Here is a 72,089-nt window from a genome sequence, read left to right as displayed (position 1 = left end):
GAAAAATTGTGTTTAAATGCATAAAATAGAATACATACACTTTATTATTTGAACAGATATGCTCAAAAACAGTTATTAAGTAATTAAGCTCCCCGTTAGAAGAGCGAGTATGCAGAGAAGTGTAATGAGAGTGATATGGAATAACACGCACAAACCAGCATACAGAGACACTGAATAGTACAAAAATATAGTAGTTTACTGTGTAGAAATATAGAAGTATTCAGAGTTCAGTTTACAGTCCAAATCATACACAGTTCAGTAATTCAGTTATCAAATAGTCTCAGTTTAACACAAAAAGTAGCTAAACAGTTGCAAACCACAATACCTCAGTAAACACCAACCAGCTTCTAACAAAACAGAGAGCTAACAACCATTCTGGCTCCCTCTTATGGTTGCTTGAGGTAATTAACCAATTAATCTCTTAAGCATTTAAAGTAGCAGTAATATAATCATAGCTTAATATACATTGCCAAGCCAAGCCTAGGGTTTCATCCCTAACACTTTCCCCTCTTGGGTTGTCAATGTATTTACACACAACTTCACATTCTAAATCCATAATCATCACAATGATTTATGTTTTTCTTTAACACAAAATATAGTATATAATGTAGGTTCAAGATACATTGCATAATGCATCCCTTATCAAACATAGAACCTTGTATATCAACATTATCTAACTCATGGGGTTTACATAACATAATGGTCTACATAATTCCTATTCACTCCAGCTTTGCGCTTATATACGCGTTTGCATCTCCTTGCATATTTACTTGAAGTTAAATCAGTCTTGTCAAGCACTCCCAAATCCTGCAATGACTTAAACTCATTGTTCATTTCAGCTTGCCCTACCTTGTTATCCTCAGTTGGATACGTAGTCAGTTCATTGTATGTAGCAGGTACCTTATCCATCTTACATGCAACAGATGCCTGATACCTATCAGGTGGCCGCGTTATACGGGTTGACCTTCTGGGTAATTCAGGGCTTATAGATGGACTATCCTGAACGTCCTCCTGCTTTATCAGTTCATCCTGACTTTTCAGTTCCTCCTCCTGAGTAGACTCCTTTCCTTCATCACACGTTTCTGGTATTACTGATACCTTATTTTGGTCTACTCGGGTTTCAATTACTACATCATTGTTTATTTCCAGTTTATCCCAACCAACATGCTCTAAAAACTTCGCATTTGCACTGTGATAGATCTTAATTGTCCCACGTTCCCAGAACCCATAAGATCTAGGGTTTGATTTATAACCTACAAATATTAACTGCCTTGCATGAGTTTGTCCCTTTAACCTAATCTGTGCTGGAATATGAACCCATGCAGGAACTCCAAACGTGTGCAAGTAGCTCAAATCAGGTTTCCAACCATGCCAACGAGTAAATGGTACCTCTCCAGTAGAAGCATTTACAACGTTGTTCAGTAAATGATTAGCACACATCATGGCTTCACCCCATAATGTTTCAGGCAATCCTGAATCGGATAACATGGTTCTAGTCATAGCTTGTAATGTTTGCCCTCTCCTTTCCACAAATGCATTGTGTTGAGGTCTATAAGGAGCAGAACGTTTATGCTCAATACCAGCTGTTTTAAACATAGTTTGGAACTTATAATTTGTAAACTCCATCCCATTATCAGTAACTACAGTAATAACCTTGGCTTTTATCTTTCTTTCTGCAAATCTCAGCCAATTAAAAAATTGTTGAAATGTTTCTGTCTTGTCTTTCATTAAGTAGCAAAAACCATATCTTGAGTAATGATCCATGATACTCAAAACATAACAGGCACCTCCCAAACTGGGTTTTATAGGTCCAATTAGATCAGCAAATACTACTTCTAAAAGTTCCTTCGTTTTAAACCCATTATATCTTGTTTGCTGGAGTAACCTTGCTCTTTTCCTTTTTCTTACTACATACATTACAATTTAAATACTTACTGCAAGGTTTTAATTTCACTCCCTCTGACAACTTTACAGTTTGTTGCAGTGTTTTGAAATTAATGTGCCCCATATGCCTATGTAGCAGATGTATGCATTCATCATGCTGTTTAGCACTTGTATACACAGAATTAACTACACTTTCATCAGACATTACATACAAACCATTCTTTAAATTAACAGTATCCATTTTACCTGCTTTCTCTATGAGACATTTATCTCCCCTAAAGGTTACTACATAGCCAATCTTAACTAGAGCTCTTACTGATAATAAATTAAATTTCAGTTTAGGTATATACAACATGGATAAATGCTCATTTACAAATGAACACCTTGCCATACCTTCACCAGATGCTTTCACCCTCCATCCATTTGCCAAAGATACATGTTGCTTGCTGGCAGATATTTTTATAAAACAATTCTTATTTCTAGTAATGCACTGTGATGCTCCACGATCAACAACCCATGAATCATGGCTTATTGGTGCATTTCTAGAGATAGTCAAAGTAGACATACCTAAATTGACATTAGCATTTTTCTTAGCTTCTCTAGTATTCTTCCGTTTAGCAGTTTTACATAATCTAGCTATATGCCCCTTTGCCCCACAAGAAAAACATTTTCTAACAGTATAGGCAGTTGAAGGTAACTCTTCATGTTGTGGTGGTTTCTCTCTCAGTTGCTCTCTTTCCAACCTTCTTCTGGACTCTTTCAACAGGCGTGCAGTTATGTCAGTCAATGTTAGTTCATTTTGGGTTAGGACCTCGAGGGACGATACAAAATCATCATAACTCTCATCCAGTGATGACAGAATTATGTAAATTTGATGTAACTCTGAAAAAATAAGTTCCTTCTCATGTAGCTCTTGGAAAACTCCTTTTATAAAGTTTAAATGAGCTAACATAACTCCTCCCTTCAGAAGACGTGCCCTAAACAGTTTGCGGGAAAGATGTATATGTGCACCTACAATGTCACGTACATATATTTTCTTCAAATTCTCCCAACATCTAGCTGCAGAATTCTCCCCACGAATATGAACTAATTGTTGGTCAGACAGCGTTAGACCAATTATACACAATGCCCATTCGTTGCATCTTTGAAACTCTGCTATCTTCTTGGCATCATCCTCGTCATCTGGATTCCAAGAAGTCACATCCGGTGGATTCTGTACAGCGTCCCACAATCCTTCAGTACACAGAAGTAAGCTGCACTTCATTGACCACGAAACATAGTTTGTTCCATCCAACCGGGTTATCAGTGATAAATTTGCTGATGGTGTGTGTGCCATCTTCTCCATAATAGTAAACACTTATAAACTAAACAGCTATCTGTATACGGTAATGCGTATCAACAACTACTCTCTTTTTAACTACGTCTAGCACACTCTGGGTACACAGGATACACTGGGTCCATAACCAGTGTTAAATAATTAAGCTCCCTATTAGAAGAGCGAGCTGCTGAAGTTGGGACAGCTCCAGAACGGAAAGAAAATGAAAGAGAAAGTATGTCGGATTGGTGAGGAAATTTTATTATTAGAAAAGAGACTACCCAAAGAAAATTAAAACTAAATTAAAATTGAAGACAAAAGAAAACAAGCGGCGAAATTAAGCTACATTAGACTTAGTGTGTTATCCTTTTTTAAAATTTCTCTTTTTACAAATGGAAGTTCTGCAAATGTTTCCCATTTTTTAAATTGGAAGGCTCTGTTTTTCTTCTTCTACTTTTTATTCCTTATTTTTTCTATATATACTGGTGGATTGAAAATTTCTTTCTTTTTTTTTTTTTTGTTCTACAAAGTTTGATTGGATTGTTTTTTTTAAAGAATTTTTCTCCCTAAATCTGCTATTTAAAGAGGTCTGTAACAGCAGAGAGAAAAAGTAACACTGCCACTTTAAGGCTGGGAGCTTGGAAACATTGTGTTTTCTTTCCTCTCTTTGATCATTGGAGTTATACTTCAAAGCCTTTCAGTTTGTTTATTGAGAGTGATAGTGGAAAGAGCACGTGGAAAGTGCACAAATTGTTTACACAGGTGCTCTTTTGGAGTTTCTATTAGTAGCTGGACTGCAGTGAAGATAAAGGTTTGGCCTGAAAGACTATAAAGAATTTGTTTGGAATACAATAAAAGCCTTGAATGCTCTAGTGGCAATGTTTATAAGGTGGAAGAAAAGAAATATTAATATTGCAAATGATTATGTTTAAAATTCATAAAATATTAGTAATTACAGAGAAAATTGAGATGAGAATAGATAATGCAGAACAAAGAACAGCAAAAAGAGATGGAAAAATCGATGACATTTATCAAAGGAAGAAAGTTGAGGACAGAGTTCCAAAAATTGAAGGAAAAAAAGGAACAAAGAGATAAGAAAATTGTTGATGCTGACAGCATACTGAGCGTGGTTGGAAATAATAAGCATGGAGTATGGAAAGGTGGACTGGAACTCTACCTCAGACCTCAAAGTACAGAACATGAAAAAAGAGAAAATTTGATGGAAGTAAGGAGAAAAATCTTGATTGGAATATAGGTGATAACCAAAGATAAGTTAAAGAAAGGAATAGATGGAGGGTTTCGAGTGCCCATAAGATATATAATGAGCAACAAGCTGCAAAAAGAAGTCCATAAAAGACCTAATAAGAAAACAACCAGAATATTAATTCCACAAATGACACAAGATATAAAACTGCACTATTACTGGAAAGATACAGGTTGATGTAGTGAAAGTTTACAATAAAAATTGAGTCAAACTTAGTTAAATTTAGAGTATTATATATAGCCATATAAATGAGTAATAATGATAAGAATATATATATATATAGGTACTAGTTTGAGGATATGAAATTTTATACAAACTGCAAATGAGGACTATGAGAGGAGATGTAAAAGTATTTATTAAATATACCGTATTTTTCGCCCTATAAGACGCTCCGGAATATAAGACGCACCCAATTTTAAAGGAGGAAAATCTAGAAAAAAAAGATTCTGAACCAAATACTGTAGTAAAATATTTTATATCAACTGTATAAAGTTAACAGCAGTTTAAGAACAATGTTATGTCCCCCATTTTTAGATGACCCAGGCAATGTTCCCTCTAATTTTTTTTCAGTGTGAGCAGAAAAGTATAGTATTTGAGCGGCACATTTTTATGCCTGAGCAGCACCTGAATTTTTTTCACAGGTGTCACCTAAGACAACAACAAAATCAGTATTATTTGAAACTCAAAGTAATGTTTATTCAAGGTACCCGCTTAATTAAAAGTGTTATATAGTATCACTTAACAACACTCCTGCTTTATAACCAAAATGTTGGGTCAGGAACTCTGGCATTGAAGCATGCAAGTCTTAAAGCTGTCAAGTTACAAGATCCTTGCATCCCTAACCCTTTAGGAAAAAAAACCCAGGTGTCTTCAAACTTGACAGCTTTAAGACTTGTGGATTTCAACTCCCAGAATTTCTCCTCCGGGTCATGTTGGCTCAGGAACTCTGGCATTGAAGCATGCAAGTCTTAAAGCTGTCAAGTTGCAAGACCCTTGCACCCCTAACCCTTTAGAAAAAAAAAACCAGGGTCTTCAAACCTGACAGCTTTAAGACTTGTGGACTTCAACTCCCCAGAGTTCCTCCTCCAGTCATGTTGGCTCAGGAACTCTGGCATTGAAACATGCAAGTCTTAAAGCTGTCAAGTTGCAAGACCCTTGCACCCTTAACCCTTAAAAAAAAAACCCAGGGTCTTCAAACCTGACAGCTTGAAGACTTGTGGACTTCAACTCCCAGAATTCCTCCTCCAGTCATGTTGCGGCAACGTCATCTGCGTGGATCTGCTCCATCTTCAGGTTTTTTCACAGGGGGCAGGGCTGCTGCTGAAGATGCCGACGACGAGCCCCTGCCAGAATAACAGCTGCCTCCTCCTCCTCCACCACCACCACATTTGGAGTGAAGCCGCCAAAGCTCCCGCTGGCGCCCCCGCCCATGGCAGCGGCGGCGGCGTGTCCCCCTCCACTCGGAGCATCTGAGCTGGGCACCGCATTACCCTGCTGCCCCCTCCTCCTCCGCCGTGCTTTTGAGAAGCCATGAGGCTTTTTTTCCCCTGCTGCCCTCCGCTGCCTTCCTATTGGCTCCCGCCCGTGGCAGCGGCAGCGGCGCATCCCCCTCCACTCAGAGCATCTGAGCTGGGCACCGCGTTACCCTGCTGCCCCCTCCTCCTCCACCGTGCTTTTGAGAAGCCATGAGGCTTTTTTTCCCCCTGCTGCCCTCCGCCGCCTTCCTACTGGCTCCCGCGGCTCATGGCTCCTCAAAAGCACAGCAGAGGAGGAGGGGGCAGGGGTAACGGGGCTCAGCTCAGATGCTCCGAACAGAGGGAGAGGCGCTGCTGCCGCTGCCACAGGCGGGAAGGCGGTGGAGGGCAGCAAGGGGAAAAAAAGCCTCATGGCTTCTCAAAAGCACGGCGGAGGAGGGGGCAGCAGGGTAATGCGGTGCCCAGCTCAGATGCTCCGAGTGGAGGGGGACGCGCCGCCACCGCTGCCATGGGCGGGGGCGCCAGCGGGAGCTTTGGCGGCTTCACTCCAAATGTGGTAGAGGAGGAGGAGGAGGAGGCAGCTGTTATTCTGGGAGGGGCTCGTCGTCGTCGGGAGCTTTGGCGGGAGCTTTGGCGGCTTCACTTCTCACTGTCAGGAAATCTGCCGCAGCGTCGGGCAGCAAATGTGGTGCTGTTAGAGGAGGAGGCGGCAGCAGATATTCCAGTAGCGGCAGGGGCTTTGAGGGTTTATTTTAGCCGCAGCGCCGGGCGCAAGCAGCTAGGATTGGCCGCCCACAAAGGACCTCCCCGGGCTTGCTTTGCTGAACTAGAGTCAGTCACCCCGCACTCACCAAAACAAGTCCGGGGAGGTCCTTTGCGGGCGGCCAGTTCTAGCCATCTGCAAAGGACCTCCCCAGCCTCCGGCGCCTGTGACAGTACAAAACACCGCGTGGCAGTTGGAAACTGCTGCGCGGTGTTTTGTTGCCGCGCACCTTAGAGGGAACAGTGGACCCAGGTGGCTACATTGAGCTTATAAGATGCACTCAGATTTTCACCCTCTTTTTTGGAGTAAAAAAGTGCGTCTTATAGGGCGAAAAATACGGTAATCAATTTTTATTTAGAATATGTTAGAAAGATGAAATGTTATTGGATGATTTTAGGAGGATTTAATGGAATGCTATTATATAGTTTTACTTCAACTTAGGACATTTCATGCAAAAGGATGTAAAAGCCATTTATAGTCAAATGAATGTTTAATAATTATAATATTTTTATATAATATACTGGATTGATGATATGCGAATTTGTTTGAAATGAGTTGATAATTTGTGATTTTATATACATTTGAAAGTGAGGACTATGGAAGTGATGCACAAAAACTTTACAACCAAACGACATGCTGTACATGATTGAAGAAGGTTCTATGTGTTATGTATTGTCTGTCTTTGTCTGACCAAAAAAGAAAAATATTCTTTTCTCCAAAGAATATACTCCAAAACAAGAAATGATATACAAAGATTTTTGGGTTTGTGGAAATACCACCCCAAGAAAATAGAAATTAAGAACTGGAAGAGACACCTGCAGCAATAGAAAAAGAAAGGAAGAGAGGAAGAGAGGAAATGAGAAGAAAAGGACGGAAGGAAGGTGAGGAGAGGAAGATGGAAGGGGGAAGGTGAGAAGGAGAAAGGGGAAGAAAGGGAAGAGGTAGAGAGAAGTAGAGGAAAGGTAGGGGAAGAAGGAAGGGAAAGGAGAGGAGGAAAGAAGAAAGTAGAAAAGGGAGGGAGGGAGGGAGGGAAAGGAAGAGAGGAGAGGAGAAGAGGAGGGAAGGAAAATAGAGAGGAGGAGAGGAAGATGAAAGGGAAAAGGAGAGAGGGTAGGAAGGGGAAGAGGAAGAGAGGAGGAGGGGAAAGGTAAGGGAAGAAGGAAGGAAGGAAGTAGAGAAGGGAGGGAGGGAGAAAAGAAAAGGAGAAGAAAGTGGTGTCAAAATAGGCGAGGGATGGTAAACAAAACAACCCGAATGGAATATTACAATTCTATAAATGGAATGACAAATGTATTAGAATTATGAATGTAAAAAAGTAATAATTATGTGAATGTATATATAGAGAACAAAAAAATAAAAATAAATAAAATTGAATTGTATCCTGTTACTGCTTTTATTCTTTTTCTTTAATATTAAAGAAGAAGCAAAGATGTGTAACTAGAAGATACAGAATAATCATTGAATTATCTCAAAATTATAGTAAGCAGACATCATGGCACTGTTTCTGTTTCTGTTTATTTGGATTTATATGCCGCCCTTCTCCAAAATGACTCAGGGCGGCGTACAACATTAAAAAAAATACACATCCCAACGTTTAAAAAAATTATATACATATCCAAAAAAGAAAAAAACCAAATTTTAAAGACAATACATTTAAAATAAGTTAAAATTGCCCAGGCTACCAGCAGGCTTCAAGAGACAACTTATTTCCTATAGAACCTTAACTAGTTTCATTTTTGAAAAATCACATCTTCCAATTTATATTATTTTGAAATTTAAAATCTGCTTTGTAGACTCCTTGTTCAGTATTCTACTACCCATATTGTTGGAAACAAAGCATAAGACATTCTTTCTGAAGCAATTCTACCTATGGAAACTTCTTTCTACAAACTTGAGGTGAATTATTTTTGTGGAATAAAGGGTTTTTTGTGTCAGTTTGCTTGGTTTTTTTATCACTAATTACTGGCATACAGTTTTCAACAACAAATGATCTATTAGGCTTAACTGAGCATGTAAAAACTATACTCAAAATTATTCTAAATATAGTACACTATAGCAAAACTCAACCTAGAGTGTTAACATTTAGTCATAAAACTCCTAGCACAGATGAAAAAACAAATCTTCCTCAAATTGATTTTGTATGAGTGGATACAAGTACTGGGTCATTTAATTTGAAAAACTTAGAATGGTTATATGCATGAATAAATATCATTTTGACATTGGCTGACTGAAAATTTTCCTATTACAAGAAATTTCTCTTGCCATAAATCACAGCATTAATCAAGAGATAAACTGTAACACAAATATACTTCACTGCCCTAATACAGCAAATAAAAACTTCAAATTAATTTTGAAGCTATAACTATACTAATAAAATCAATCACGATACATATTAGGAAATCAAATACAGACATCTTTCCAATAATAGCATAGGAAAGGGCATACTTATAACTTGGCCATAAAACATTAACAACAAAAAAGTACATTATTTTTCTCTTAAATCATGTGCTGACCACTGGATTCTATATCAGGGGAAACATTTTCATAACTACTTTAGCAATTGTGATTTGTGCCTATCTAAAAATTCAACTTTGTAATCTTTCCACATCCTCGTTCATCTTCTTTGCTAGCCAAAAGACATTATCTTTTTTAAAAAAACAGATAATGTTCATTATGTTGGAGGTGAAATATTTTGCAAAACAGAAGCTATTTGGGAATTGATGCCGTACCACAAGATAGAAAATAAAATACTGTAATGGAAAAACTACCACAAATAATATTAAATGCTATCTAGCAGAACTGCAAAACATTTGATTTATGGCAAACAGAAGGTTAGCTGTTCTGTATGAGTTGTCAACATACTTCGTTGCAAACATTATTTTAAAAGTTATATTTGAGAAAGTCCCTATTTTAAAAATGTATATGGTGATCACTGCTCCATATTCTCTTGGCTTATGAGTTGCAAGGTAATAACTTTTAAGGTGTCGGTTGTACTCCAAACCAAATATTTCACCTCATGAACAAATAAAATCATGGGGAGGAATTTGGGCTTTAAAATTCTGATCTATAATTAATTATAGATCAATCAATCATATTATACAGAAGACAACCTAAAGAAACAAACTATCTATAGTTACCTTCAATCCATATGGAAATTTTCATTAACATTTCCCACTTATACCGTATAGACACAACTAAAATGGACCTAAGCTGAATTCATATTTTCACAAATCGCTTTGCTCTTACATAGCAAATTATTAAAAAGAAAGAATATTCTTAAACATTGAATTCTTACCTGTCTATATGTAGACATAATATGGTCAATTCCAAATTCAGAGTAAAATATATATATTTGAACATATTGTTCAATGTTGGTCCACTACCAGAATCAGTTATTTCACTGAACTGGTTTTTATACTTTCCAAGTAACAAATCTGTAATACTTTTATCAAATGAAAACACATAAACAATAATGATCGTTAGCTTTTAACACAAAATGTTAAAATTATTATTTGTTCTTCGGTTTAGTTATATTAAAAATCTGGCAAGTTTTATTTTAGAGAATGCAATATTGAACTATGTTTTGCTTGTGGTTCCTTATCTCCTGGAAAGCAATGTGACATTTTTACATCCACGAGTAACTTTTTTTGCACAATAAACTCACAAGGCATGTATCCTGCAGAGCAAAGGCATTTATCCATAAATACAGGTCAAATAGATGTACAGTGCCATCTAGACAACATTTAGAGAGCAGCAGTCCTTCTGTAAATAAGTTGCAAAAATCAAAGTAGTGCATCCGATTTATATTATTATAAATGCATTAAAACATAGTAATGTATGTTCTTTGAACAGAAAGAGTATAGTAACATTCAATGTTTTAGAGTAGAGACAAATCTATGCAGAAAAAAATCATATTTTTCTCCAGTTATTTAATGTACAAAGTAATTAATGTATTCTATGTGGTAAATAGAATCATTAATTGTCCAACTTAACTTTTTGCATGACAAATCCTAATGAATTAACTTCAGACTTATCCGAAGATACATTACATAATTTAAAAACAAAAATGCTCTTTATTAAACATATTCAGACCTGCTCCTTAAAGAGAAATTGATTTAAAAAAAACTTTTTTAATTCCCCACATTTAAAATATCTCATAAGCTGTCCAATAGTATTTTCAAGAATACAATGAAGCACTTTCATTTTAAGGAACAATATAGTGTTGTGTGAAGATTTGATCCCGAGCTTTAATCTCAATAAAATTTAGTGGGTATTCCAAACTGTTCACTTTCCCAACATTGAACATTCCAAGGTTTTCTAAAATTTGATCCAAATTAGGGCTCAACAGCATATTTCACTGCCTATTTTTATATAGGAAGTATTGCTATTGGGATATAATACTCTGCTGAATATATTTCAGTTTATGTATAGGAACTCAGCTGTAGTAAGGTGGTGACATTTTTTGCAATAGTGTTGAAACATTATGGAACAATCCTCATCTGGAGATTAGAGAAGTTCTCACACTGGAATGCTTTGTCAAAAATGTACAAAAAAAAATTCACCCAACTTCCTATTTATTTTTCTAGCTACTATGATGAGCCTTTATTTTAAACTTGCTGGCCTTATCTTTGTTACTATTAGCATTACCCTAATATAAGCCACTTGAACATCATCACATGAAAAACAATTGCATATAATTTCTCTGATTTTAGGGAAAAATAGTAATAATATAATTTGAGAAAAACCAGATGATCCTACAACAGACATACAGGACACGGGAGGGGCCGGAGCTCTGGCGGAGGGGGGAGATGGGGCAATACCGAGAAAGCTCAGATCACAAAAATGAACAAGAAAATCTGTTTGACATAAATTGATCGAAATTATTAACTGAACTAATACGCTGACTATATGTTACTATTTAGTATTGAATTTTGTGTAAATGTATATTATGAGTATGGAGGGAGGGGGCACCTACCACACATCGCAACTGCCAAAATTTGTACCTTTCCACTACCTTTTTCCTTGTAAATTTTTTAAAAACCAATAAAACTTTGATTTTTAAAAAAAAAGAGAGAGAAGTTCTCACACTGGAATGCTTTGTCAAAAATGTACAAAAAAAATTGACCCAACTTCCTATTTATTTTTCTAGCTACTATGATGAGCCTTTATTTTAAACTTGCTGGCCTTATCTTTGTTACTATTAGCATTTCTCTAATATAAGCCACTTGAACATCATCACATGAAAAACAATTGCATATAATTTCTCTGATTTTAGGGAAAAAATAGTAATAATATAATTTTATTTCAAACCGTTCAGGAAAGGAATAAAATGTGTTATCTCAATTTTCTAGTCAAGATCTAGCCAAGAACTTTTTCACCTAGTAATAACTGGCTCAAAATGGAAATTATTCCACTAATGCCTCTTCTTTCAACCCAATGAACCCAGCTCTTTTTAATTCCATAAGGATACACTGCATACATCGCAAGTTTCAAATCTTCCAAAACAATCACGGTTCCCATTTTACAACTTTGAAAAACTTAACTATTCTTCCACATATATTTTATTCTGTATATTCTCACAAGTACACATCAACCCTGCCGTGTTAACATCTGAATTGGCTAGAATCCATTAATTTTGTATTCACATTCATTTTTGGTATGTCAGACTGAACTGCTCTGGACAGATTTAAAATTCTTATCTAGCAATAAAATAGTACTCTGAACTGCTGTAAGCACATTCAGGACTTGTCATAATTTTCAGGCAATTTGGAAAAGTAGAGGATGATGAAACGTCTAGAAAAACACAAAAATTCCCCTCAGGTTTTCTATGTAAGAAAAGTACTGAATTAAGGAAAGATAAAAGAAATTATATATTATGCGTGACAGATCTAGTTCTAACTGCAGGGAATTATTTTATAAGAGATGTTATGACGATGCCTGCTTGTTCTTACTTCTCTCCTGCAAAGTATTTAAAAAAGGATTGCAGTAGCCATCAGTTTGGGCTTGTGTTATCTTTCTGATGTCTTCCTAGGATAGTTTCCTTCTTTTCCATCCAACCTTTTCCTGTCAATTTTCCTAAAATCCTTTTCTCAGTTTGCTTGGGTTTTTTTTAGCTTTTGCTTCAGTCTATATTTCTTGTTAAATGTAGTTTTACCTCAGAAATGTCATCCTCCATTCTCCCTTATTTATTCCATACTATTTTAGTTATAATTACATAGATTTCATTTCAATTTGATATCAATTTTCTGTTCCAGACTGGCAAAGTTATGCTGTTCCAGGTGTTGAATATTCACTTTCAGCATCTTGTCAACACTGGCCTCAATTCCTAAGAATGCTACCAGACCTAGTTTCATTAACCTCTGGAACAGGTTAATGGAACAGGACTCAATCTTGGTAACTTTTAAGACACATCCTTCTATTCCCCACTATCCTGTTACAGCTAGCTTTTTGGATGAGAAGCGAAACGTCTTCAAAAGAAAAAACAAGAAAGTCCAGTTGCCTCCTGGAAAAGACCTTTGGGACGATATTAAGACACATGGACTTCAATTCCCAGAATTCCCCAGCCAACATATTGCCAAGGTTAAGAAACCCTGCTCTAGAATGTCTCCATTGTCTATCCCACTGTACAACATTCTTTGTTCTTTAAATAATATTCCTAGGACTTATTATTAAATACTTATTAAATAATGCAAACTTTATTTAATTTGCAAAAATTACCTAACCACTATAAACTTCTTTTTGAAATTGGGTACATTACTTACAGCTTAAGGAGGTGTTTGCATTTACAGGTTTCTAGGGGCAGAATGATAATTTCTCATCACTTAGTTTTTAGTACAAACAATGGAAAAAAGAACCAGAAGATGGATGTGTCTACCCTATGAGTGATCTATGAGTCTGAAATGCCAAATGCTTTCTTTGCTAACGACGGTTATTATGCATACAGATTTCATTCCATTCTGTCAAAAAGCTTAATAATTTATCACCATTTCTTAATTTCGCAATGATAATCAACAGGGGAGGAAGTCTTAGACTGCTAGTTACAAACCAAATCAAATGAGGTAGTCTCTGAAGCGCTTTGACCTGACTTCTTCCCAAATTGCTGAAAAAGCCAGCCAGAATAAATCTAATCAATCAGTTTAATTTTCACACAGCAACAAAATATTATAATATATATTCTTATTAATAAACATAGTCTTCTGATATGTCTTGGAGAATGCCACATTTCTTATAAAAGGGATCAGATTAGGCCAAATCAAGTATGTCTGGGTTTTTTTTTTAATTACAAATTATTGAAATGATCACATCCAGCCTCTCAAGAAGCCATCTGTTTACATGAAAGAATTTGTCTTACTCTTTATTGATGCACCTGTAATGTATTTGTCAACCTACCCTAGAGGATCCTTCAGAGCTTCCAAGTGATTTTTGGAGAACCCCAGACAACCTGCATGAATACAATAACCAATGATGATATGTAGATAACCGCCCTGCCGCCCTGTTTAGGGTGACCCGCTCCCTTTTATCGCAGGGGGCGCGGGAGACACCCTTACAGGGTAGAGCAGAGGAGTTTGGGGAATATCTTCAGGACAAAATTGATCAGATCCGGAGCGGGTGGACCTCTGTCAGTGGACCAGACGAGCCGCCAACAGCGAGTCTTGAGAGACCATTCTGGGAGGAGTTTGACTCTGTTGCCCCCGAGGATTTGGACAGGTTGCGTGGACGGCTGCGACCCACCACATGTTTAACGGACCCGTACCCCTCCTGGCTGGTACTGGCAGCCTGGGAGGTGACACGAGGCTGGCTCCTGGGCCTGGTGAACGCCTCATTGGGTGAGGGATACTTACCAACCGCCTTGAAAGAGGCGGTGGTGAGACCCTTGCTCAAGAGACCTTCGCTCGACCCAATGGAGCTAGCTAATTATCGTCCAGTCTCCAACCTCCCCTTCTTGGCGAAGGTTGTTGAGAATGTGGTGGCGCAGCAATTTCCACGACACCTAGACGAATCCGACTATCTAGACCCACGCCAGTCCGGCTTCCGACCCGGGCACAGCACTGAGACAGCCTTGGTCGCGTTGGTTGATGATCTCTGGAGGGCCAGAGATAGGGGTTGTTCCTCTATCCTGGCCCTATTAGACCTCTCGGCGGCTTTTGATACCATCGACCATGGTATCCTATTGCGCCGGTTGGAGGGGATGGGAGTCGGAGGCACAGTTTTGCGGTGGTTCGGCTCCTACCTCTCCGACCGGAAGCAATGTGTGTTGACAGGGGGGCAGAGGTCGTCCCTGAGGCCACTCACTTGTGGGGTGCCACAGGGGTCGGTACTCTCGCCTCTCCTGTTCAACACATATGTGAAGCCGCTGGGTGAGATCATCCGTGGTTTTGGGGTTGAGTACCATCTTTACGCTGATGATACTCAGCTGTACATTTCAACCCCAAACCACCCCAACGAGGCTGTCGAAGTGATGTCCCGGTGTTTGGAATCCGTCGGGGTCTGGATGGGGGACAACAGACTCAAACTCAACCCCTCCAAGACCGAGTGGCTGTGGGTACCGGCACCTCGGTTCAGCCAGCTGACTCCATCGCTGGTCATAGGGGGCGAACAACTGTCCCCCGTGGAGCGGGCGCGCAATTTGGGCGTCCTCCTCGATGCCCGGCTGTCAATGGAGGACCATGTGGCAGCCGTGGCAAGGGGGGCGTTCCACCAGGTTCGCCTGGTGCGCCAATTGCGCCCCCTACTGGACCGGAGTGTCCTGCGCACGGTCACTCATGCGCTGGTGACGTCTCGCCTGGACTACTGCAATGCCCTCTACATGGGGCTTCCCTTGGGACGCATCCGGAGACTGCAGCTAGTTCAGAACGCAGCCGCGCGGGTTATTATGGGAAGTACACGTTACTCCCACGTAACACCTCTCCTGCGCGAGCTGCACTGGCTACCTGTGGCCTTTCGGGTGCGTTTCAAGGTATTGATCACCATCTTTAAAGCGCTCCATGGCATAGGACCTAGTTATCTGCAGGATCGCATCCTACCACACACGTCCCTGCGACCTATCCGCTCACACAGGGAGGGGCTCCTCCTGGTGCCGTCTGCTAGGCAATGCCAGCGGGCGACACCTAGGAGTAGATCCTTCTCTGTGATGGGCCCAACCCTCTGGAATGACCTCCCCCCAGACATTCGAACTACCACCGACCTCCGTTCCTTCCGGCAAAAGTTAAAGACTCACCTATTTCAATCAGCTGGCCTGGCACTTTCTTAGTTTTACCTCCCGGGGATTTATTTTATTTTAATTGGGTTTGGGGTTTTAATTGTGATGTTTTTAGGATTAGAATATATTTATTTCTTAGTACAGCCTATCTCCCCCTCCAAATGTATCTTAAATGTATTTTATTATTATGACTGGTTTTATTTGTATTGACTGTACACCGCCCCGAGTCCCTTTCTGGGAGAGGGGCAGTCTAAAAATCTAAGAAATAAATAAATAAAATAAATGTACACTCTAGTGTATTTAGGATCAATACATACATAACAAGTCTACTGTAAAAACTGTAACATACATTTGTCAATTAAGGCAAAAAAAGTAGACCACAGGTCTCTTGATTACAATTTATTAAGTTCAACCTGAGCCTTGATTTGCATGATAAAACAAGTTAGCAGTCATGTGCAAAATTGGGAAAGAATCAAAATAAATATTTTACAACAATCACGTGGCCATATTAAACTCCACTGCTGACAGAATTTTGGCTTGATGACTAGTCAGGTGAGTATCCAGAAAAGAATCTTGAATGGTTATTCCCAATAAAGAAAAAACAAAATAAGCCCAAGTTTAATGGCAACCATTCTGTAGATAGCAGTTGAATTTTCTTTTTTCCTTTCACCTTTAAAGGAACAGAAATAGAATATGTTATAGGTTTTGTTTAAATATCATTTTAAATAAACACTTTGAACTAACTTTTAACTTTTTGCAAAATAATTACCAAATTTTCTTATTTGGTTCTGAGATCAATTGCCCATATTTTTCGGAGTGTAAGACACATCAGGATTTTGAAGAAGCAAATTTTAAAAAAAGTTTTTGCACTCTGCAGACCTCCCAAAAACGGCCCGTTTTTTTGCAAAAATGGGCCCTTTTTTAAAAGGGCATGAATAACCTTTAGGAGATTTGTAGCGTGCACCTGGGGGCTGGAGAGGGGCAAAACTGAGGAAAAAAAACTGCCCATTTTTCGCTCATTTCTGCCCTCCCCAGCCCCCAGGAGCACCCTGGAAGCCTCCTAAAGGCTATACATGGCCATTTTGGTGGGTGGGGTTTCAGGAGGCAAAAAATGCTGTATTCAGTGAATAAGACGCACCCAGATTTTCAGCCTCTTTTTTGAGGGAAAAGGGTGTGTCTTATATTCCGAAAAATACGGTAACTATAATCAATAAGAAAACCAACAACTTTGCAGAAACTGTCAAATTTGTGTATATTCTACGTGCAGTTTAACTTTGTACCATACAGAGGCTGTGTTAACTTTGGTTGAGTGAGGGATTTACTGAAATGCATAATTTCATTGGGGATGCTTAAACTTGAACCTACAGCTATTCAGTAAATCTATATAAACTTACAGGACTGACTTGTATACGCTACATTTCATATTTACCATTGCCAAAATCCAAAAGCATGTTTATCTGTATACAATGCTTTGTAAGGCACATCTAGATGGACTCCTAGATCTGATGATGTTATCTAGCTGGGTAATGAAATGTCTGCGAGAAAACAGCCAAGCTCAAAGAGCGCCTTGGATGCCCCATTTTAACCTGAGCTATGAATATTCTCTTCTACTGCCTCTTTACTTTATAAGGATGTTTACACTAAGTGAAGATGCATTGTTTTCTGACACATTCTTCATAATATGGGAAGAAAATAAGAACATTATATCCTCAAGTTTACAGTTACAAAGGTTCTAGTATTTATGGGTTCAGCTTCCTTTAAAGTGACCAAGCAGATAACTGTAAGCTACATAACAATTTTTTTTAAAAAGCCTCCTATGTTCAAAAAACTAAACTATGACTTTCCGTGCCCCCCCCCCCCCATCCGAGATCAAGGCCTCAAAGAGCTCCAAAGAAAACAAAGTATATAAAGCAAGCTAGCAATGTTTACCTCAGGAGCAGGTAAGTATTACTCATATCAAAAATAAATCCTGCTACTACTATCAATCCAAATTTAGGTTTAATTATAAGGAGAAAAAGTAACCAGGCCTACTTTGGTAGATAATCTGCCTTAGCAAATATTTTATCCTTTGTTATAATATTAGAATTCTTAAGTTTCTACTACCGTCCCCTTGGCTGGGCCTGCTAAACATTACTTTGCAATATTTCCTTAAAGGTAAATTTGTTTTTTTTAATTTCTTTTTGTTGAAGAAATGAAAAAAATATTGAGAAAAATGCTGAATGCATTTTTTTTCATATCACAGATTATCTTGACACATATCACAAATGCCGGAATATAGTTCTAAAATATTTAACAATATTTTTTCTAGCAAGGCCCTTAATGACAATTACACAAAGCAAGTTGAAGCACATTGCAAATGGCTTTATGTTGAGACACAATTGCTTTCCTCATAACTGGCATGTCAGTGTGCATATGCATATAAACACATATATTAACTACAACAAACTTTTACTCATTCTAATAATTCTAATAATATTCAAACAACCCATACAAACAGTAAGGCATTCCTTGGCACCACAAATGGGGAATTCGCTGTGTTACTATTTATCACAAAAGTTTGTGCATATTTTGAAAACGTTATAAATTCATATTTGTACTGTAGCTTTTAATAGGTTCAGGGAAGGAGGTCACAAGGTCACAAAATATTTGTCTGCAAGAATAATTCTGAAAGAAACAGGCAGGCTGAATCCTCTCCATGACATTTACAGATGTTAAACCAGACATTTTAGTGAATAATAATTCTACTTTTCTCCTGTGCCTCATTGAACAGTTCAATTATTTCTCATTCTTCATGCTACTATTCAACATGTTGGCTATGGCCACCCTTTCCCTGCACTGTGAACTCAGGATAGTTAAGAAAACTATCTACAATATAACTGGGAATAACTGAAGATATATGATGTCTGAGGTCTCTTTTTATTTCATCGAAATGCTTCCTGCAATTATTTATTATTCTGGTGCTTCATAACAAGAGTACCACCATGGTTTTTTTGTGGGGGGGATATGTTTATTGAGTTCAAATAACTCTTCAGCCTAAAGCAGGGATGTTAAACTCAATTTCATTGAGGGCCGCATCAGGGTTGGGCTCCCGAGCTCTGTTTTTGGCTGCAATGGCCTCCTGCAACCTTTTGCCAGGAGCTCTGCTTTCGCTGGCAGAGGCACCGCGGGCCAGTCCTTCACTGTTTCCAGGATGGCCCCTTGGCCCACATCTTATCACCCCACAGGCCAGATCTAAGCACCCTGCGGGCTGGATCTGGCCCCCAGGCCTTGAGTTTGACACCCCTGGTCTAAAGGGTCTGTAGTGCATGATTCTGGTGACCCTTTCTTTATAATATTATGAAAATTGGAAGTAAAGGAGCGGTAATTGTTAAGAACGTAAGACAAATAATTAAGTTAAATTGAAGACTGAATAGAAAGGGGGGAAGGGAGAGACAGGGAGAAAGAATAGGATTGATCTTTCAGGAAGTTCTAAATTACATCAACCACTAGTCCCAAAGTTGGTTTTTCAAGGGGCAACTGAACTTTCTGGTTTTTCTTTGAAGACATTTCGCTTCTCATTCAAGAAGCTTTTTCAGTTCTAATTGGATGATGGAGAATGGAAGGATATATACTCCTTGCAGACAGCTGGCCATTTGCATTCTTTTAGGGAGTTGCTAAGATCACCTGGAGGTTTACCTCACTAAAAGAATGCAAATGACTCGCTAAAAGAATGCAAATGACCAGCTGTCTGCAAGGAGTATAAATCCTTCCATTCCCCACCATCCACTCAGAGCTGAAGAAGCTTCTTGGATGAAAAGCAAAACATCTTCAAAGAAAAACCAAAAAGTCCAGTTGTTTCTTGAAAAAGCACCTTTGGGACAACCATGATCTGGATGACTGAGAATCTCCATTGACCTTTACCCCAACCACACTGCTCACAAGCTTGAGCCCAAGTGGTTTCACCTTCTTCCTTAGAAAATAAGCTAGCTGATGAATTTGTCAACTCAGAAACCAAGGACACCCAGGTCATGTGGAGAAATATCAGAAAAAAACAGAAGCAAGCTACACCATTCTTAATTTTAATGTAAAACATATTGCCCTGCTACAAAAGAAAGCAAGAAAGAAAGCAAGGCAGAAAAAGCAGAAGAAAGCAAGGCTAAGGAATAGTTACTTCCAGGGAAAGGTACTTGAGAGGAACCAAAGCTTTGTTGGACCCATTAAATCAGAACTTGGATACTAAAAACTATCCAAGTTCTGATTTAATGGGTCCAACAAACTCACGTGGGAGATTCTCTGCTGAAACTATTTCTATGACAGCTTTATCTTGAAAATGCTGTATGAATGATAGATCCCCAGAATAAACCCAACCGTTATGACTAAGTCTACTGTGAAACGTGACTTATATACTCAAGACTGTTTTTTGGGAGCTTTGCCTGTGTTACTGCCTGACCTCTTGCAACCAATATGAAGAATTAGACCCTGATTTATGGTTTTATGAGAGAGAATAACTGTTGACTGATTTTCCTGATTTATGACCGCTCCTTGCTTTCTACTAGATTCCACTTAGGCTATGAAAGCCAATCTAGGAATAAAGATAGCTTTTCTTTCTAGAAAGGTTCTTATATATCAACTTCTATGCATTATTTTCAACAAGTAATTATATATTTTTATTAAAGACAGGTAGGCAACTTGTGGTAGTTCATATGTTGCTGTATTGACCAATTCCAGGAGAGTTTGTCATATGTTCAATGATGAACGATGCTAAGACCTCTATCAGAGATATCTGGAAAGCTGAAATTTACTTACTTTTCTTATAAATAAGGCACTTCCAGTTTTATTTCTTCCTATAATTGGTGTTAAACAACAGGTAAAACTGTGTATACTGCATTTCTAATGTGAGTTTAATAACACAAATAGCTCAGATCAAGGTTTAGGTCCCTGCATTTTTCCCTATCGAAACTAAGGGTGAAAATGAAAAGTAAAATAACACCCCAAATCCTTCCATATCCAAAACACCGCCTGAAATGGTGCTCTGTATCTTTCAGTCCTATTTCAACTCTTAAAATTCCCCTCCAAAACTCCAATGCACTCCAATCATTATCATCATCTTTTTGGTGACATGGTTACAGACTTTCCAGACCTTTGGAGGAACAAGTTGCAGCCATCAATCTCAGGGAAATTGCTTGATCTTGTCCTAAGTGTTGATTGTAAACCTATGAATTGTGCTTACAATTTACTCTCTAAATCCGGGGTGTCAAACTCATGTCGTCACAGAGGCATCACATGACATATTGGGACTTTTTCCCCTTTCACTAAAACAGGCGCGGGCCAGGAGTTTGGCAGCCCTACTCTAAATTAAGGATCAAAATCTTAACACATTTCCTATACGTAGTTCAGCCACCATTTTAGACTTAAATTGCTTTGGGAAATTTTTCTCACCTGGACATCAATAATTAATCATTTTCCGAACTGCATCATAGCATTTCCATTTGTCTGGGATATAGAATGGTTCAAAGATGTGAGGAAATGGGGTGTCATAACCACATACTCTTGTAATAGGAGCTTCTAGATTCAAGAAACATTCTTCCTGTTAAAATAAAACAGTTAAGAAAATGAGTGAAGTCTATAAGATCATTCTTCACATTTTAATGCTTACTAAAATATACCACATTGGGATTCCTGAAATTCAAGTTATAACCCAAGGAGAAAATTAAATCTTCATGGAAAATCCATTGAAGTTATCTAGAACATGCATATGCAAAGTAAGATATATATAGAGAGAAATGGGACCACAAGATATTAAAAACAAACAGAATGGCAGTGGCTGATGTCTTTTCTAAGGACATATGAAAAAGATTCGGCTAAACACAAAATGCTGAACAGCAGTGAATATTTTTTTCCTAGAAATACAATTTCACATTCTTCATTTGATCTGCACCTTATTGATCTAAATACAAATTTTATTTGGAAAACTGAAATAAATAACCTGTCATGAAACAAATTTTAGGAATAGTTTACATTGCTTACATGATATATCTACAATAAATCAAATAATATATGAGAAGTCAATGTGAAATCTGCAGAGATTATAGAGAACAGAATTTCAGGTAGTGGAAGCAACGGAGTGAAAGTGCAGTTGTACAAGTAATTTTCAATTATAGGATGCTCAATTTCATCTAAACACATGCACTAAAGCTTAAAACTGATTATTCTACTAATTTGCTAATTCAAAATGAGTTTGAACAGATGATGTTAAATCTTCTAATTGTGAATATGTCTCATTTTTCTACTACCTGAGTTAAACAATTGCCTTGATTAAAATTCACATGTGGAATGTCCAGGATCTCATCTCAAATTGCCCTGTGCGTTGCTGTCTCTGACAGCTAAACTAGTTTATAGAGGTCATCATTAAGATGTCCTAATGTCTCTGAATAAATGAAGCGATATAAATCAAACATATTCATAAAAGTCTTTGTTTTCTTTTGTTTTTACCTCCAATAAACAGAAAACAAACAAGTGCTTACAATCTAAATCTTATTATTTAAACCTAACTCTTTTTTGAGCATCGTAAATCTACTATCAAATTCAACAATCCATTTTTTTCCTGGTTCATATAAGAAATAAATTTAATTTCAATACTTTCATAATGCTGTATGTCATTTTATTAGTTCAGATCCATATGAATTTCTGCAGAATCTTAACATAACAAACCTGTAGACTTATATTCATTTATGGTTAGGTACCTTACAATTTATTCTAATGTGCTTATTATCAAACAACTGTAAGTATATAGAAGAAGTGCAGAAAAAAACAGGTTATACTCCCAGAAAACACCAATATTTTAATTATACTACTACCTATTTTCTCTCTGTGAATGTACAGGTGAAACTTGAAAAATTAGAATATCGTGCAAAAGTTCATTTATTTCAGTAATGCAACTTAAAAGGTGAAACTAATATATGAGATAGACTCATTACATGCAAAGCAAGACAGTTCAAGCCGTGATTTGTCATAATTGTAATAACAATTTGTCATACAGATCATGAAAACCCCAAATCCACACTCTCAGAAAATTAGAATATTACAAGCAATCAATAAAACAAGGATTGTACATAGAACAATATCGGACCTCTGAAAAGTATAAGCATGCATATGTATGCAGTGCTTGGTTTGGGCCCCTTTTGCAGCAATTACTGCCTCAATGCGGCGTGGCATGGAAGCTATCAGCCTATGGCACTGCTGAGGTGTTATGGAAGACCAGGATGCTTCAATAGCGGCCTTCTGCATTATTCGGTCTCATGTCTCATCTTTCTCTAGACAATGCCCCATAGATTCAATATGGGGTTCAGGTCAGGTGAGTTTGCTGGCCAATCAAGCACAGTAATCCCAAGGTCATTGAACCAGGTTTTGGTGCTTTTGGCAGAGTGGGCAGGTGCCAAATCCTGCTAGAAAATGAAGTCAGCATCCCCATAAAGCTCGTCTGCGGAAGGAAGCATGAAGTGCTCCAAAATCTCCTGGTACATGGCTGAGTTGACCGTGAATTTAATGAAGCACAGTGGACCAACATCAGCAGATGACATGGCTCCCCAAATCAACACAGTCTGTGGAAACTTCACTGGACTTCAAGCATCTTGCATTGTGTGCCTCTCCATTCTTCCTCCATACTCTGTGTCCTTGGTTTCCAAATGAGATGCAAAAGTTGCTCTCATCAGAAAAGAGGACTTTGGACCACTGAGCAACAGACCAGGTCTGTTTTTCTTTAGCCCAGGTAAGACGCTTCTGACGTTTGTTGTTCAGGAGCGGCTTGACAAGAGGAATACGACATTTGAAGCCCATGTCTAGGATCCATCTGTGTGTGGTGGCTCTTGATGCACTGACTCCAGCCTCAGTCCACTCCTTATGAAAGTCCCCAACACTTTTGAATGGCCTTTTCCTGACAATCCTCTCCAGGCTGCGGTCATCCCTGCTGCTTGTGCACCTTTTTCTTCCACTCTTTCCCCTTCCACATAACTTTCTATTTTGATGTGCTTTGATACAGCACTTTGGGAACATCCAACTTCTTTTTCCATTACCTTTTGAGACTTACCCTCCTTAAGGAGGGTGTCAATGATGGTTTTCTGCACAACTGTCAGGTCAGCAGTCTTTCCCATGATTGTGATTCCTACTGAACCAGAATGGGAGACCATTTAAAGACTCAGGAACCCTTTGCAGGTGTTATGGCTTAATTAGCTGACTAGAGTGGGACACTTTGAGCCTAGAATATTGCACCTTTTCACAATATTCTAATTTTCTGAGATTGTGGATTTGGGGTTTTCATGATCTGTAAGACATAATCATCACAATTTTGACAAATCATGGCTTGAACTATCTTGCTTTACATGTAATGAGTCTTATCTCATATATTAGTTTCACCTTTTAAGTTGCATTACTGAAATAAATGAACTTTTGCATAATATTCTAATTTTTTGCGTTTCACCTGTATTAGAGGTGGGCAAACCGCTCCAGGGCTGAAATGTTCCAGTCCCAAACATTTGTTTGATCTTGGACACCTGTTCTAAGGTAAAATACCTAGAGAAGTTCTGGAAGACTACCAGAAGCTCTTTCAACTTTGAAACGAGGCATTCCTTCTGAAAGTTTTCAAGTCAGATTGCTTTTTAAGGTTGGGTCAGGTGCTGTGGAACAATACCAATAAGGGCAGAAGATACATTGGCAAAATATGCTGTGGGGTCAAGATGTTTTAACTATGCGATAGAGATGTTTAACTCCTTTGTCGGTCTCTGTCTCTGTGAATGCAAATAAATATGTCTAATGTCTACATTGTAGGACAGCATTTCATTTCGGAGATCAGAGAAATGTAGAATAACAAGAAGACTAAGACCCACACATTTTGACTTGTTAATCATTTAAATCTCATGTCAAATCTTTATCCACACATGCTTTTGATGTGTGAGCTGGTTTGCCAGATGGATACTGTATGTTTATTTATGATGCAAGACTAATCATTAAAGTAGCATTCCAAAATGTTGTGAATAAAGGAATCAAAGTTTGTTTTAACTATTCATTTTTCTGTTTGGAAGGGAAATGTATTTATAACTTTTATATTAGCTGCTCATCTTCTAACCCATTCTGGGCAGTTCCCAATCAAGAGTTAAAACAACATATATAATCATATTAAAATTATAAAACATTAAAACATTAAAAACAACAAAAATGTTTTATTTACTGATTAACTTTTGGTTTTAAATCCTGCCTTTCTTTCAGGAGCTTAATGCAACAGAGGGTTCCTGCCTCTCATTTTATCTCTCAAACGCCATCCTTGGAAAGTAGCTTGGGCTCCAAGAGAGCCTCTGGGGCAAAGCTACTCAGGAAACATCTTAGCTCATAGATTTGAGCTGGGTCTCTGTATATGAACTACGGTGCAATTTTTCAATTTCCTTTTTAGTTTTATTTAACCTTTTCTTAATTACTTATCCACTATTCATGAGAAAATAGTGAGGTATAATTTTAAAATAATATATCACATTAGTAATATTACATTACATGTACAATGCTAAATTATATTTCAATAGTGAAGCAGAAAAATAGTGTATACTGCTCCTCTTCTTATATAGCACTGATAAATCTTGTGCTGTTTCCTATATAAAACTATACATGTGTAGCAAATACGGAACTGGCATAAATTCAAAGCCAGTCCTACCCAGTTATATATCTTTGAAATTAAAGTTTGTTTAAAAGTTATGGCAAACTTCTAACTAAACAATTATTATATAAGTGTCCCTATGGGATTACATATCTTTGAAATTGAAGCTCATTAAAAGGTTATGGCAAACTTCTAAATAAAAATTATGTAATTGTCTCAATGTAATCATGTTAAGAATGTGTTAACATTCAGCTACTGTATTTAATGTTTCTCAGACAAACGGTAGATCTATTAAATAGTCACCTCATAATTAATTCAGACTTTGTTTTCTTTGAGAAACTGCAAGCATAGAGGATTCAAAATAATCAGCAAGAACAAAGTTATCTGATCATACAGTACTACATACAGAATACTCAACCTTGGAAGGATCACCTATGCAGGATCAGCAGAAACGAATCTGCAAATTAGTTTGACATTATAGGAAGAACACTTGATTCAAATAAGGCAAACCTTGTATTTTGTTTTATACCTACTGAAAAATGAATTTCTTTAAAATCAAAACGTTTTAGACTTACCATTAACATATCTATTTCAAAAACAGATTTAAGACTTTCATAGTTATTTTTTACCAATCAATACAAGTATAATGTTATATGCTATTTATTAATTTCTTTTTAAATTGCTTTCTGAATACAGTCAACATATATAAAACACTACTTTTGGCTCTGGAATTGTAATCTAAGAAACTCAGCATAAAATCCCAGTCCTGCCGACAAATAGATGATTGGAAATAAAAATATTACTCAAAATTTTAAACACAGAAATAAGTAAAAGCATAAAAAAACCTAAATTGTCTGCCTGACAGATCGCAGTGCATACATGTATATAAGAACTTTCAGACAGCTGTTTTCAAAACTATTTAGTATTTTGGCAGTGATTTCTCCAGCATTTGTTCTGCTAGTACCAATCGTGTTTTAAATCTTGAATAATACCAAAGATGGCATCTAATTTACAATGATCCAGCTAGGAGAACCACAACAATTTTCTGATTCCAATCAAGCTTCTTCAAAAATGTCAACCTTAGACATGAGACCACTCCTCAAAGTCAGACCCCCACGTAGAACACAGAAGGCTAAATTAAATAATATTGTAAATATGATCCCTTTGTGTTATGGGGTTTCAAATAACTCTCCCTCAGTCTGATTCACAACACAGATGCTGTGAAGAAAGCAGGAAGAACAGAGGTAGGTTGCTCCCGGTTTGGCCCGGATAGGGTGAACAGGTAGTAGCGGTGGTGGGAGGCTCCGGCCACCCACCCAGACACTTCTGCACATGTGCAGAAGTGTCAAGCGCACCCGAACCAGTGGTAAAAAAATTGACAACCCACTACTGAGGAGGAAAGAGTATTAGACATATTCACCACTTTTTGAGTTATTTATAAATTTAATAAAGTTGGGATAAAATAAAACAAACTGAATTAAATTAAATACTCCTCCAACCATTTCAGAGCATAGGACTGGTTCCAAATTCCCATTCATGAATTAAAAGATTTCTTTTGGAAGAGTTTTTCACAAAACACAAGGGAACGGACAGATCAGTCTAAATTGTCTCTGCAAATTTCATCAGTTTGTTTTCTTATAAATAGAAATCAACTTATGTGATGCCTGTGTCCAACACTTATAAGGAGGAGTATGCCAAAGCTTCTCATGCCATTGCACAATTTGGGTAGAGAGTATGGAACATAAAACAATTAGGGCTTAAAGGTCGGAGTGAATTTACATGGGATGAGGTCACAAAGAGTCAAGTATAATCCCAACAAAATCCTATGTTAATGGATATGCCATTTCTGCTTATCTGCTTTTTTCATAGAACATCATTGTAACCATTGCAGGACAAATTAGCCAGCAGAAAACCAGTAATATATTTTACAAACTAAACACAGATTTACAGTGAAATGTCAACAGAAGAGCAGTTTACAGGCACACTGCAACAGGCTTGTCAATTTAAACTGCAGACAGTGGCATAAATATTTCACTTTTCCCCCCCAAATGCATTTTAAATCCGAGTACATTTAAAAGAAAGATTATTTTTTATATATATATAATATGCACACAGCATTCTAACATGCACATTTTAAAAATGAAACGTGATACTAGCCTCTTTTTAATAATACACCATTCAGTGCTAGCCACCCAAGGGGCCTTCCAGGAATGAAATGCAGAAACTTGGGCTTGTAGATAGCTCCTTTGTGTGACAATACCGAACAGGAAAAGTTTGGTTGCATGTGGATGAGCAGCCAAGCTTTACATATTTAGGATTCATACATTTTAGCTTTCCAATAAAAGCATGGAGCTTTCAAATTATTTTCTTTTTTTCAAGTTCATCATCTGAGTTGTCCTTGGAGTATCATATACGCAAGCTGTTTCTTGTATTCTATTTGGACCACACTGACACTGTATTTTAGCTTTCCCGATCTAATAAATTATAACTCTTCCCACTTGAATTAAGGTGAACAATTAAAATGAAATGTAAACTTTAAAATGGTTTACTTTTGCTGTTCAAGTACATTTTTATTGCTTTCAATAATTTTTTTAATTCCTCATGGCATAATGACATGCATTCAGATTTTTTGTTTTGCTTAATTTTTTTCTTTAGCTTAACCTACATTTATTTTTCTAGAAGAGATATTTTTAAATATGTGGAATTTTATATATTCATTGTCTGAGTTCATTTGTAAAACTGTCACAATTTCTTAAGATGAGAAAAATACAGATGATGTAAGGTTAAATAAGTTTTAATAAAGGAGAATTAAATATGTATTTGTGTTTAAAGAGCCTAAGGAGACAAATTCCTAATCTTTATTTTCTCCATAGGTGAATATTCCATTTCATGTTGATAGATATAGATGCATAATTATAGAATAACAATTTTAACTGATAATGTATATTGAATCTTTGGTAAAACGGTGAAAAATTTCCACTCAAATGTATGCATTTTAAAATGTAGAATTACATTTTGTGGTGCCAGTTTCCAGAAGCAGACAAGAAATGCTTAAAGAAAAAGTGATAATGCCTTTAGGAATTATTTATATCTACAGCGTTCGTTACAAAGCACTTGATTTAATACCCTTAATTCTTAGCACATGTTATTTAAATTCGAAGACTGTTTAAATTTTAATAAATATTTGATATTGCCTTATTATTATAGTTTGAAACTGTGATAATCGTTAACTGCACATGGGGAAAAAATTATCCTTCTTACATTTCAAACGTAGCGTAAATCTATCCTTAACGGTGAGATTTTTTTTTTTAAATGCAATGGGGGAATAAGAAAGGAAAAAGAAAAACATCTGTGCTTATACAGTTAGCCCTGAATTACAAAGTACCCTTCCAGGAATAAGGATTCCCTTTTTATTAACATGTGGTGAAAATCCTACACTAAAATGTGTTTCCTACTACAGATTCAGACAAACCAAATAGGATAACAGGAATACTGTCAATACAAAATAATTTCTGAAATACTCGGGGCACATCGTTTCAGGTTTGATATATGTAATTCACAATCAAATATACTGGAAATATCCCGTTAGAACTTAAAAACATGACAAACTCAAATTGTAGCAGATAATGCAAAAATATGTGTTCTTAATTGCTTTCATGAAGACAAAATATCTGATTGTTGCAGATACTTTAGAAGCTAGGTTAGTGGTAGTTTGTATTGGGTAAGAACAAATACAAAAATAACACATGATTTGTTCAGCTAGCAATGATCAATAATACTGTTCCATTTGCATGTACAAAATTATCAAACACTGTTTTAGATGGTTTAGTTATGGTAATTAGTGAAACAGCACTGATAATGCAATGACCTTCAAAGTGATCTATAAATTCTAAAGCCTTACTTTACTATCAACTAAAGGCCAGGGACATTACATATGCTAAAAGTATAAAATAAAGGAGAAAAAACACTGAAAAATCTCTTTAGAACATATTGAAGTATTAGCCTACCTATGAACTTAAAACCATATTTATTTAGACTTAATTTATATTGTCATTAATTAGTTTTCTTCACTTAGCTTCTTCCCCACTTCACTTCTTTGGTATTACTAATAAGTTGCCTATACTATAAGCAATCAGTAATATCAGTAAGCTACATTGGCAAAAATGATCTTTAATAAGAAAACTTACCCTTTTCACATGTGCTTTCTTAAAATGTATAGAACTGGTCAGTTTTAAGAACTTCAGTTTTAAGAAGAGATTTTCAAACTGTTTACAAATACCAACTATGAAAAACGTTTAAAAATCCTAAGTACAAATTTGAATCAATATGAAAAAAGTTTATTTACCATAAAACTAATGCAAGCAAACAGCATAGCCAATGGCAGTATAAGATGATTTAATATTAACTAAACAGAAACTCATAACAAAGGAAAAGTCTAGACTGTATTTTAAAAAAATGTGTTTAAAGAATACAACATGCTTTAATGCAAAAGCAAATTTAATTTTAGCTATTAATGTTTTTAGAGTCAAAATGTACACTCTCTCTTGAACTAAAATGAATCCTTAAGTGTTGAATTTAAATTACCTGGCAAAGTCATTGGTTCCAAAATGTGTGTGCTTGCATGTGTGTAATATTTAGAGCCTGGCTTCATAAAGATGCTTTGCACATATGTCCTAATGTATCACATAAACTATTATGTTGGGAGAGAAGAAGGATTTCATTTCTGCTTCTACAAAGTACTCTGTGACAAAGATAGAATTTGCATCTACTGTTTGTTAGGATGGGACCATTTCAATACATTTGAAATTCTTACTAAATGTGCAGTTAAGGTTATAGGCAGAGCAATTATTAAACAAAGGTACTACTTCCATATAAATAGATATGCATATTATTATTGATTATTATTACCAGCATATTTGCTATACTACATATATATGCATCATTACTAAGGATATTGATACACATTGTTATATTTCTAGTAATATAGAACATACACTAACAGCTTCAAATTATTATTTCAGTTATTTGTAACATTGCAGGAACCTAAATAATTCAGCAAGTTGGTGAAAACAAGTTATAGCAATTTAAATTTACATATTTCCACAAAGTTTAGACTACTATTCTATAACAACTGAGAAGCTATATCCAAATACATGAGTTCCTGTGGTGTATCATAGTCATTCTCCTTCAGTCCCCATTAGCAAAATGTAGTATTAAATTAGCTTTCAATAAGTACAGGTAAAATGGAACATTAACTTTTAGATTTTTATTTTTGCTTAAATAATGCAACTTACATTTTAATAAAGTTAAAAGAGGAGTTATCTTAAAATACAGCAGACAAAAATACAAAATAGTATATTTAATATACTGAAATACTAATTATAGAGTTTTAAAAATCAAATCCAATAAAATGCATATGTTCATAAAAATAATCTTGGAAGCTGTTGCTATTTCTATCGTGCTTCTATACTTTGGGGAAAGTGTAATTTTATCTTTGAATGAAAAACATTGCACATACTTTTTAATGTGTGAAATAATTCAATTCCCAGGATGTTCTAAAATATTGTATGTTTTATAAATTATTTCCTGTCAATATTTCTGCCTGATTGCAGACTTAAGCAGTTCAAAGATGGTTGGATTTTTGCAAGATTTATGCAAAACTTTTCTAGCTATGAACAGTTAATGTCAGCTTGCCAGGAATCACAGGTGTATAGTATCAGTTCAAAAGTGTATCACTAACAGAATAGAACAGAATAACAGAGTTGGAAGGATGTACAATAAATAACCAAAACACTGTTTAAATTTCTATAAAATTATTCTGAAAATCATGAAAGTTGATTAACTAAACTAACATTGTTCTGTTTTTATATTTTACCTGCTAGGAAATGTTATGGGAGAATTTAATTCTTAATCAAATTAACATGTTACTTACTCACTAAATGACCTAAGTAAATAAGTATTCTTCAGACAAACACCCACCTGATGAAGTATAGAACATGGAAAACTTGCCATTTATTCTACACTGATGTATCTCAAAACTATTTACCCATATATCTAAAAATGAAATGAGTGACACACTGATTTCTAGTAATATAGAACCTACACCAACAGCTTCAAATTACTATTTCAGTTATTTGTAACACTGTAGGAATTTAAATATTTCAGCAAATTGGTGAAAATAAGATATAACAATTTAAACGTATACATTTCCACAAAGTTTAGAATACTATTCTATAACAACTAAGCAGCTATATAAAATAACTTTTTAAAAAACAGTACAGACTAGCTCCATTTTAGAGTTAACAAACGCTTTTAACAGTCCATATGATTTGGTTCTTTACACTATAAACCTATATATTTGAAATCCTTGAAGATCTTAAATCTACGAGGATTACAGCTCTAAGAGATTAACTGAAGTAAAAGATCATTATTCACATTTTACTCATTCCTTTTCTTGGCTAAAAACAATGTATCTTTTAACAAACATTTCCAAGCTTTTATTCTGGCTGAAATAAATTTAGTAGTTTCCGTCCTTTACTCACCTCCTCCAACTCTAACAAAATCTGTATTTTTTGTATATATGTTTGTATATTTGTTCCCAACAGCAAACTTTTCCCAGGGATAAACCTCTTTGAAATTCCCCACACATAAAAAAGTTTTGTTACCAAACAGTTCTGCTAACTGTTAACATCGGTGGTGAAATTCATTTTTTTTTACTACCGGTTCTGTGGGTGTGGCTTGGTAGGCGGGGCAGGGGAAGGTTACTGCAAAATCTCCATTCCCTCCCCACTCCAGGGGAAAGTTACTGCAAAATCCCCATTTCCTCCCGATCAGCTGGGACTCGGGAAGCAGAGAATAGATGGGAGCGGGGCCAGCCAAAGGTGGCATTTGTCGGTTCTCCGAACTACCCAAAATTTCCACTACCAGTTCTCCAGAACCTGTCAGAACCTGCAGGGATTTCACCCCTGATTACATGTAATAAAATGTTAGGGTTAACTTTCCAAACTGATAATGTAATAATGTTTAAATTAGAGGTAATTTGATGTGATAAAAATAGCAAATAAATCAATAGCTACAACTAGTCTGAAATCAACAAAAATGACTTTTAAAAAATTGAAATTCAAGCTGACACATTAGGGCAGAGTTAAAGTTAAATTATCAATAGGTTCATGCATTTATTCAAAGTGTCATTATTATCACACTGAATTGAATTGTATCTTTCAACAATTATCTTCTATTGGAGACAGTTAAGTTCTTTCCAATTCCTTTTTAGAATGATACTGTGAAAGGAATACTAAAAGATAATTAAAGAAATGGCCGAAGATATTTGAGTGAGTGGAAATTTCCTACAAGTTTGAATGCACTCGTATATATCATTTTACTTGAGAGTTTTGGAATTAAAAATCAGCTGGCCTGCCCTCTCTGGCATGCAGATACCTCTAAATGTTGATGGGGGGGGGGGGGGGGAAGCTGAAAAATTGAAAGACTATTACAGGTTTAAAAGATTGTAGACCAGTGGTCTGTATAAAATAAGGAAAATCCATAAGGAAAAAAGAGATTAAAATGGTTCTCACTGACAGCTGTGTTTATTTAATTATTTATCCCATTTCAAGAGAGCCCAACTCCATAGGTGGCTTGCAAATAATGTTACTTTTCAAGCTAATTTAAAGAAGCTTTGAAAGAAGTTTCTGTTTAATCAAAACATAAAACACATAAGCTAAAAAAATTATAGCACAACACAAATACCATCAACTAGCAAACCATGCTTTCACATTTTGATACATTAAGCATATATACATTTTTCAACCTGAATGTTATATTCCTAGTTTCCTTTTGCAAGAATTGAAAGCATGGTTGAAAAATATGATTGAACTAATCATGAGAGTTTTTACCTCAGGGACAAAAAAACATATAACTGAAAATTAGAAGAAATTGTGATTTAAATCAATTTATTATTTCTAAAACATTATAGCACACGAGTTAGCCTTATATTTTGTACTAAATCAATTTCTTCTGCTAAAAATGGATAAAAGGCATTTTCTTTGTAAAAGAATATATGATAATCTTTCAAATATAAATATCCCCATTCATTGCAGAAAATATAGTCATTTCATAGTCATTTGATCACACAGTACTTTAATTTTCCTAGAAATTTTCCTATCAGACATATAGGACATATTAATTTCATGTTTCTTTCCTAAATACAAAGTAAGTATTTAACCACATCTACTGACAGAATGATAGGCTAAATAATCATATCAAGTATTCAGAAGACAGTCCTCAATGGAACTACATCTACATGGAGGGAAGCATGCAGTGGAGTGCCTCTAGATTTGTCTCTTCAACATCTTCATAAATGATCTACATGAAACAGAAGGAAAACTCATCAAATTTGCAGATAACACCAAGCTGGGGGGAACAGCCAACACTTTAGAAGACAGGCTCAAGATTCAGGAGGATCTCAATAGACTTACAAATTGGGTCCTATCCAACAAGATATACTTCAATGGTGGAACAAGGAAGATTGTGAACTTAGAAAAAAAAACCAAATGCACAAGTATAGAATATGTTGCATCTGGCTCAACAGTAGTAACTGTGAGAGGGGGCTCTAGGTGTCCTAGTGGACTACCACTCAGGTATGAGCCAGTAGTGTGCTGCAGTTGCCAATGCTGGGCTGTATCAACAGAAGGATAGTGTCAAGACAACAAGAAGACCACACAACATACTTTGTAAAACAGAGTTGCCAAGCAGATGATCTACAAATAATTTTCTTCCCAATTAATCTATACTAATCAAGAACCAACTAGAACTAAGGAGAAATTTCCTGACTGTTAGAATAATTAATCAGTAGAACAACTTGTCTCCAGAAGTTGTAAATGCTCCAACACTGGAATTTTAAAGACAAGATTTGACAACCATTTATCTGAACTGATATAGGGTTTCCTGCTTGTGCATGAGATTGGACTAGAAGACTTCCAAAGTCTCTTTCAACTTTCTTATTCTGTTCTTTTGTTAATTAGGCAAAAAGGTAAAAGCCCAACACAATAAGGGAAAAGAATGCTTTTCCTACACTACCATTACAATGTAGGCTCAAGGCTGAGCTCACACCCATCCTGGATCAGATTAACTTCTAGTCTTTCTCTGCTTGTCTGACTAGTTTTCCAAGAACTTCAATGACAATTTGGGAAATGAGTCTTATCATTGTCTACAAGTTTAGCCCATAAGCCTAGATTCTTGCATGCACATAATAAAGGTAACTTATTATTACTGAGCACCTTAATACTGGATGCTTATCTATAATGAAACATGAAGATTTGGAAATTAGTGCATCTCAAATTTCATCCTTCAAACTCTGTGTCATTCAAACTGTATAATTAACAATTAATATGTCAGTCCTATCTGCATTCAACTGCTTCAGGCTTTAATTTTGTCCACATAAAAGAGAACTCCACATAAAAGGAAATCAAGAAGTGTGGCTGACATCTAGCACCTGCACATAAATGCTGTATGAACGCATGGGTATTTATTACCTAATATTTCTTGCTCTACTGCACAAGCACACGAGATGCATGCAAGTATGCATCCTATCTGGACCCAAGAGTTAACTTTTTTATACAGCATGGTAATTTCAGCCATTGTTATAGGTTGTAGAAGCATGATAAGTATGAACCATCTAATCAATATGGAAAGAATTGTGACAAGGCAAGAGAAGAATGTCTCAGCCAATAAGAAAATGTTAAGTCACATGCAATTTCACAAATATAATGAGATCCCACTGCTTAAATTCAGGCACAGTGAGCTCAAAACTAAAACACCACACCGAAATATCAGATAAAATCATTTCTCTTTTTCGTATTACTTAAGAACAAAACAATTAGAAGACAAATAAATCATAATTCTCCTCATTTCAAACAACCATAACTTTGAACAAAATCTTCTTCCATTAATCATAATGACAGAAAAGATAAAACAGAAAAGACTATAAATTGACCTCAATGCTTATATCATTTAACCTAGGAGTAGTTAGTCTCTAATAAAGATAAAATGGACATAAAATGTCTCTGGTCAGACAAGATACACATTGATTATATGGTGATATTCAACACAAACGCATATATAAAATGCAAAACAACATCCATATAGTAAATTGCAAGAATTGTAATTTTGTTTCATCCTTCAAAATAGGGACGCCTTATTTCTTTCTCACAATCTGAACAACATAATGATATGAAAATGTGTAATTTATTTTAACTGGACATGATATAAGTTTTATTAATTCCATGTGCAAAAAAAGAAAAGAAAAAGAAAAAACAGCTTCAATTTCAGAGACTTCTGGCTTTCTTGCTACATATTTCATCCAAAAAAATGGTTTTTACAACTATTTTTCTTTTATATCCATGACACACAACATGTCTCATACTGAAACCCTTACTTCCACAGTCAAGTAAATATATGTTAGAAATTAATAAGATCAGTTCTTCTGCACGCCTAAAGCAACATTCCTCTGTGAATACATTTCATAAATCGCACATCAAATATATTTTATTTTTATATACTATATGAAAAATGACAATGATTTATCTACAGGAGAAGGGAGAAACTATAAGATGAAACAAAAATTTGAAACAGGAAACACCATTTCCTAAACTCTTATGATTTAAGACTTTGTAAATCTTTATTTTTTTAAAAAAAATAGATGCTTCATAATATATAGGGACCTCTTTATCCAGGCTTCCATAGCAACTTTGGGAACTGCTCTCAGCTGTCTTTAGAGAGTTAAACATGAATAGCCATTCCACTTTGCATTTTTCTTAGCAAAGCACTTACCTTTTAAGGATTGTTATAAACACTCTATTGTGCTTTTTTTTAAAAAAATCAAAACATCTTGTCTAAAGGATTTCCAAAACTCTACTTTGAACTTGACACCAAGCAAGAAACAGGAAGAGTGGATATTTTTCCTGGTAATCTACCTCTTGACCATTTGACATAAGTAGGGAAAAAACCCTGCATAGCTGGTATTGTTCCTGGCCCTTATTGGGCCAAGGCAGGGAGTAAGGAAGCATATGACTCCCAGAAACTCCTGGATCACATGATTCCTAACCTCACTGCAGCCTGGTAAGGAAATCTGCAGGACTTCTCCCACCGCAATTGGTAGAGCCCACCCCCAGGCATTTTTCACAGAACAGCATATCTACAGTTTTCAATGGTTTTCTACCACTACCACAGAATGCTATAAAGAACAGATGTAGCAAATTTAGGATTGTAACCTAAAGCTTATAAAAACTATGAAGCCAAATGCACAGTAAGTTCTCAATAACTTTTTTTCATAATTATTAGAGCAGAACAGTGTTATTTTTTTTTCTATAGGATGAAATGATCTTGAAAAGCAACCATGACCGATATAATCAATCAGTTTTAAAAAGTAGCAAAAATAACTTTGAAAGATCACAATATTCAGATTTTAAAAATACAATGCCACAAGTAAAACAAAATGCAAGTTGATTTAGAGATACTTTCAATAGACCAAGATTTTCTGTCACTTTTTGAGAAAGTTGGACAACTTCTCTATTTGCCAACATTGTTGGATACAGAATGACACTGAAAGATTATTCCCCACCTTCCAAGTACAAGTTGTGTATTCCCACTTACAAATGTCTATCTATTTATTTAGATAATTTATATGACTACCCATCTCACATAAATGATTGTAGGTGGTGTGCTAAGATATTTTAAAAAAAATAAAAAACACCGAAGGTAAATGCTATTTTCTAGTCCTAAAATCCCAGCTAAAACAGAGCTTGCCTAACTTGGCCTAGGCCTTCAAAGTGTTATGAAAGGCTAATAGAGTCAGGGCCTATTCAGGATTAGCCAGAGGTGGTACTCAGCCTGTTATCTCCGATTCAGGCAAACCGGTAGCTGCGGCTGCAGACGTCTCTGCCCCATCCGCCCCAACGTAATGTGCGAGCACTGCGCTTGCGCAGGAGGTAGTACACATGCACAGACGCGGCACACGTGAGTGCTCACATTTGTGAACCAGTAGGGAAGGTAAGTGAATCTCACCGCTGGGATAAGCCATTGGTCTTCTCTATTTTTACTATAAAGGTCTGTTCGAATGTAACTTTATACAAATAATATATAATTTATACCGTGATTTAAAAGTTAGTTTACAGTTAAATGATACAGACTTTCAGTCTATGCTACACTGAACAAACTATGCTTTGGCTTTCTCAATTATTCAGTATATAGTAGCACTGTGTTCCTCAGTCTGTTATAAAACCAACTCTTTCCATGTATGACCGTAATCTGCACTGGATAATCTTAAGCATTACAAGTAGACCTCAATTTACAACAGTTCATTTAGTGACCATTCAAAGTTCCCACAGCACTAAAAAATGTGATTTATGACCGTTTTTCACAGTTACAACCTTTGCAGTATCCCCACCATCATGTGATCAAAATTCAGATGCTTGGCAACTGTTTCATATTTATGACCTTTGCTGTGTCCCAGGGTCATGTGATCACTTTTTGCGACCTTCTGACAATCAAAGTCAAAGGGGGAAGTGAGATTCACTTAACAACCAGGTTACTAACTTATCAACTGCAGTGATTCACTTAACAACTGTCGCAAGAAAAGTTGTAAAATGGGGCAAAACTCACTTATCAAATGTCTGAGTTAACCACAGAAATTTGGGGCTCAATTGTGATCGTAAGTTGAGGACTATCTGTATTTTGCTAGCATGTGGTATCAACTGTGCAATTGTTTGCATTTTCTGTTAAGCCTCCTTTCTTTAGATTTAGTATATAAATTGATCACTTTCAAGCCACTGTTTGCCAGATTTGCTGGTTAGAACCTTTACTGATTTTTCTTCTGCTGCTTCCCTTTACTCCATAGATATTCCATCAATTCCTGTATCTTTCCGACTTGCTAATAACTATCATGATCTACTTTTAAATTATAGTACTAAGAATGCGTGTAAGGAAATATTTTGGATAATAAGGTATCTTGGATGTTGCAGGGCAGCATTTCACTATACTCCTTCCATCTTTTGTTTTTGAATCAGTTACAATGTGTTCAATCAATAACCATATTAAAAGAGTATCCTCACAATCTCATTGATAACGTTTGTTCATTGACTGCATTCAACCCAATATTACTATTTTCCTCTTGACTATGGGAGCATTACTATCTATTGTTTACAGTGGTATGGTACGACCAGTACGCCCCGGTACAGGCGTACCGGTGCCTGCTTGGAGTACCAGGTACCGTTCCGGTACGGTGCTCCGGAGGGCCTACAGCCCGCTCTCCTTACCTCTTTTTGAGCCGATCGGGGCATGTAAGCATGTGCATGGGGCATATGGCGCCTGCGCGACACTCCACCAAGCAGCTGGAGCGTCATAGACGGTGGGTAGGCATGCGCGGCTTGGTGGGCGTGGCATGGCTTGGTGGGCGTGGCATGGCTTGGTGGGTGTGGCAGGGGAAGGATACTGTAAAATCTCCATTCCCACCCCACTCCAGGGGAAGGTTACTGCAAAATCCTCATTTCCTCCCAATCTGCTGGAACTCGGGAGGCAGAGAATAGATGGGGGCGAGGCCAGCCAGTGGTGGTATTTACTGGTTCTCTGAACTACTCAAAATTTCCGCTACCGGTTCTCCAGAACTGGTCGGAACCTGCTGAATACCATCTCTGGTATCAATACTGTAGGTAGTTGATTTATTTCATCTTTCACTCAGCATGCACATGCTTCCTACACTCTATGTTCCTGCTGTGATTCTATCTTTGCAGCTTGGATTTTCTTTTCCAGCATGGCAATATTAACAGCTATGTACTATATTTAATCTAGTCATGTAATAAATGCCATTGATACAGTGGGAAGATCTTCAACTCTTCCTCAGTAGCATGTTGAGTACTATTCACCCAAAGGATCCCATCATCTGACACTACGTCATTAATCACTTTATCTTGTCTACCCACGCAGGTTTTGCTGCTTTCTCCCACACACTATAAAACGGTGTCTTTAGCAGTGTCATTTAAACGTTATCTGTTTCCAGTTTAGTTATATATCAATGCTGCCTGATATAGGCACCTGCTTGCTTTAGCTGGATAGCTGAAATTACCTCCATGTCTTGGCTGAATCTGTGGGGAGTTTTTACTCATAATATACTGGCTTTCTTCGTTCTTTCTTCCAGGATTACCTCCATTTGATCAAAAGGAAGCAACGTTGCAGGTCTTGGGGATGAAATATCATTTCCCTCTCCATGAATACGTATCTTTAAATGTATTCTTTTCACTTGTGAAAATCCCACTCGTTGAGTTTCTTCAGAAAAGAGCTCAATAAATTTAGGAATTACCTGCACTGTGGAGCTAATTTCTGATGCAAAACCTCCAGTAACAGGTGCTTCATGTGTGATGAGCAATCGTCCAGTCTTTGCCACTGACTAAAAAAAAAGAGGAGGGGAAAGAAAGACTTTTAAGATTTATTCATAAAGACACTTTCTATAACTAAAAAGTGGCATAATACTATCCTCGATTTATGACAGTTCACATAGCGACTGTTCAAAGTTATGACATAACCCCCAAGTACTTACAACGCAGTCCCAAACTTACAAATGCCACAGCACCACGCCAGTCATTCACACATACGAATGACCACAGAGGCATTGCAACATTCCACCCTGCCTATTCCCCCCATCGGCCTATTCCCCCCACAGGCACTGTGCCTGTAGAGACTCACTTACCTTGTGCCGATCTAGCAAGCTGTCTGTTCCTTTGCTACTTCGATGCATTCATGGAGAACAGGAGCCTAAAGTATTACAAGATCATGCAAGATCTTACGCTGCTGATCTCACATGATCTCACACTATACAGTACTTTAGACCTCTTGTCTCTGCGAACCAAGGCCTGCATGAGATCCATGGCAAAAGGCTTTGCAAATGGAGAGGCTTTTCCTCCTCTTTGCAAAGCCTTTTGCTGTGGATCTGGTACAGGCCTCAATTTGCAGAGAACAGAGGCCTAAAGTACTGTAGTGCGAGATCATGCAAGGTCAGTAGCACAAGAGCATGGCCCTCAGAAGCTTCCAGTCTTGGCGCGAAAAGTGTTTGCAAGCCAATGGGACACGATTTTGCTGCTCCAAAGTCTCATCAGCTTGCAAACGCTTTTCGCGCTGAGATTGCAAGCAGGCAAAGAAACCGCAGCAGAGAGGCTGGAAAGAAGACAGTTTGCTAGATCTTCACAAGATAAGTGACCCAGTGCGGCAGGGTGGGGGGGAGCAATTGTGGAGATCCAAGGGAAGGGAGCATAAAGTAACTCAGTGGGTCGGGAGAGGCCCTGGGTAGTCTGAAGCATGCGGCCTGCTCCATCACTACCCCCCCTCATGGCCTTCCCTACCCTGAGATACCTCATGTGCACTTAACAACCTGCACATTTGATTAGCGAATGCGTAGGAAAAAGCAGGGAATGATCACATTCATTTCTCATGATTCACACCAATGAATCCTCGGGTTACAAACGTAATTGGCAGGCTTCATTACATTTGTAACTCGAGGATTACCTGTATTACCTCTTAAAAGCACACATAAGTTATTTTGAAATCCTGGCAATCCAAGTTGATGACGATAACTATAGAAAGCATTGGGAACAAATTGTTTAACAAGCTATGAAACAAATTATAGCCACTCTATTAATATATTGAGATAAATCACATATTATTTAATAACTATTAAACTTTTCAGAAGTAATGTGTGCAACTATTTTTGAGTTCTGTGTTATACTGTTTATATTTTGAAAATACTAATACATTAAAGTTCCCAATGCCAAATAAAAGATAAGAAAAAATAGAATATTAATATATACCAAATACTTTTAGACTATGGAAACTCGTGCTTACATTATATGCTACTTATATAAAGAACTTGATCAACACAATTTGCCCAATGCTAGTAATATTCTTTATATCATAATCAAATATTATTTTTAAAGTGGTCTAAAGCTCTTAAAACTAAAGCCAAAAGGCTCTATATTATTTACTTTAAAAAAAAAACATTTTTCCATGGCAATTTACAACAATTGAACCCACATAAAACATTGAAACAGTACGAATATACAGTATAAGACAATAAAACAATAAAAATACCAGCCGAAATGAATATTTCTTGACAACTGTGTGCTACAAATCAACACGATGATTTAAATGCTTACAGACGGGGGGGGGGGGGGACTTTTGTCAGTAAAGGGCATTTCAGAGGCTGGCAGATGCTACAGGAAAAGTCCATTCTCTGATAGCTGCTTGCCTCATCTCAGCTATAGGTAATCCCCGCCCCCCCAAAAAGGTGAAAATCATGTTAGATTGCAGATAAGAACACACTGTCAAATATTATAGTAGTCCTAAGCAGTGAAGGTAAAGGTAAAGGTTCCCCTCACACATATGTGCTAGTCGTTCCCGACTCTAGGGAGCGGTGCTCTGTTTCAAAGCCGAAGAGCCAGTGCTGTCCGAAGATGTCTCCATGGTCATATAGCCGGCATATGAACGCCTAAGGTGCACGGAATGCTGTTACCTTCCCACCAAAGGTGGTTCCTATTTTTCTACTTGCGTTTTTTACATGTTTTCGAACTGCTAGGTTGGCAGAAGCTGGGACAAGTAGCAGGAGCCCACTCAGTTATGCGGCACTAGGGATTCGACCCGCCAAACTGCTGACCTTTCTGATCATCTTAGCCCCTGAGCCACCACATCCCTTTTAAATATAAAGCAGTGAAGGGCTTTATAAATTAATACAACATCCTAACAAAATCCAGAAATGAAATGGAAGCTCATGAAGAATGTACAGGAATATATTCACAATAACCAGTTCTAATTAAGTAATTCATAAGAAGCAGAATCTAAAGTTGGCCATGTTTGAACATAAGTCTCAATGGTTTTTTTTTAACAAAAAAAGCAAAGAAAACACCCAAATGTGACTTACCTGGCTTTTTATAATGGAACAGATGGGCTTTATCGTGTGATTTCCTTATCAGATGTTCAACAACATATAGATAATTCTACTGCTTAAGATTAAGCTAAGCAAATTAATTCCAGTTACTCATTTCATTAAGCAATTTTGTGTGTGCAAGAACTAAAGTGACACCTTATCTCTTTCATTTTAGAAGAGTTCAAATATTCTGAAATAGTTGCTGTTACAACCTTTTCTTCAAATTCATTTGAACAGATCAAATTCCTTCCTAACCCATACGTATGGCTAGAAATGGCATATCTGGAAAACAGAGCATCTCATTTCAACTGACTACACAATAATAAAGTGTATATTGCAAGGGTAAAGACTCCCTCAAGTCAAATTCAACTCCTGTTGAGTGCATGTACAACACATTAATCTTATCCTCAAGTTAGAGCACTGACAAGTTCAAAGCTCTGACTGGCAATAAACTGGCTGGACCAGAAGATAAAAGAATTAGACTTCTATTTTATGTTTTATTTGGTAACCTAGCCAGCCAAGCAACTGGTAATTTTCCTCCTGATGAAAGTTGAATGGATGTAAGTTAGAAGCTATATCGAGCTACCTTCTGGAAAGTTGGGAAATGTAAATTTATTGTTTCACAAGTAAGATTCAGAATGTGGTAACCACAGATTTGCTTTTAACTAATTTCGCCTTACTCAATATGTCTTGATAGGCTTAACAGATTTAAACATACAATTATCAGAGTATAGTAACTACCCAACTTATGGGCAGTTTATGAATGATAAAACATTCTTGTCCTCTAGAGGAAAAATACCTTTCCAAGTTATTAAAAAACAGCATGGAAATTGTGTGCAAGTGTGGAGGGAGAACCTAACCCAGACTTCTTCATAAGACTTAGTAGTTCCTCCATCATACTTTACCCTCATCACAGACTGGCATTTATAGTTTGTTTTATACACTCACACACAGGTCTCTCAAATAATGTTATTAAAAAAAACAAGTCTACATCTATAACTTGTTCAATGGAGCAAAACAGTATAATTTATTCAATAAAAATGTAAAAATTATCCCAAAACAAATAATTGCCCACAGCAATCTGAGCCTAGTCCTTATGCTGCAATTCTTAACACATTCACTTGAGATTAACCTAGATTTTCACGGGTGTAGGCACACAGACACACACACACAAGCCAGGAATTAATGGACAACCAGAACAGAGGTGCAAGTTAATTTCATTAATAATATTCCTTAATATCAAACCACCTACCCATCCAACAGAATAAGGAGTCCAGGGGTGGGCTTCCATAATTTTAGCAACGGCTTCTCTGCCCTGTTGCTGGGTGAGCGTGGCCTAATTGGCCTCCTGCAACCATGGCAAGGGGGTGTTTTTGCCCACCCAGGCTCCAGAGGCTTTCCTCATGCCTCCAGGAAGGTGAAAACAGCCTACCCCAGGCTCTGGAGGCCCTCCAGTTGCCGAAAACGGGCCCGTTTTTTTTTTCTTCTTCTTTTTTAGAAACATGGATCAATATTCAGATGAGGAAACCTTAAAATCCCAAAACTTCAGGGAGGCCCATTTTTCACCCTCCCCAAGGGTCATGTACTTACCTGACATTCCAAACGGGCCGCGTGGGGACTCCTGGAGGGGTGGGGTGAGCCAGGGGTGGGATTTGTGGGTTTTCCGAACTGGGCAGATTGTTAGCTAGAGGTTCTCCCGAACCCATGCAAACTCACAGCAACCCACCCCTGACAGAATCCCAGCACCCATACTTCCGCAGTGATTTCGATTCCAAGTAGTAATGTATACAGAAAGATATTAAAAGGAAAAAAAATGCACTCATAACTCATGAATTGGAATGTAACCAATCCTTCAAAATTCTAGAAATTCTTAGCCCAAAGAAATATGAAAGACAAATACAAGAAGGCAGCCATTCTTTCTGCCCACAACTTCATTTTAACACTATCTAGGATGAAGTACAAGAAATCATTAGCTGTCAATTCTGCAATAGCATCATGGCTACTCTCTGACTGATGCCTCATATCCTTGAGCAATCGTTAAGGAAGTCTAATTATTATTATGGATAGCCATTCCTTCTTCATATCCTACTTATTACTGAATAGAGCTAATTACGCCATTCTGTTAAAAAAAAATCCAGTGCTGTATAAATTAACTTGGAAGGAGCAGGGTTATTTGCTTTTAAAAAACGTCTTTTCCTAAGGTTCAAGAATTAAGGAGCAGATTAAAAATAAAAGGTGCTGAGCCATTTAAATATTGTCTCATGCCACAGAGACCTTTAAAGGCCTTGAACTTGCACGTGGAAGCAAATCCAGTGCAGCTGGCTTGTGCTGTGACATTTTGCAGTAGCCGAAGCTTCGGAATGCCTTTCAGAGCTAATCCCATGTAGAGCACATTGCAGTAGTCCAGACAAGAGATGATTAAGGTTTGAATGACTGAACACAGGAAGCCCTGATCCAGGAAAGGCTGCAGCTGATATACAAACCTACGTTGTACAAAAGCTCTCCTAGCCCTGTCAGCTTCAAGCAGGGATCATAAGTACAGGAGAACCCCTAAATTGCAAACCCAATGTGAACAGGTTAGGACCACCTCGAGCAGAACTAAAGATGAGAAATAATATGTCCCTGAAGCTCCATGCACCCAAAGCCACTCAGCCTTGCGAGGGTTCATTGGCAGCCTGGATACGGTTATGCTTAATAATTATGATTAGGGTTTAAATTTAAATTAAAGGTTTCCTTTTTATTTCATCTTTACACAGTCTAAATTATTTCATGGTAAATAATGAATGTACTGTATTTTTCAGACTATAAGACACACCGTAGTATAAGAAACACCATGATTTTGAAGAGGTAAATTTTTTAAAAAAGGTTTTTGCACTTTGTAGGCCTCCCAAAACCTCTGCACACCTCAATTTTTGCAAAAAAAAAAAAAAAGGGGGGGGGGGGTGCAGAGCTTTGGGAGGCTTTTAGAGTGCTCCCGGGGGCTGGGAGGGGGCAAAAACAAGCAAAAAGGCCCGATTTTTACTTGGTTTTGCACTCCCCAGCCCTCAGGAGCACTTTGCAAGCCTCCCAAACCCTTTGCATGTCCATTCTGTATTCACTGCTGTATTCAGTGTATAAGACACACCCAGATTTTCACTCTCTTTTTGGGGGGAAAAGGTGCATCTTACATCCGAGAAATAGGATTATAAAATTGTTAGTCTTATTTGTTATACTTTACAACAAAATGATTTTCAGTATTGTATTTTGATAACCTCAAGTTTATTATGAGCAGTTGACTAGAAAAGAGGTTTACATGAAAAATAAAACCAGTCTTACTGGTATTATTCCAATATCCAAGGCTAAGAAGAGACACTCTCTTCTTAAATCTTGAAATATTCCTATTCTGTTTTTGTTTTCCCTATAAGGGTTTGGGAGCTTCACTTTACCCTTTTCTTTCTCCACCATGTTACCATTCCTCGTAGGAACTACTATTCCCTGTATATTTTAGGTACAATCGTTGTCCTCACAATTTCCATTCTCTTTTACACTGTTCTTAATTATAGTAATTCCTACCTCTCCCTTTTCAAATTCCTTTCTGTAAATGTAAAATTTTACTGTGCTTAAACACTTTCCTCTTTAATTGCTCCTTTCTTCTTTTTCTATAGTCTTTATTGATACTGGATAGTTATTTTGTTTTTCTTCCTCCAGAGAAATTCAATTTTCTTAAAAGTGTCTCTCGCGTTCTAATGTCTTCCATTCACTTAATTTTCCTTTTGATTGTCCAACTGAATCCTCTCCTCCCATTTTTTGTTGGCAACCTCTGTGAGAATCAAGCTCTCGCTTAACGTTTTTTAATTATTATTTTATTATTTTAACCCAAGCACTGCAAATCTAACTTAAATACTACACATGCATTTTATCTATCAACATAGTGAACTATAAACCGATATAGTAGTACTAGTTCATCTGATTTATGTACTTCACTTTCTTGAAGAATCAGTTCTTTCACAATGGATGTTGACCCCAAGACATGTTATTCAAGTATATACAAGACTAGAAAGATACGGATAACAACTTAATTCCTTGGCATGACAGAGAATTTATCTAAAAAAAGAGCCACATCATCTAGAACAGCGATCCACAACCTTTTGGACACCTGGGACTGGTTTCCTGGAGATAGATTTTTCCGGGGACCAGAGACGTTGTGGTTTGCATCCCACAAATGGGACTTTGTTTGTTTGTGCAACCCAGTTTCTGGCATGTCATGGACCGGTGCTGCTCCACAGAGTGGGGGCTGGGGACCTCTAATCTAGGATAATGATGTGTGATTGCAAATATCCAGGCAACCAATAGGAAGAAGCAAAGAAATCTGTTTTGTGACTCTTTTGCCTGTATTTTTTCAGCACAGAAAAATGGTAGCCCTATGAAGTTGGTGGTGGTGATGATGAGGGTAGTGATGAATTTGTGATCTGCGGTTACAAAGCAGTTGAAAAGCAACTATACTGGGCAATTGTAGGACATATTTTCAGATCATAAATCACATAAACTTTAAGTCTGATCAGACTCAACTGAACAGTGAATTTCAAAATCTCAAATGTTAACAAGGTATCCGAGATTGATGTTCACAAATCCCTCAAAATTCAAGTTGATTTTAAAAGAAGTATTTTGAGATAGAGAGCTGATTCCACTGCGCCACCTACTTTGTGGAATATGATTCCCTGGAGATGAGATTGGCCTTGAGCCTGTTGGTTTATTGTAAGGCTCTGAAGACAGGCATTGGGATTCAGGAGTTTAATGGAGCCGATATAGTGGTTGCACTTATCATATTGAAGAATGGGCTTATCTTAGCTGTTTTATAGATTTTATTATGTTTTTAATATGCTTTTATATTTTTTCCTCATTTTTCAATTGTATTATTTTTTTGTTGCTTTCATTTTTGTTTAAATCTTTTGTAAGCTCTCCAAAAACCTATATATGAGATGTGTGGCTATATAAATTTAAGTAATATTTAAATTGATGCACACCTAAACTGTTTAAGAACAGTTCCTTTGCTTTGAGAATAAAAAAAGGTATTGATATATGAAATTATAAATGAAAAAGAATAGAAACTACAGCATATAATCCCATATATCTCAATTAATTTACATCTGATTTTTTTTTCCGTCTGAGTACTAAAGTTTTCCAAAAGAAAGAAAAACAAAAATTTGATTTTGCATTGCTAGAAGAGAGAATGCAATTAAGGAACTAATCTTGCATTACCCATTGATTTTGGGGATAATTAATTTAAAAAGTGTTAAGAGAGTGTACAACAAATACATGGAAAATTGCCACATTATTTTTAGCCACACAAATTCTTCTCCCTTTCTATAGTTTTATATATGTCTAGATTTAGGGGAAAACCTCAACTCTTTCCACAAAAAACTTCCAATAGGAATAATATTGGGTAGAAAATGATGTCACAATAATTATCTTACCTTCCCATGTATAGGTTGTTACAATATATATCTTATTTATACTGTATATAAATACAGTTTAGCAAATACTACACTTTAAGATCATCAATATTCTCTCAAAAATTGAAATTTGCTCTATAAAATAAAACAAGTAACAAAAACAAACACTATCATCACATTTACAAATCAAAAATATTGTGCCAGAATAAATTTGCAAAAATATTACATTTGTATTGATTTTGTAGAAAGTTATCCATGCCCTGGACTATAAGAGTTAAAATAATATCTCAACACTTCATTCTGCAATGCTTTTTCCAATTCCCACAAATGAACATAGACTCAGCAAAGCTTAAATTGTGTTTAGCTTACTTTTGTCTATGAATTCTCTTACAAAAAAGAATAATCCGTGCCAATGGAATCACAAGCTGAAATGGAGAATAGGGAACAAGAAAAAGTTGGTTTCACTAGATGATGGATGCCATCATTTACAAAGAAAAAAAGTCTCAAATGTAAATGCCATCCCGTGTCAAAAATTTAAAAGAACAAAGAACCTCTTCCTATCCTTAATCATACATTTTTTAAAGGGTTTTAGGAAGCTTCCATCATCTAGGGTTTCTGGAATACACCAAATTTAGGCGGATGACTTGTGGCAGGCACCTACCAATTTTTGTTCACCATAACTCAACATTTGACCGACTATTACATATATCTCTATTAAATTAAAAAAAAACTACTTGTGTAGAAAAATCTGGAAGAAAATGACAACTTGAGATGAATGCAGACATGCTTTTATAGAACTAAATTATAGAATTACCCAGTGTTTTCCCTTTTCATTCTTCGGAGAAACCTAGAATTAAGAATATAATTATAACTACAAAACAGGCTAAGAATTTTAACTAATATGCTCTGAGTAATCTTGAGCTATGGGTTTGGAAGCCTTTTGATGATAAGAGATGCTCTGCCTTTTGACTCCAGACAATGCAACACTTCCCCATGCAGAAGTGGTTTATAACTTCACTAGTCCTCTGGGCTCACAGGACCAAATTGAAGAGCAGGTGGCAACTGTGGCTTGGGAAAAATCTTCATCTTGTGCTCCAGTTAAAGCCTTCCCTATAGGAGGAGGGTCTGCTTATGGCCACAAATGATTTAATCAGCTCTTGCTAGGATTAGCACCACAAAGCTCTTAAAAGAACCTTATGTCATCTAAAATGTAATGGCTCATCAAGCGATGGGAACTTCTACATCATCTTAGGGAACATAGGCACAAAGCCCTCTCAACCACTTTCTTCCGGGGGGGGAGGGGGGGAGATACTGTTCTCCCTAATATTAGGTTTGTTTCCATTCTAAGCCAAAATATGAAATCTGGACTTTTCATTAGTGCATTCTATGAGATCAACCACTCTTGTTTGTGAGCCATGGCTGTAGATTAGCATTATATACCGGTAGTCTTCGGGTACAACAGCACTTTGGACCCAAATTGTTGTCAGTAAATATTGCAGTTGTAAAGCAAGATATTGCATGGCTTAGCAAAGGCAATCCAGGCAGTCCCAGTTGTCATTCTAACTCCAGGACACATTAAGTGGGAAGGAAAGGGAATCCCAAGTAAGGAGCCCCCTCCCTTCTCCGTTGCAACAGGGAGGTGGGGGAGGCCCAGCAAAGGCTATGTGCAAATTAGGGTGGGGGATAATGCAGTTTTAGCACAAGTTCAGGAAGACTGGGGAAAGAGAGTGTGGGCTGCATGTGTTCTTGTGTGGAAATGCAAGGGAGCCTGGAAAAGAGGGCATGGTAGGCATGTGCGCAAGTACAGGAAGGCCCAAGAAAGGAGGATGCTGGTGGACAGTGGTGGGTTTCTGACGGTTTGGACCAGTTTGGCTGAACAGGTGGTGGTATGGCACACACCCGAATCACTTCACCAGTGCGCGCACGAGCGAAGCGAGCAGGGGACGCGCAAAACGCCCTCTCAGCAAACTAGTAGTAAACCGGTTAGGAACCAGCCACTGCTGGTGGGTGTATCTGTGTGTGAGAGCGCTTGCAGGAAGCCAGCAGAGAATGTCGGCAACAGCAATCATGCTTGCAACAGGTCATAAGTGTGGGCTGTTTGCCAAGAATACAAATTTTGGTCATGTCGCTGAGGGGTCCTGCAATGGCTACAACTTTGAGAACCAGTTGTCAATCACTTTGTTCCATGCCATCATAACTTCAAACAGTTGCTGAACAAATTCAAGGGTTGCCTCTTGAGTTTGGAATTGGATTCCATGTTTATTTAAACGTAATTAAGGAAATCATGTTTAGCACTACAACTGGATCCAGCCCCTGATTTATCTCTAGTGAAAAAGAAAACACATTTCTAAATCAACAGTACTAAGTGATTTCATCTGACAAGGACATTATTACAAATAATTTCAAACAGCCTTTCTTAGATAATAGGAAATGGGGAAGCAATCTGTTATGGCACAGAATACAAGAATAAATAAAGTTTAAATTCACTGAAATAAAATGCAATAGATGGTAAAATGTATTGGTTTTTTTTAAATATAACTTTGTTCAAATTAATACTCAGTACACACAGATAGCTATCAGTTTGAGAAGTATATTCATGATCGACAGGTGGCCTATTCATCATTATCTTGAGATTTAATAATATATTACTAACATCAAATTATTGCAAAAAAGAGTTCAAATTATGAAACAGAGATTAAATACTCAAATTATTTTGAAAAAAATAGGATCAGCTTTTAGAAAATACTACTCAGTAAAATATATGTAAAACTCAGATTCAATTGATCTAACAGAGACCTCTAGTGGTAGGAACATGATTATACTATTTGTAATTTTAGAAAAACCAAAACTGTAACAAATGTCTATGGAGATTCTCAGTCATCCAGGTCATGGTTCTCCCAAAGGTAATTTTTTTTCTCGTCCAAGAAGCTTCCTTGCATTCCCAAAGGCCCAGTCTACATTCTTTCATATTTGGGACTGAAATAAATCCAACATCCCTATGGATAACTGTTCAGAGATCAGAAACCAGAGATGGGTTCCTACCGGTTCGGCTGAGTAGGTAGTAACTCAGCCTGCCATGCCCCCGAACCGGTTCTATCAGCACCGCCATAGGCGCCGCCGTCTTGTTTTTTCCTTCTGCGCATGTGCAGAAGCATTTTTTTACTACTGCACATGCACTCAGCAAGCATCAAGCGCATACATGCCCGAAGCACGTCCCTGAGTGAACCAGCAGTAGCAGAAGCCGGAACCCATCCCTGCCAGAAACAGCACTTGCAACTCTTGGGGTAGGGGGATGGGGTGGGGTGGGTTGCAATTAAAGGCTCAAAATCCCTCTTCAAAACCCACATTTAATTTTTTCCCCCAAGAATTTGGTTTCCTTGGACCATAGATTTCCATATACGAACAATAGAGGTTTGTTCCAACATATTTTCTATCAATTTTATATATTACCATTGTATAATAATCAGATCATTATAATGGAGTTTGATTAAATGGGTATGTGAACATGATATGTACACTTACCTTGCACACAGTCTCTGCATCCCAAGGCAAAATCGTTTTCAAATCAATTATTTCACAGGAAACTCCTAATTTTTCTTGTGCCATAACCGCTACCTCTTTTATAACATGAACCTAAATATTAGGAGAAAGCGTGCAATAAACTTTAAATCTCATGGATTTCAACAAGATTTAAGTCTCACTAACATTCTAATCCTATCCATTTGGGTCTTATTTAATTTTCCATCACTTTCGTTAGAAGAATATTCTAGAATATTTACATACACCCATAATGGAGGACCGAACAAAACATAAATATCTGATGAAGTGATTGCTTCAGATAGCAACACTATCCAGATGAACATGGCAATAAAGTGATCATGGTAAAAGTAAGTATTAGGAAGTAATAGTAGGAACTAGTAAGAAGTACTTGCGGGATTTTTTCCCCCTCGAATCCTAACAAATCTTACTCACCTGAGTACCCCAAGCCACCAAAGTTACATCGCTTCCATCCTGAAGCACTTCTGCTTGAGACAAAGGGATGGAGTAAGGCTCCACAGGGACTTGTTCGACTAAATAAAAGGAAAGCAATGAAGTTTATAATTTGAGTGTCTGGAACAGAAATACGGAACTACAACTTCTAGCAGCCCCAATCAGCATGTATGTAATTGAAGGATGCTGGCAAAACCTGAAGGGACAGTATGTTCCCCATCCCTGCTGCAAGGTATCTAAATTTAAAGCCATAGCTGTAACGGAACTCACGAGAGTTCCGTTCTGAAGAATCAGAAATCCAGTGGCAATGTATGAAGATAACAATTCACTTGTGTCAATGTGAAATTTATTTATCAGCTGAAGCTATGAGTGAAAAAAATAAAAAATAAATCCCAGATATAATTTAGGAATTTCTGTTGAAATTCCTAAATTATATCAGAAAACTTCTAGCAGAACAGCATAAAATTTACTGAAAAACTTAACCACAATTAAAAGTTGGATGAAATCCAAGTTTTGGGAGGAAAGGAAGCAATAACTAAACCTCTCTACAAATTTAGTAGGCTGATAAGTGTCCTTATAAACCAAAAAAATACGTTTGTGTTCACAATTATTCAGATATATTGCAGTAAAAACCAAACAAAATTAAATATAGAGATAATCCAACAAGATCCCATTTTCACAAGAACAATTGGCCATCTCTAGGACTGTATTATAGTTCAGCCTGAATAACAGGGCATCACTATAACAAGAAATTAAGCCTATGCATGATATATACTAATATTACAATGTATGAATGGGGGTACAGATCTAACAGCAATGGCAGAAAGCCAGCAGTGATGGGGGAACTATCTAACGTAGTGCCCTGTTCTTATTTTTCATATGCTGAGCTTTTATGTGCATGCAAGAGACAGATAGATCGTTTCAGAAAGACAAGACACCCACTAACTTTCCCCCTTCACAGAAACAACTGCCTCCAATTGATAGTTTTTAAAAGCCAGTGCCAACTGTCAATTGAATTGTTTTGCTTCCCCTCCTCTCAATCTCATTCTACTATAGAAGAGATATTCCCCCAACCTGTTGTTTCTTGGGGCTCACCTACTAAATTTTCTCAGTCAAAACATTTTACGGCAATCTCCTAATCTTTCATGTCTTTCAGGGATGCAATGTTTGGATCAAATTTTCAATGAACCACCATACTCTATTTACTATTCAGGAACCAAAACTAGTTTAGCTTAGGGTGAGAGTACAAAATTATTTCAGTTTCCACTCTTCGGAAATCGAGGAAATGGAAAATGAGATCAAGATCTTATATTTTATCAAGTACAGTCTACAAAGATCGTGCTTATACTTTGTATGTCATAAGAAGTTTACAAATTGAAGTCTCTGTACTCACAATCTGCATCCTTCTTTCAAGCCAATCTTGGGCTTGGAGGGACATATCCAGTCAGACTTCAAGAAGTCAATTTCCCAAATTCCTTGATAGAATTCCCTGATAAGATTATGCCTTATTGCATAATTGCATTTTATGGAAGTGCACAAGACTTGGCACTTAAAACTCCACTCCCTATACTTGTACAATTCATCCACAATTCATCCCTACCTTAATCATACTGAGTTCATATAGTCTGAGGTCACTATGAAGCATACTGATGTATATCTCCAATATTCTAACAGTTCTGCTATCACGGTAAATCGGTAGACAACTTATTTCTTCGTTGTAATTGTCACTCAATCTCTTGATACAGTAAAGCTGTAGGAGACAATCTAATAATCTTTAGAAAAGAGCCCTTTCGTATATTGAAGAAAATGTCGTGTTTAAAAAATATTAATATATAAAAAGCAACCATTACAAGATTCTAGTTCTTACTATGAAAAGTTGTTAGTAAATGCACGAGCTTGTTTGCTCGTTTTAGAATGTTTAGAAAAAGTCTATTTTTTCTAACCTTCACATATTTACCTTAAGTGTTTTCAATTGTTTTACGCTTGTTATTTTTCTTAAACTTGTTTGCTTTCTATATTTTGTGTATCTTCTATTTAGACTAACATTCTCACCACTTTGAAACATTATAAAGGCTTGCATTTATAATTGTCATTTTTATTCAGGTCTTCAAATATTTTGTGAACACTTAACTATAGATACAGATATAAGCTACAGCTATATAGACATATAAATTTGGGAAATATAGGAAAGAAAATATTTTATATTTCATTATATTAATAAATGTTATTATTCCGATACATAAATCTTTATCTGCTCATTCATATACGAGTTTTAATTCTATTAAACCTTAATTGTAGTAGGAAAACATGTGTAGATCTTGTGACAGGACATTTTGAACACTGATTGAAAAACTGGTTGTTTTTAATCTTACTTGCCACGTCACTATAACAACCACTGATGCAAATCATTTGTTTCTATACTATTTATGTCATATAAGGTGGAATTAAATAGAGCTGAAAAGGTCATAAGAACAAATTCTCCGCAAGAAATTTAAACCTGATAATGTCAAGATGACTCATTTTTTCCTCTAAGTACCACTATTTGCTTTTGAATCATTGAACAATTCTTTTGAAAACCCTCTATTATTTAAAGTTTAATTTCTGAAAAACAACTGTCAAGTTTGAGTAGAACAGTTTCTCAATACCCAAAATTTGTGTTAGAAGTACTAAAATCATAAGAATGTCCTTATAATGTAAATTGCCTGTCTTACATAAATCAATACTGTTCAACAATAAAATCCCACAGCTATTTAAGGAGGTCAGAAATATATGCATTTGTCATAATTTCTATATCTCACAAGCTAGGGAAAGAATTTTGGTTGAATGCAGATTCAGCTTAACTCAATTAAACCAACTATAAATTATCTGTTATTACTATATGATCTATTATAACTTGGGGGGGGGGTCAGCTCAGTGGTGGGTTGTAAATCCTGTTCCAACCAGTACGGTTGGAACGGGGCTGGCAGCGTCCTCATGGACACGTGCGCACATGCGCACAGCACACACATGCATTCAAGGATCTCCGTGACACTCTGTGATGCTCCAGCTGCTCCACAGAGTGTCATGCAGGCGCTGTACGTGCCATGCACCTGTGCAGAAGTGCAGAAGCCTTTAAACTCTGGTAAGGAGCTCAGGCGGGCGGGTGGGTCTTCCGGAGCACCGTACCGGAACAGTATCCAGTGCTCCGGGCTGGCTCCGGTACACCCGTACCAGGGCGTACCGCCTGCAATCCACCACTGCTTCAGCTTTATTTTCTTCTTTCACTTGACAGCAGTTAGGGATATGTAGAATATTCCAAAAATGAACCTTTTCCATGCACAGAAGACTGGGGAGTTGTTGGGCTATACTGCACTGGACACTGAAGGGAGGCAGGGGACAGCTCATATCTGAATTGAGATTCCATACTTATTTGTACACCACAGTACAACAATGACTTTATAGTATTAGAAAATGCACTACAATGTTTGACCAACACTAAATATAGTGAGAAGAACTCTTCAATCAACAGGATGGTCAATTTTTAGATATGGTTAGTAATTCTGCACTGAGCAATTTATGATTGAACTATATGATATACTGTATAAGATCTGTTCAACTCATACATTCTATGTTTCTACCATCATATGAATAAATAAGATTTAGGTTATACTTTTTACCTTGAATACAATGAGAAAAGCTTACCTGCTGCTCTGTACATTATTTTAGGTTCAAAGAATATGCAAGGGTTTTTATCTTCTATACATGACAATAACAGTCCCTTGGCTTCAATAGGTCCTCTTGGAACAACAATCTTCAAGAAAATGAATACATAAACAAGTTAAGGAGTATCTTGACTAGGAAAAATATCAAAAATAAAAAATAAACATTGTTCCAAGAGATAATTTCCTATTTCAAATTATTCCATTAAGACTCAGTGAAAAGATGCTAAATGAATGGCAAGGACAAATATTTTTATCTGGTTAAATAAATGATCAGGCATTAAAGAGTTTTTAAACTGAATAAGAAAAAGGGAGATTGGTGGCACCAAGTTATATTATCAGAGTAATTATTCAACCTGGATCACAGACTCAATTAGCACTATACACATGGATTGCATCTATGGAAGAAGTAGTATGTGCATATCTATCTATCTATCTATCTATCTATCTATCTATCTATCTATCTATCTATCTATCTATCTATCTATCAGATCAATCAGATCCTATTAAAATATGATTAAGAGACCAAACATGTCAATGTCTGTATGATTAAATAGACGTAGAATTTAAGCAGATAACTGGCATGTAAAAATGGGAATATCATTGAAACTGAATATCAACTTTTGGGTGAATAATAGAGTGAATGGGTACAAAATGTTCCATTGTTCCAATGATGATTATTAAAATAGATAACAAATACTGAAATACAAAATGTAAATGTAAAATGTACATGTCAAAATGTAAAAATCAAGATGGAATCATAAATCGTATCGGGTGGCAAAATCAAAAAACTCAGTTGCACTGGGGAAAAAACCACTATCGGATGAAACAAGTTTTAAATGTTGGTTTTCCTTTTCCATCAGTCATTTTTTCATTATTAGCAAACATTATATACTTTCAAAATACACTCTGGTTTTATATATGAAAACTGGTATCAGAATACTTTATACTTCTTACTGGAAATTACATCTACTCTTTCATTAGAGGAATGGCCGCTGAAGCTATGGGAACACTAATCAATATGAAAAATAACTTCATATATGAAAAAAAGATCCAAGTCTGATGGTAATTTCAATTTAACCCAGAAATCATTTATGAATAATTCTGTCCATAGCTTGCTACCACATCCAAGATTTGAGTTTCCTTAAAATAAGATTTTTAATCTCTTTAACCAGGGTCATTCACTACTTAGCTATGCTTTAACATGATTCAAAAAATAGCTTTGAAGGTATTAAACTGACACAAAATTATATGTGTTGTAATCCAAGTTGATATATAAGCATAAAACAGAGATTGGTTTCTCTTCCAAGGGGATTGTTTTATAAATACATACATTTAATTTTACTTCGTGGTATATTATTCTGCTAATTTTCCTGCATAATATTTGTATTGTATAATTTCCTTGTTATCATTTTTAATATAGAAACTTTTTATATGTAACCTTTTATATTTAAAAAGAATTATTAGAACACTGTAAAAGACTATCTAATAAATTATTACTCTGTACCTTCAGTCCTGGACAGTGAGCAAAAAAGGATTCTGGGGACTGCGAGTGATACAATGCCCCATGACCCACACATCCCCAAGGCGCTCTTATTGTAAGGCTTCCACAGTTAAAGAGATCTCCAGAACGGTATCGATACTTTGCTGCCTCATTAACAATCTGAAGAAATATAGAGACACATTTAACATTACATGTGGTTATCAAGACATATTTATGTAGTTAAAGCACATTCATGTTCTACTAGAACCGTAGTGGCACAGTGGTTAGAATACAGTACGTCAGGCTACTTCTGCTGACTTTGGGAGTTTGAGTCTCACCGGCTCCAGGCTGACTCAGCCTTCCATCCTTCCAAGATCAGTAAAATGAGGACCCGGATTGTTGGGTGGCAATAGCTGACTCTGTAAACTGCTTAGGCTGTAAAGCACTGTGAAGCGGTATATAAATCTAAGTGCTATTGCTATTATAGATTATGCAGAAACAAGAGGCAAATTTTGAAATTATGGATACTATCAACAAAAGCGTAAAGAAACTAATATGAGGCAAGAGCATTATGTGTAGAGCTTGGAGTTGTACAAAATGAAAGAAGAAAATCAAAATAACGATAATAATATGCAAATTAGAGCCTTACATCGAAAAAAGATGCCAGATGTACAAGTGAGCTGTAGAAAAGAAACACAAGCCATGATTTCTGGTGCAATCTGGATAATTGAGAAATCCAAAGAATACCAGAAAAGATGTCATTGTTTCCTTGATTACAGAAAGTCCTTTAATTGTGTTGAGAACATCAAGCTGTGGAATGTAGTTAGAAAAAAGGAAATCCCAGAGCATCTCATTGTCCACAATTCTGATAGCCAAAAATGAAAAGGATTTGCAAGAAACATGATAGTGAAAAAAATATAAAGCAGACCAAACTAACAACAACTGGTAGAACAACCAGGGTTGACAACGAAGATATTGAAGTGGAAGATAGTTGTTGTTGTTAGGATCAATCATCCCTGAAAAGGAACAAGCAGTCAAGAAAAACACTGATGACAATTATTCCACACCACAACCATGAAGGCCTTGGAAAAGATATTCAGATACCATGATGTGTTTAAGTATTGTCCCCACCACCACCACCCTCCAGTGAGACCCATCTATCAGGGAAACCTGGTCAACCCAATTATGGGACAGAGCATACTGCTTCTGTTTTTCACCTTTCAGCCTTAATCCAGGCAGTCGGTTTTGCAACGAACTATTTTTGTGTTAAATTTATGTTTTACCCACAAAGAAATAAAGGGAGAATAGTATAGATCGATTTCAAGCTATTTAGCTCTCATCACAAAAAAATCAATACTTAATCTCTCCCCTGGTACAGCCGACAAAGCAAGGAGAACCCATGGCTTAGAGGTTAATACATCTACCTAATATGCAAGCAGTCAGGGTTTGAATCCCAGAAGGGTATGGTTAGCTGATGAGGGCTAAATAGCTTGAAATAGATCTATACTAGTCTCCCTTTATTTCTTTGTCAGTAAAACATAAATTTAGCACATGATATGTTTATATCTACAAAGATGAGAATTGTTGAAGCCATAGTATTCCTTATGACACACTATGGAATCAAAAGTTGGACTTTGAGAAAGCAGGATAGGAAGAATATTGAAGTTTTTAACTTGAATGCTGAAGAAGACTCTTGAGAATAACATATTTATTGTAAGTCATCCAAAGTCATTTGGTTGAGTTGGATGACTACAGAAACTGAATAAATAAATAAAAATAAACATAAGAACAACATATCATGAATTAGCATGAAATATGTTATCATGAACAATATGATAAGATAAAAACAAATAAATAAGATTAAAACAAATAAAAACTAGACCAAAGCAATCCACTCAAGGAACACATAACCAAACTCACGTACAGGTAGTCCTCGACTTACAACATCTTATTTAGTGACTGCTGGAAGTTACAATGGCACTGGAAAAAGTGACATGAACATTTTTAACTCTTATGACCATGGTGATTTACATTCAGATGCTTGACAAATGACTCACATTTATGACACTTGCAGTGTCCCGGAGACATGTGATGCTCTTTTGCAACCTTCTGACAAGCAAAGTCAATGGGAAATTAGATTCACTAAACAACCGTGTTACTAATTTAAGAACTGCAGTGATTCACTTAACAAAGGGGGTGAGAAAAGTTGTAAAATAGGGCAAAACTCACTTAACAAATTTCTCATTTAACAACATAAAGGTTGGGGTCAATTGTGGTTGTAAATGGAGGACTACCTGTATTTTGGATACATTACACAAAGACCTAATTCTCTGAAGAAGTCTGTAAGGCTGGGAAATGTAGAAGGAAAGAAGAGGATGACTAGCAGCCAGGTAGATTACTCAGTTATAGAGGCAATGCATGCATTGTTGGAAGATATGAAAGATCAGGTTAGGGACAGATCATCATGAAGAATATCTACAGATAGTCATCGACTTTTGACCAGTTGTTTAATAATGATTCAAACTTACAACAGCTTCTCAGAAAGGATGTTCTATAGCTTTTCAAGCAATTCCAGCTATCACAAAATACTACACCACCACCATCGCTGAAATCACGTGATTGTAATCTGGCAACTTGTTAGCACTGACAACCAGTTGACAAATGCTCAGTGATCAGGTGATTGCCATTTGCAATCTTCCCTGCCGGCTTCCCCAGAAAGTTTTCAATTTTGCCAAACCCATCTCCTATTTGCAGCCACTTCACACAATCCATATAAGGAATGTACGTACGTGTTTTTCAGTGAATTCAAGAATTCAGTATACGTTCTACAGGTATAACTTCAAGCTATTGTTCCAGTTACTGAAGTATTTAGAGATGCTTTCTCTTTATTTGAGCCAACTACAAATATAAAATTGATTTTAAAGTCTTAGAAGTTACTTGGGGTTCTCAAATGTGACAATGCAGCTCATTTTATCAAGTAACAGGCAGTTGCAATCCTAGATGTATCCCTACCATCATTATTTCTTGCTATAGCAATAGCACTTAGACTTATATACCGCTTCACAATGCTTTACAACCCTCTCTAAGAGTTTTTACAGAGTCAGCCTATTGCCCCCAACAATCTGGGCCCTCATTTTGCTAACCTCGGAAGGACAGAAGGCTGAGTCAATCTTGAGCTGGTGGGACTTGAACTGCCAAACTGCTGGCAATCAGCAATCAGCAGAAGTAGCCTGCACTCTACCTACTGCACCACCACATCTCCTATGGACTCCTTCCAATTAGAGGAAGAAAAATATAGCACTGGTATGCTCATGCTTCTGACATTACTTCTTCTAAAAGCACTACTTCTATAAAAGAATACACACATTCTGTTCAAGAACACATGTAGGATTTTCAACGGTCCACGGCAGAAGTACCAATTCTCTTTTTGCACGTTAATTGATAACAGCAAGCTCTTATCAACATATTCTCACAATAATTTTTGTTCCTTTGGTAACACACAAAATGGCACAGATCCTTCAACAATTCTAAATCATATTCATGAAGCTCCTTTCAACCGTCACTCCAGTCACATTTTCGTTGCTTTAAAAGAGTCTATATAATATCTCTAAATTTCCTTCTAATTTTCGACGTCTTAAAATATGCTCTAACCTGATCAAAGGCGGGGTAAATATAGTCAGCAAACTGGATTTCGGCGATAGCTGTAGCACCAGTAACTGCAACTCCAATGCCAAATCCCACAATTCCTTGTTCACATAAAGGAGTATTGAACACTCTGTCTTTACCTATAAGAGATTTTTATTAATAATTTTTAAATGAATGTATATAAACCCGGAAAAAATATTTTAACACATGGTAGCTGATGGAATGAAAAGGGCTTACACTGTTTGTGTTTTTTAAATTAGTCTTTAACTAAAAGTAGAACTAAAAAGTAGTGTTGAAAAGGGCCACTGTGGCCAGTATCTCCAATCCTCTTCTCTATAGAGGAATCAGAATTAAAACACTGGAGACAGATTGGAAGTCCATTACTTCCCTGGAGTAATTGGCATCACCCCTCAACTGCTCTTGTGGTCTCAAAGCAAATTCTAGCATTCTGCTGAAATCTGTCCTGTTACTCAAAATCTATAGACCATGTAATACACACTGGATTCCATGTACTTCAGGCATTTTAAGAGTGTGGTCATATTTCCCTTCAATGTCCTCCATGGCTAACTATGCCCAGTTCGTAACTTTTCTTCTAACTTTCTAAATTTTCTTCAATAATCTATGCAATAATAATATCAAAACTAGATCGATCTAATTTATTTTATGTAAAACTATGCCTGTGCAGCTAGATTCCTCAGTAGAACTCCATACTATGCATGTATGAGCAATGTATTATTTTCCATATAAGTTATTGTTATATTCTTCTGAGAACATCTCATATACTTTTGTGTCAACACCCATTATATGTAATGATCTCTCCACCTAGATGAGGTGAACTCCCAATCTAGGTTTGTAATTGTTTTCATCAATAATTAGAACGTTTATTAATTATTTATTTAATCAGATTTAGATTCCATTCAAAGTGCCTCTGGGTGGCAAAATAATATCCATTTGCAGGACATTTTCAAGGACATTTTCCCTAATTCATGCCAGCCATTCCAGTAACTGCTCTAGAGTTATATAAAATCATGGTTTTAATCGATGATCTCAATTTTTCATTATTGCTAGTTATGTTTATTTACTGTACACTAGTGAGACCTTTATCAAAATGAAAAACATAGTTTTATGAAAATAATAATGTAACATGAGATATGATGAATTATTAAATTGTAACTTACCAAATTTATCTCTCAAGCCAACGGTACATCTGAAAACTCCACCAAAGGATACATCTTCACCAAATATTACTGTGTATATTAGAAATCAAGGAAATAGTTGTTCAGAAAGGAAACTGGATTGTTAAAATTGAAAGCCACCTTCATCTAACTTTTTTCTATCCACTGTACTTGTTTTTCTTTATATAATATTAATTTGATGAATGATAAGAACCAAGACCTTTCATAAACAATCCTGGAAATGACAGGGATTAGCCAATTTACACAAACTATGAAAGAAATGACTTTCCATTAAAGATGTACTTTTTTTAACTTACTTCATTTCCTAATTTTTAGCAACAAAGGCTATCTTCAATTTTTTTCCAGCAAATAAAATTATATTAATGTAGCAGCATACAACACTGACCTACGCTTCAAATTTCAAACAGAAATTTTACTTGGGAACAAATTCAAAGCCTAAATATAATTGTTTTACCATCCAAAAATGATACCATGGAGAAAATATGCTGATAATCTTCAGAGTAACATAATTGTGCTTGCCTTGCGTAGTATGGTAGTGAGTGAATTGTGTAGTAGTGAGTAGTCTCAATTGAAGAGGCTCTAAGTAAAAGTTTCTCTTAAACAGTAAAGCATAACAACTTACCTGCAGTTGGATCTCTAGATAAGGCATTATCCAAGGCACTTGTTATAGACTGGAAAAGGTTCATTTTTTGTGTCTGGCCTGTGAAGAGATGATTTGGTTAAACAAGGCCAACTATTGAACTGATTGCTAAATAGCACCATATAAATTGCTAAATAGCATCATATAAAACACCAAGACCCATTTGGAAAGCTTTAAGACTTGTCAGATTCCAACATTTCCATCTGTTTTTCAATGTAGGTATCACTAATGTATGTACTCAATGAGTGTGTTTGTTCAACAATGAGTAACAATTTGAGGGAATACGAGGGGAAATCCACAAAAATCATCCCCTTGGTTGGTTAGCCTGTAAATAAAAGTTCTCCCAGATTAAAAGTTTATTTTAAAAAAATCCTTTCCATTTGTTAAAAGATCTCGCTGGTTCACCTGCTGCCCATGTTTTTATTTTATTATAATTATGATTTAATCCTTAATTTTTCTGAGATCATAGATATCTCAAATTCTGTTGATCATAGAATTCTCCTCTCCAGGTATGGTTAGCACAAGGAGACTGGTTAAAGTTGTGGTTTATACTTTAGTTAGGAGATGAAGGGGAATTCCCTCAGAACTAAGCAGTTCTCTGCAACACACAATCTTAGCCTGGAAGGACCAGTAATAGATTAAAGTCCCAGAACAGGAATTATGACATTTTAAAGGTGACTTCAATTAGTACATATCATATATAGGTCTGGCATAAGATGCTACTTTCACTCCTACCTAAAGGGTTTTTTTTAATATCATTCATGCTCTTTCCTTATTCAAATGGACAATGAAGTGCAGATCTTGGTCAAAATGATACATCAACATGCCATGATGATGACAGAAAATGAAGAAAGAAGGGCACAAGAGTGTAGCTCTCTGTATTTACAAAGGCAAACACTGCAACACTCCACAGAAGGTGCCAGGCCTCAGCTATGAATGAGAAAGTGCATCTACAGGTAGTTCTCAATTTACAACCGTTCATTTAGTGACCATTTGAAGTGACATCATCACTAAAAAAATGACTTATGACTGTTTTTCACACTTATGACCATATCCCCATGGTCACTTGAATTACATTCAGATGCTTGACAACCAGTCACATTTGTGACGGTTGCCCTGTCACATGGTCCCCTTTTGTGACCTTCTGACAAGCAAGGACAATGAGGAAACCAGATTCACCTAACAACCATGTTACTCATTTAACAGCTGCAGTGATTCACTTAACAACTGTGGCAAGAAAAGTCGTCAAATGGGGCAAAACTCTCTTAAGAAATTTCTCACTTAAAAACGTAAACTAGTGGTTGTTGAGAATTACTACCTGTACTCATAGTTTCCTCTTCTATAAAATTCTTCACATAAGTCCTTTATCTCTCTCTTTACTTTAAATAAGGGGAAGGGACAAACTGCATTATAACCAAGCAATTTGATAAGTTGCCATCTGCTTTGGTGTATTGTCATCCCGCAGGATTTCCTAAACAATCATAGCTCGTTTGTACTATATCAAATCAGTAGCTGCGTCTACCCAGGTGGTGGAAACTTCGTTTTAGGCTGCAAGGGAAGAGGAAGTGCTTTCTGAGTGGCCTGCAGGGCCTTTTGCAGGCACAAACCAACACAGCGGGGTCGCCGTTGTCATAAGACCCTGGCTTAGCCCATTGCGCCCTAAAGGCTTCGAAAAAGCCAGTCTCCTCATCCCACCATCTCAGCCAACTGGACTGGTCGGGGGTGGAAAAGCCGCAGCAAAGGGGGGAGGGGGAGTCCTTCCGACTGACTCGCTTCCCCTTCACTGCACAAGGGACTGCAAAGAGGTGGGGAGGCAGAGGAGCAGCAGCATCCGTTCCCTATGATACTAGCACGGACCCGGGGACGATTAAAGCGCTCACCATATTGGGTGGGCTCCGGGTCCGGCTGGAAAGCGAAATGGGCCGCGCGCCTGCGGGGTGGAGACCCCGTAGCGAGACGGAGCCGAAGGGTGGAGACCGCCGCTCTCCGGAACGTGAGACCGGCGAGCGCCATCTCGACCACCGCGGGGGTCTTGTCCCTGGGACGAGCGCGAGCACGTTGCGGGGGGAGGCGGGGACCTCTCCTCCTCTCATTGGTAGCGGCGCCGATGGTAAAGAAACCAATCGGAGCCCTGCCAGCTGAGGCGGTGCGTGGGTTTTTTGTTTTTTTTTAAGGAGCGGAGCTTTCCTTTAAGAACGAGCGAGGCTGGGCTTGCTTTACGCGTGCGCAGAGGGCGAGCGTTGATACGCCAATGGAGTAAAAACCCAGATGGTGAGAGAGGAGAGGTTTGGGTGGAGCGTTTTGTAGGGTCAAGAGAATCTGTTGTAGATTTACACTTCGGGTTCTAGTTTGATAAGCAGTGCTTGAGCTAGTTAGTAATAAGATCGCATAGACGGCATGCTTTCCTTTGCCGGGAGACTATGGAAAAAGCAAGCGTCATACTCCAATGTTGTGGGGTTCGCACCTTGGTAGCAACGATATGGGCCTTCCAATCACCCTATCCGAAAGGGAAGGCAAAAATGATCTTCACAAATTGTCTTGGGTCTTAAAAGCACAAAAAAAGCGGCTTCATTTAATTGTACCGTGCATGGAAAAGATTCTTTGACTACAAAGAAAAGAGCGAATCTTCCCCCAGCGGAGCTTAAATCACGGCATTTATATAAAAATGTCTTATCCTTTGTCCATGGGTTTGAACGATGTTCTAAATTAAAGCAGGCCATGGTTAATCTAGATGACCTATAAAGCCCCTTCCAACTCTGTTAATCTGTTAAATCTGCATAAATCAGCATGTACTGGTTGAAGTAAATAATTATTAATTGCTACGGAGGCTGATAAGAGATGCCTAATACCTAGCCCAAAGTAATGTAGTAATTTTGGAAGATGGGATTCAGGATTGCATTATTGGTTTAAATAACATAATTATCAAATTCCTACACTGCCCATCTCATCTGAGTGACTGGTTTATAAATAAAAACAGAAATAAAAACAAAGTTAAAAATTAAGAGGGTAAAAATATCAGTGAGTAAGAGGGAACGCACTCCAGTGACTAATCACTTCCGCCAGGGTTGCATATCATTCCTAGACTCCCATGCCAATTGGCAGAGCCAGATCTTGATCTTCTGGAAGTGCACTCTTGTCCCAATCACATTGGGAAACATCGTGTCCCAATTACATTGATTCATCCCACCTCGGGGCGGGTCAATGCAATTGATTCGATGGGATGGGTCAATGTAATTGGGACAAGATGGTTCCTCAGATAACCTAGACCCATGTCATAAAGGTAATAACATTGTGGATTAATGCAGTTCACGAAGCAGAGATGTTATATGCACAACCCCAGATGCGCTCAAAAGTGCTTATGCCACCACATTCTATACCAGTTGTGGTTCCCATATACTCTTCAACGATTGCCCCCAATGTAGAGTGTATTCCAATTATCCATACAGAAGATGGCGAGAGCATGAATGACTGAAAGAAGGGCTTCTTCTGAGAAGGGTATAACTGGCCTGCAACATGAAATTAAACAAAGGCCCTTTTAGCCCTGATTGCCATCTTCTCCAGCAAGAATTGTGAGTCCATGAGGACTCCAGATTACACATCAGGTTCATCTGAACAATACAACTCCATTCAAGAAGAAATATGGTAAGCCCCCAGATACAGGAGAGCCATTATTCTTCCACTGCAGGGATTATTTCTTGTGGTAAGATCATAGTCCAGATCACTTTTGTTATCCAGTGTTATTCCATACTAAAGAAATATCTCAACCATTCTCTTCTCCGTGCTATTTACCTCTATATGAAACAGTGACATGCAGTCAGGGGAGGCAGGGCCTCACCTCTGTCATCATGAAAAGAAAAAAAATGTAAAAGGGAAAAGGTGAGTGCTGAGGTGAGGCTTTAAAAAGCCTCTAAAAAGGGAGGACTGTGACAACTTTGATCTTTGCAAGTGTGCAAGCAAAATACCCCAGGATCACGGTGGCAGGGACAGCAACTCCTTCCGCTGCACTGCGGAGAAGAGCCAAGCTGTGCAGGAGGCTCCTCAGCGCTAGCTTCAGATCAGTGCGAGCCGCGGTCCCCTTCATGTTGGGTCAGGAAGGAGGGGAATGGAACCGCGTGTGCAGGAGGCTCCTCAGCGCTAGCCTCAGATCAGCGTGAGCCGCAGTCCCATTCCCCTCCTTCTTGAGCCAACATGAAGGGGACCGCAGCTCGCACTGATCTGAGGCTAGCGCTGAGGAGCCTCCTGCACACATGGTCCCATTCCCCTCCTTCCTGAGCCAACATGAAGGGGACCGCGGCTCGCACTGATCTGAGGCTAGCCCTGAGGAGCCTCCTGCACATGCGGTCCCATTCCCCTCCTTCCTGAGCCAACATGAAGGGGACCGTGGCTCACGCTGATCTGAGGCTAGCGGTGAAGAGCCTCCTGCACACTCAGTCCCATTCCCCTCCTTCCTGAGCCAACATGAAGGGGACCGCGGCTCGCACTGATCTGAGGCTAGCCCTGAGGAGCCTCCTGCACATGCGGTCCCATTCCCCTCCTTCCTGACCCAACATGAAGGGGACCGTGGCTCACGCTGATCTGAGGCTAGCACTGAGGAGCCTCCTGCACAGCGTGGCTCTTCTCCGCAGTGCAGCGGAAGGAGTTGCTGTCCCCGCCATCGTGATCCTGGGGTATTTTGCTTGCACGCTTGCAAAGATCCAAGTTGTCACAGTCCTCCCTTCATGATGATCATTTGATGATGTCAGTGCCTCACCAGCCATAAACCTCACTCCACATCACTGATATGAAACCTCAAGAGGTCATATACATCAGCTTGCGGTGAAATATCAGCACACTTGATTCACTTTTCAATTAATCCCCATATTGATATTAATATATTAGACCTACCCCGCAGAAATGAAAGTAGTAGTTTACTTCAAGTCAAACAATTTGAAGAAGAAAAGTGTGTATTGGATGATTATGTAAAAAAACAGCTGAAAAACCATTTACAAGTTAAATATTGGAACTGGTTCATCTTTTATTTTCTATACATTTATACCAAAATAATATAATAACTAATATGTGTTGTACTGGATCGCACATGGTTGCTGTTAACTTCATTTTTAAGTCAGTTTTTAAATTAATAATTACGGTAAGTTCAAAATACATGCTGAGAAGAATGGGGAAGAAATGAAAGAGAGGGAGATATCTAAATGCATGTTGTACGCTACTTTATTGTTTAATGTTTTTATTTCATTACAGTATCACATGCTAGAAAAAATAAAATAATGCGTACAAAATATTGATTGCAATTATCAGTTATCTGTGATTAAGGAATCTATATTATAATCTGCAAGTACATATGTGTAGAGTCAATTTGGTTAAGACACCTGGCTAGAAACCAGGGGAGTGCCAGTGCCAGTCCCATCTGAGGCACAAAGCAGTTGGATGACCTTGGACCAATCAGTCTCTTTCAACCTTCAAATGGAGAAAAGGCAAGCCACTTCTGAAAAATGCTGCCAACTTTTAAGCAAACACGATGAATACTGGATTATACTTTCTGGTTTCTCTACATTAACAATATATTGCTCTTTGCATTGAATTTGCAATGTATAGTCATATTGTGGTACACAGATTTGTTCCTAGTTTTGGTAAAGATGCACAAAATCTTTTTTTTTTCTTCATACAGCATTTCAAAAATACGCAGAGCATTACTCCACCTGTTTTCACAACAATGTTTCTTGGCTCTCAATATTTGTGTGTTTTGGATTTCTGCTCCTTGGACTTATGATGGGCTATTGGGTGTTATAGATATTGAGCAGGTACATCCTTAGATTAATTGGCTTGGATTACCTCCCTCAGTTTCTGGGAGGAACTTAGATGAGACTGATGTTTATACAGTGTTGAAAATGTTATTCTTTCTTTGTTATGGGCTCCATTGATCATGGACTCAGTTTCAGTGATGTTTAGATTCCTCCAGGTTTGAAGCTGGAAGCAGGACAGCACCAAAGAGATTACCCTTGTAAGGGGCACTGCAGGAATGACTTTAGTATGGCATCATACAATATCATATTTCTGCTGTGTACACAAAATAATGCTGATGGTAACCTGGGACGGAACAAAAAGGTCTAACAATGTAAGTATTTAAAAAAAATGCTTCAGGGAATCATTGCCAATGAAATAGATATCTTGTGCTTTTCCCCTCTTCTGAAGAATAGAATTGTGAGGTTCTAAAAAATGTGTCCAGCAACCTCCTGGTATTGTTAAATGTCAAGGTGGTAAACAAAAATAAAGCTGTGTGTCATTGTCTTTTTTCACAATGATTCTTTACAAATGTTGTTTTACAAAAAAATGATATTTTACAATGATTCTTTACAAAGTTATCTAGTCTACAACTTTGAGATCAGGAGATGTTCTTCCAGTCTCCCATCCAAGTACTAAATGTAAATTATCTTAGTATCAAGTAGTGAGCAAAAATCTATCCATGACTCATGAGCATACCTTTACTTTTACACAGCCAGGTACAAATGACTCAAATTATCACATTTTGGATATGAGAAGTTCAAATTCCATTGAGAAATCCATAATACTGAGAAAAGTGAAAGGAAGGAGAATATATCCCTTTAAAACTTCACTTATTCCTTTCTCAACTCTAAATTTCTATTCGCACAGTACCTGGGATCTTAAAGGATCACTATTTTCAGGATTAGTTGATTGCTAAAGGATCTAAGATGCAACCAACAATTATGTGGTCTAGTAATTGACAGTTATATAAATGGAGCAATGCTATGCTAAGGTAGATTAGAGGGTCTGAAGTAATATCCAGAGTAAAAAAATGCTTGGGAACAGAATGCCATGTTTGAATTGCATGCAGATCATGTTTAAGGGTTCTTGAAATTTCTTCATAATGCCAGTTACAACTTTTGATATCCAGTGATTTTCAGTGGTCTTTAATCCTGCCTCTTTCAAAGGCCATCATTTGTCAGTGCCTTGCTAAATCCTAAGTGAAGCAAGTCAAATGTAGGCTGTGTTGTGAAAACCCAGATTCTCAATGAAAACATCAGAAGAGCATGTTAATACTTAACTGATCAGTTGAAACACTGCATCTGATGAAGAAAGCTGCAGCTTATGAAAAATTATGCTGTTTGTTAGTCAGAAAAGCCGCTAGACAGAGCTGCAGCTCAGACAATTTTGAGTTGTTAGGATTCAGAATGAAAATTTGTCCTAAGGAGCAGGGGTGGGTTGCTGCCAGCATTACTGCCAGTTTGGCACTCATTGCCAAAAAAGTTCGCCAACACTGGCCTAAGGCATCCTCAAGAAGTCAGCTTAATGTTGTAGCCTTTTTATGAGGCTGTCCAGGTCATATAAAAAAAGGCTGACAAGATTCCTTTGGATCTCTTTCAAGATAATTTCAGGCTACTTTGAAATTTAGTAATTGGTGCAGAACAGCTTTAATGCAAATTGTAGATTTGGTTTGGACAATTGATTCAGTTTAATTATTTAAACCCATTTAGAAAATCAGTATGAATTGCCAAATTGGATCAACTTAATCTGGATTTCCAAAAAAAAAAAGCCTGTTTCTACATGTGACTAGTAAAAAAGTTCAAAAATATCTCTTTAATCCAACATTTAGGTTTGAATTTTTGTTTTCAGAATATCAAGTCCATTAGTGGAATTTATCAAACTGCTTTCACATTAAATTTCCAAACTGAAGCATTGTAAATTCTTAAAATATGAAAGCATTCTCAGCTTCAAAGTGATGCAGAATAAATACATGTTTTAATATGAGAGTTTACATAAACCACAACCATTAAAATACTGACCTACCTACAATGATGAAAGCTACTTGTCCTGTTCCAGACTGAGTAATCTCATAGTAGCAAGATACAACTGATGTAATGATGGGATTGTAATTAAAACATCTAAGAAGGCAAACAGAATGATCAGCTATGCCATCACATACGAGTTCCAGAAAAAACACAGTGAAGATGATCAGATAGTCAGGGGGAAAGGTCAGGAGGGCTAATACCAGTTGCAGCCAGGAGTCCCAAAGGAACTTTTCTAAAAGGCAACTGGACTTCCTTGGGTTTTGTTGTTTTGAAAAAAAATCATTTCTTATCCTTCGCTTCTAAGATTCTTGGATAAGAATGCCAGTCAAATGCCTGAATATTTTTTTCATATTCCGTTTTTAAAGAAGAAATTTCTGATACAGCATAATTACTTTGCTTTGCTCATTACAGTAATACCTTACTAAGGCCTTACTTAATACCTAATCTAAGGCCTTCTTAGATTATCTTTGCAAATTGGGTATATCAAGGTTTAGTCAACGTGTCATGGTTAAATAAATCATCACTTATTCACTGCCAATAGAGCCCTGTTTGTATTTACACCAATGAATGAATAGTTGCAGAAAGTTACAAGGGGTTCTAACCACATAATTTGAGCCACAAATTATTTGTGGCTCAAACATAGCTTGGGATCTTCTTTGCGCCAAGCAGAGTTCATAAACTGGTTTCAGTCAACTTGCTACATGTTCTAATACAGTATTCAATCTGAAATCAATATCACTCTCTCTTGGTTTGGGGCTTAATTTTTAATTTTCAAAATAGTAGCAACAAATCACATTGTTGATGCATCCAACTCAGAGTATCTACAGGGATATTTAATAGCCAATTCACTCACCTCTGCACTTTCAAAGCAAATGTTGAGCTGCTGTTCTTACCCTTTATAGCAGCTGAGACAAATGTAATTCTCTGCATTTGTGTGTATGAAAATGATATTCTTCTTTTGCTAGTGAAGTGTTTTTCATCAGCTGAACTGGAAGTTCTTTTCCCTTCCCCCCCTTATAAGCCCATTATACCACAACCTGTTTCCATTTCCCTACAAAAATGACTTTTAAGAAGGAAGGGTAATTACTTTTTCTGGCTCCAAAAGCTCCAGCAACTAAACAGACAAATCAGTCTATTTTGTATTTTTCCTTGATTTTCCCTTGCACTCCCATACCATGATGTCTTTTTTACAGATAATTCTTGACTTACAACCACAATTGAGCCCAAGACTTCTGTTGTTAAATGAGTTTTTGCCCCAGTTTACAACTTTTCTTGCCACATTTAAGTGAATCAATGCAGTTGTTAAGTTAGTAAAATGGTTGTTAAGTGAATCTGGCTTCCCACATTGGCAGGTCACAAAAGCTGATCACTTGAATCCAGGACATTGCAACCCTCATAAATACATGCCAGTTGCCAAGCATCACAATTTTGATCAGGTGACTATGGCAATGCTTCAAGAGCCGTAAGTGTGAAAAATGGTCATAAGTCACTTTTTTCAGTCTTGTTGTAATTTGAACAGCCACTAAATGAACTGTTATAAGTCAAGGATTACCTGTAAAAGGTAGCACAAAACAGGAGGTTTTTTTTTGGTTCGGCAGCTGACTAGCAGTTTCGTAGATGGCTTCCTTTAATACAGCAATCAAGTGTATTATAAAGAAAGGCTTAGTAGATCAGCTCTGATGTCAAGATAGACTAATTAACAAACATATTTATTGGGT

At 37.2% G+C, this 72,089-nt stretch overlaps 1 protein-coding gene across 2 annotated transcripts; it reads right to left on the bottom strand.

Annotated features, from left to right (window-relative positions):
* Positions 1-16,284: 16,284 nt before the first annotated feature.
* Positions 16,285-64,732, bottom strand: BCKDHB (branched chain keto acid dehydrogenase E1 subunit beta). Of its 2 annotated transcripts, XM_081944400.1 has the most exons (11): positions 64,447-64,730; positions 62,549-62,626; positions 61,909-61,977; positions 60,737-60,870; positions 57,110-57,265; positions 55,586-55,694; positions 51,887-51,984; positions 51,437-51,547; positions 39,870-39,956; positions 21,319-21,466; positions 16,285-16,570 (listed from the first exon to the last, which is right to left on the bottom strand). In XM_081944400.1, exons 1-10 carry the CDS (start codon positions 64,577-64,579, stop codon positions 21,326-21,328), a joined length of 1,116 nt encoding a protein of 371 aa, XP_081800526.1. In that variant the 5' UTR covers positions 64,580-64,730; the 3' UTR covers positions 16,285-16,570; positions 21,319-21,325. The 2 variants fall into 2 exon arrangements, with proteins under 2 accessions (XP_081800526.1, XP_081800527.1); XM_081944401.1 differs by lacking the exon at positions 16,285-16,570 and having other exon boundaries at positions 21,318-21,466; positions 64,447-64,732.
* Between the last annotated feature and the right edge of the window lie 7,357 nt (positions 64,733-72,089).

Source organism: Natrix helvetica, assembly GCF_964273705.1.
Source record: "Natrix helvetica genome assembly, chromosome: 2".
NCBI classification, from domain to species: Eukaryota; Metazoa; Chordata; class Lepidosauria; order Squamata; family Natricidae; genus Natrix; species Natrix helvetica.
Note: the sequence above shows the minus strand (reverse complement) of the source record. Positions and strands in the feature narration are given on the sequence as shown.

Coding starts and splice junctions, on each gene's coding strand:
- BCKDHB (XM_081944401.1), bottom strand. CDS start 64,579: ATGGCGCTCGCCGGTCTCACGTTCCGGAGAGCGGCGGTCTCCACCCTT. Junction 51,985..55,585: donor AATAATGTACAGAGCAGCAG/GTAAGCTTTTCT, acceptor CCTTTTATTTAG/TCGAACAAGTCCCTGTGGAG. Junction 21,467..39,869: donor AAATTAGCTCCACAGTGCAG/GTAATTCCTAAA, acceptor TTATTTTAACAG/GAAGAATGTTTCTTGAATCT.